This window comes from Jatropha curcas, chromosome 6 (assembly GCF_041381405.1).
Source record: "Jatropha curcas cultivar XTBG-Jc1 chromosome 6, XTBG_Jcur_1.0, whole genome shotgun sequence".
NCBI lineage: Eukaryota > Viridiplantae > Streptophyta > Magnoliopsida > Malpighiales > Euphorbiaceae > Jatropha > Jatropha curcas.
Window position 1 is genome coordinate 4722874 of NC_143156.1, and position 67142 is coordinate 4790015.

The following is a 67142-nucleotide window of genomic DNA, read 5'->3' on the forward strand; positions in this document are numbered from 1 at the left end:
AATAAGTAGGCTTGAGTTTCATTCGTTAAACTTATCGAATAAGCTTGAACGATCTTTTTCCTAGCCAAGCCAAGCCTTAAGCAGCCCAAGAGCGGCTTGGCTCATTTATAACCTTAATTTTCACTACTCTTAAACTCCCTTCCAATGACCAACTTAATTTTGCAATTAGGCTGGCCATATAATAGGTTAATGTGCAAAAAATTACGTTCCAAAGATAAAGATGCTAACATAGAGGTACGAAAACGCAAGGAAAGACCGGACATGAAATCAATGTACTTGTAGAAAGAGAGAAGTTATGAGGTTCAACCAAGATGGTTTGGATATATTGATCAGCACAAACTCAAAAGTTAAGCTTATTACAGGTCAAGAAGGCCTCAAGATTAAATAGGGTGAAGCAATTAAGAAAGTATTCAGCAACTCTTAAACCACCCTATAAAGATACCCCTAAACAAATTAAAATGGAGAAAAAGAATCCATATAACCTACCCTAACTAGATTAACCAAGATGAGTTATTCACTCAAGCAACAACTATTGGCAAAATCATCCCTCCTAAAAATTGTCATTCATCACAATGCTTTTCTAAAAGCCTCCCAAGCAACAAAAACATGTCAATGTCACCTCCAAAGTTCTTATTGAACTTTATGCATTGGGTTGAGGTAAATATTCCATAATGAGTTCATATATTAAAACACTCCTTGAGATGAGTTGGATGCACCTTTTTGCGAGGAATGATATTCTTAAGAATTAGGAATCATTTCCAAACCTTTTGGGAGCTCGTAAAAGTTACATAAATAGTGACTATGGAGGAAGCAAAAAAAAATTCCGTCGAAATGCAATTTGGAAAAGATGCGCCTCTTTAAGCCAATCTCACTCGACCTGCCTATACTGATGTCCATGTATCACAACATTGTAAGGAATTGCTTAGCTAGAAATACTATTTTTGATTCATTACATATAATCACATTATCATCAATTACCACCTATTTCACACATGCTAACACAATGACCCGACAATAATATCGAGATAACCATCAAAATAGATTTATTATATATAAAGTGTAGCCTTAAAGATAAAGATGACCCCATGCCTATGAGTAGAATTTAAATAATATCAAAGATTAAAAAGGCTCAAGTGAACCAAGCAAGACAACATTGGCCTCCTTAATGGTCCTAAGTTTAGCACTAAACTTCGTTGTCTTTACGGCATTGACCCTGCCAACTTAAAGACTTGAATGATTTGCCTAAGAACAAGAAATAACATGTGAGGAGCACCATACCTACACTGAGGCATCTTCTACCTATTATAGCTTAGCTAGGATCTATAATAGCATTTTGCTTTTCCATCCTTGTTCGTTAACCAAGGAAACCTTTTTCCATATAGCTAAATTATCTACACTGATATCATTGAAAATCATATCCTTTGACTTCTTATTCTAGCCTAACATTCAAATATCTCCGTTTAAAACGACCTTCAAAATTCCACCATGACTAGCATCACCTCATCCACTTGTTCTAAACTTATGTTATCTTTACCATGCAAAAAATTCAAAATATCATAAGAATCAAAAAGTAAAAGGTAAAAGGAACCTATCCTCTTCATTAGTGTTAATATTAACTTACACAATCAATTAGAACTTTGCTCATCATGTAGCATATTTGTATACAATTAAATTAGCAACTTCCAACTTCAAACAAATCTAATTACCACTTTAGACGTAGCATGGATTCATTCAACTTCACTTGCATTGCCATATGGATTTTTTTTTCCAAATCTCCACAAACATTGGTGTTAAAATCTCATTTATATTGTATGTTGATGATGAATCAACAATAGTCAAAATCGTACACCTACCTTAATTCTAGCTCCTCAACAACTTAGCTTGTCTTTAACAACTTACAAACCTTGTTGCAATAGTATGTTATTACTCTTCCTTACCATATAATGAAATCTAAATAAAATCGCTACAAAGTCAAATAAACCTCCAACAGTATCTAAAACGCCAACTTAGACTTCTAGTTCGGCATAGATAAAAATACAAATATTAATAACACTGCTTAAGGCAAAAAGAAACAATGAGGCTAGATAGTTAGCAAGGATTAAAACAAATTACATAAAGACAAGGAAATAACAAGAATCCTGCAAATTAGCTTGAAGCACAATAGATAAAACAAAGCACAAAGAATTATGTACATAACTAATATACCTCCCATCCACTACCATAAATATTTTTAGTTTAAGGGTAGAGAAAATGAGTGAAATAGTTTTCTGAGTCCCATCAATTAGAAAAAATGATCTCGAATTCTTATATCTACACTCAGATACATTAATTGGTAGAATTAATGTCATTAGACCTAATTAGAACAAAATTTTACATTAAATAATTGTGAAAACTAAATCATTTTTACTAGAATAGAATAAAGCGCATAATTCAATTTCCAGTGATGCAATTTACCTAACAAATTAATCCATGGAACTAGCAAGTGGACCAATGTAGAGCATCCTTCTAATGCGTCATTTGGTTAACCAATTTCCTAGTAGAACTTCCTAGGAAGTACAATACCAAGAAAGTTACTTCCTAGGAAGTATAGTTTGATTACATTTGGTTGATATGTTGAACTCTTGAGAAGTAAAATTGTGAATAAAAAGTGACATTAGAAATGACATAAATACCATTACTATGTACATGAGTATAATAATTGAAATATTTCACTAATGAAAGTCTGATAATTTGTAATCAATTCAATGAGGCACATTTTATACAATGCACAATGCTAAACTCACATAATAATCAACAATATATCATCATAATTTTAGGTCATATGCTTATGAAGCCAATGAAAATAAGTGTTAGGTAACTAATTTAGGACAAATAAATTTGAGAACATCACTAAAAAGCCAATTAGCTTTATCTATAGTGAGATTAGTGGTGTGTATGTTAAATGAGGATATCCAAAATAAAATGCAGCACCATATACAAATAGCCATAGAAAATGCTCATTTTTTAGGTAAGACGATAGAATGACAAATGCTTTAAAGTCAACGAACGCAAATGCTTATGCAAATTCAAGTTTGTTTTCACAAGTAGGATAAGATGAGAATGCCATCAATATCTTTAAGATTCCGAGTCAATTATATGAAAGCAACCCAAATGCAAATGCAAATTATACAATTGATATCCATTAGGTCATTATTTTAGAAGAGAATAAGAAATCTGTATCATAAAGCTACAACCATGTTCCATTATCATCTTCTTTCCATTCAGTTTGCCAACAACCAAATCAAATAATAAGAAAGTTTTGTTCTTGGATATACAAAAAAACAAAAAAGAACCAAAAATTAGAAAGAATATCTGTACTCAATTCTTGAATCAAAATTTCATCAGGCATCAAATGACTTATTTCATCTTATAACCCATGGATTTTTTTAATTTGTTGGCACAAAGAAGGGATAAAATCAAGAATCAATGATCAATAAAGAAATTGAAGCAATCATGAATGAGAGAGAAGCTCACTTGAAGTTTGCTAAGGAAATAAATTGTCGAAATTCCTATAATTTGCTTTTTAAAGAGAGGCTTTGGAGAGGAACAAACAGATTAAGTACTGGTAGCACAAAAAAGCATCGCCAAAATAGAGAATGACAAACTTCTTGAGCTCAGGAAGTGCACCTAATTGAGGTGAGGGGAGGAATTAACTTCCTATATGGTCAAGGAAGTTAGATTCTCAAACTTCCTAAGATTTCTCCTCTTTTGGGAACCAAACAAGCAGTGAATTCTTGCTTCCTATGAACTTCTAGTTCCCTACTTTACTTACCCCCAAACAAACGTGTGACCTTAAGTCTATTCTGTGATGAGAAGAAAAGTGGATTAGGATAAGGCACCTCCAAACTTGTACGAGGAAAACAAAAATTATGAAGCATAAGCGTCTTATCTTTTTTATCTTCCGATCTTGCTAGCTTTTATCCAAGACATTAAATTGTTATATAATTTAAGTCACAATGAATGCTAGCCACAAATGTTAAACACGATGCAATGCCATTTCACTGTGAATTTCAATTCTTGATCAATGGAACACATACTTAACACTCAATATTTTAAACTCTTAACGTATTCATCCAATGATGAGGGTAGAAATATATACAAAAATGCAGTCAAACACAAACTTATCTTATGATCATTCCAAGTATTGACTTGTTGTTGCATCAATGCCCAAATTTTATGGCAATCGTATTGTTTTCAATTTCTTTAATCAGCTTTAGAGATATAATTGTTATTTTTATGTAATATCTTCCGCTTTGTTCTTGCTAGTTTTGGCAAAGGGAGGCTGCAAGCTTGAGGAAGGAATTGCAATATTTACAAGAATCTCATAGGTAGAGTCAATCACTCAATTATAAATCCTATATGTAATCTATGGATTCTTACACTTCATTCCTGAATAAAAATAATGGTGCAAGACTTCATAAATTAAAAGCTAATCATTATCATGTCCATTACTTGGGGATTTAGCATGTCGATGTAAGATCATTAAAATTTGTACTTTAACCAACCCTATAAAGTTTTATCCTAAACATGAAAAATCCAAGAATCCCCTTTATTGGCTTTTCCTCACCAAGAATATATTCTTAAACTAAAGCACATCATCATATATAACAAAAATTCAAAAATCCCCTTATCTATATGATTAACTTTAGTGCCTATTAGTATTATTGTAGTTGAACAAATATCATGTTGAAAATGTTCATTAGACGTCATTAAGTTTGTTTTCTAGGAGAATTCCGCATGTTTTGTCATAGAAGCTCGGAAATAGATAAACAACACCCTTAAATTGCTCTTTTCAACAACATCAAAATAGTGTTTTTATAGAAAATTCCCTTATGAGTAAAACCTCCTTTACCATACTCAAGATTGACTATTAGTCAATCAACACATAATAAGATTGTTTAAAATTCAAACTAACTAATATTAAAAGTTTAGACTCCCCAGAAAGCAAGTCTAATGCCTTTGTTTGTTTTTACAACTACAAACATTTTAAAGGAAAGTTATGATTCCCTGTAACCACTTAACCTAATTAATTGTCAAGTAGAACCTGTTGAAAGAGATAATAAAATAAACTTCCTTCAGCTAGTGCAAGTTAGTGACCAAACATGACCAATTAAGGAATTGACATGCTTAGATTATGCAAACCATATGCTAAAAATGCAACTTGCAAATGAATAATTTTCCAAGAGGAACGACTTTTAGATAGTAACTTCTAAATAAACAAATTATTTGATCAATTAAGACCTAAAGATATATTTACATAAGAGCTTAATTGTTGTTAATCATATTTTAGCTTTTGTGTAAAAAAAATGCCCTTAAGTTGGATGTTAGAACATGACCTGAACAGATTTTTTTTCTTTTTCTTTTTTTGAGAAAGATCTGAAAGAAATTTGTTAATTGTGAGTTTTATTCTTACGCATATGGAGATCAATAGTAAATTATAATAAAATTGTCCAAAAGCTACATAAAGTAAACAAAGTAATAAGTAATAAAACCATTCAACATAGTTTAACCTAGATTACATTGTGATAATACCAAAAGGAATAAAACTTTTGTTCTCAATATTTTTTTAAATATTCCATAAAATTTTTTTTGCCATTTATGATGATATTTTATCTTTGACTTCATGAATATTGATAACTATATTTTTTTTAAGCTTTTTTGTTCTTATTATTTTTCATATAACTCTACAAAAGTGGCATTTATTATTGCACTAAAAATTTCATAATTTTCTGATAATTTAAGTAAAGAATATAAATAAATTACCATCAAATGACTAAAAACTCAATCCTTTAGTTATAATATTTTCATCAATATACATTTAAGTCATTCATTAATATGATTAAATTAACAAACTAAAGTTAACTAAATTAAAATGATTTGAATTACAAAGATCAAAAGCAAATTCAATTATTGTACAATGCAATTCAATAACTAGTAGGTTTCTTGCATGTGCATTCCTCAACTAGTATCACAGCCAAAGTTCCAAAGAAATAAAATAGAAAAGGGCATTCAAGTACAACCAGCAACATTGATAAAACTTAAACAGTAACTAAAGTAAATTGAAACTTCAATTACATGTATCTAGTTAAGAGTAAATTGTATGAAATATGCATATTTAGTTGGAATTCTCTACAAGTAACTGCTAAAAGTTTGAAACACCAAACTATTGAATGCGTCCATTAGTTAAAGCAGCAAATAAAAAGCCTTGCAACAAAAACCAAAATTTCCTTAAGCTTGGAATGCTAGATTTCTTCAATAAACATCACAGGTACATGTTTCCCAAGTTTCCTTATGTACAGGTACACTAAAAGTTAACAAGTGTGAATGTGCATTAATTGTTGTATTGAAGAGAATTTAATCCTTTCTCACTCCAAAACAAGTTGCAATCTGTTCACTGCAATTTGAGGAAACCTTTCAAGTTTCCTAATCTAGATGGTTGCTGGAGGAACAAGGCCATGTTGACATTATATTTGTGCTCACTTAACAAGCATTACTTGGTCACAATTATCGACAGCTACTTTCACTTGAACCATATAAATTTGTGTAAACCAATCCATTTCATGCCTAAATTTCTAAATTATGAAAATAAAGCAAATTGTATGCCAACTAATAGCTTATGTGTCACACATCATGCAGCCTTCAAAGGTTTCCTAGTGGACATAATGTGGTAAACACACTCCATATGTACCTAGAACACTACACTCTCAACTAAAAACCTCACCCAAAACTATAATATAGGATACTTTACATGGCTTACATAAGCTTTTTAAAAATCATATGCATCTCAATAATCATAATCCATTTTGCCTCCAAGGCCTTGGCAGTTAATATCTATAATACTACCAGGACACTAGCCTTATAAAGCACTTAACATGATAACAAAAGGCTCAATAAAGCTAAAACTAGCTTTCTAAATGGATTTTGCAAAAAATCAACTATAACCTGGGCCATATTCTAAACATACCTGTGCCAAGTATTCAAGATTATATCAAAACACCCTCAACAAAACAAGATTAGACATAATGAAAATAATAGCATAAACTTTACCAGAAAATATGATCTTTTCGATAAAATATTTACGGAAATAAAAATTGTGGTAGACAAATGACTCATGCATTAATGACATATACAGGCAATTGATGGGGGAGGAACTTTCTGGCCTAAATGTTAAAGATCTACAAAATTTAGAAAACCAATTGGAGATGAGTCTTAAAGGAATTCGGATGAAAAAGGTATGGAAGCCTGATAAAGACTTTTTATACTTATCCAATTATCCTATTACATTCAACGTATGTCCTTCATGTGCAAGTATATCAAATGCATATTTGCTAATGAAGCTGTTTTTCCTTCTGCAGGACCAAATTTTAACTGATGAAATCAAGGAACTCAACCAAAAGGTTTTTCTAAGATAATGACTTCAACTTTTTTTCTAGTTTCTTGCCATCAAATTTAAAATTTTGACATTCTTTCACCAACTTCATCACAGGGAAATCTCACTTATCAAGAAAACCTGAAACTGCATAAGAAACTAGAGCTCATCTGTCAAGAAAATGCAGAATTACGTAAAAAGGTATTTATATAGGTAGCAAATGCTTTAACAAAAATCTTATTCATCTACTGTTCAACTCTGAACTCAATGTTTTGAACATTTGATAACCTAATTACACCTATCTATAAACAATGCCGACCTAGTGAATTCACCACCCAGCCTTAAACCTAAGGCCTACTGAAACCCCATAGCTATTTGTGATATTTGATAAAGTGAATGCTTGCTGTCTGCTAGTGGCTGAAACAGAAGTTTTCAATCCCAGTTTTGTGCAGAAAGGGATGCAAGAGAAGCGAACAAAAGTTCCCACCCACCATACACTATAAGCAATGGATATGACTTACACGCCCCAATCCATCTCCAGCTGAGCCAGCCACAGCCTCAAACCAATAAGGCATCACCAAAACAAATGAAATTTGGGTAAGTTCTCTTTATACTGTTAGTAAACTATATATTCCAGCAACTGAGTACATTCCATCCAAAATTTCAACAGATTACAATTGCAATAGCAAAGCAGTTGACAAATGAACAGATACTGATCATCATCTGAGTGAATTGCTCGATTGTTGACAAAACACCTCTCTACACTATGAGATCTCGTACATCAGCAATTAGAAGTATCTTCCAGCAGCAGGATAACCAGATTCAGTATGATACATTCTGTAAAGTATACTTTAGAAATTGTTGGCTAGAACTCCTATGAACCAAAATTATGCAATAATGGGAAAGCTTGGTATGAGCCAGGTGTTACTCTAGATGACGCAAAAATTTGTTGCGCTCAATGGAATTAAGAAATGTAACTGCTTGTTTGAATTGTGCTACTTCTAACGTACCTATCAGCATTTTAAATTTCTGCTCAATTTATTTATCAGTATCGTTTTAGTAGCATAAATAGTTTCATTTAACGAATGAAAAGTTCATAAAAGGATAAAGAGAAAAAACAAGTAGAACATATATAAGTAACAAAAACGCATAAGTACTGCAGAACCAAAATAAATACCTGCTTTTCCCGTTTATCCCATTCAACCAGTAGAAAGTTTTAGTTACTGAAGCGGGCATGCTTGATTATGATGCCGTAAACATAAAACATAATTTGTCAACACGGTAGAACACAACAAAGCCCAGCACATTTGTCATCTGGACAAAGTAATACCTAGTGCAATAGAGAGCATACATAATAGAATCTCTTGGCTTTTCTGCAAAACAAACAAACAAAAGCATTCAATATAGTTATGAATTTCCATTGTCTATGCACTCCATCAAAACCAAACTAAAGAAATTAGTTTAGATATTACAAGGATGATCCATTTTTGACATAGAGTCGACTACAAAAAACTGAAAGCACAGCGAGGAAACAGCAAATATTTGTCATAGCTCATGCAGTAGTGCTGCAGCATGGTAAAAATGAGCGACTAAACAATAGAAAATCAAGAAGGTGAAAGAAGACTGTGATAAACCACAATTGCAGAGTATTTCTCTCACTGTCATGCCTAATTTTCTATAGCCAGGTCTAGTGATGAATGCAACTTGTGTATTTTATGCAGACATGAATCGGCAGTTGCTGTGCAGTGTGGATGAAGCTTTGGCACACCCCAAAGCATTCAGATTGTGCTGTTAGGAAGTCCATATGAACAGCAAGCAAAAGACATCATATCAAAACTAGTTGAATGTTTAGCTATTGCGCAAGCAAGAACTGTTGGTTAAACTTAATTTACCCTATAATATGATTCTGAGACAGGAAACAAACAAATAACTTTCATGTATTCCTCAGCTTATAATAGTATCCTTGATCATTTGAAGGCAGAGCAAATTAGGAAGTTATGCCCAAAAGAAGATAGTCATCCAAGTCTCAACCAATGCTTTTAATCTACTTCTGGAAATGTTTATCGATATAGTTATATTCAACAAATAACAAATTCTCCAGATTGCAATTGAAATTCCAAATTATTGCACATATTACCACAACTGACAAAGTGAGAAATGGGCAAATTAATACTGTTTCCAAGGCAGCAAGAAAAATTAGAAATAATTGCAAGACAATCATTAGTGTCATTCAGATTCAAGAACAAAGATAAATCAAACTACACGTTGAACCTATTAAAATGCAACAAACATGAAATCTGATTCGCTTTACTTAAAAAACCAAATATTAATTTCAATAAAAAGAGAGACAGTTGCTTTAAACAATTTGGACTTTCAACAGTATAATTAGCTGTTATGGTAAACCGCATGATTCTGACTTTAGAAAATGTAAAGCCATTACAAATATTTTTTTTTTTTTTTACAGGATAATAAATTTTTTTTTTTTTTTGTCAATTTAAGTGAAAATAAATAAAATCATTATAAATAATAAAATAATTGAAATAATTGAAAATATTGGTTTGAATTAAAAGAGTAAAAATGCGTGCAAAATTTCACGAATTTTATCAACAAACTTTCTTAAGATTAACGTTAAAGTATACTTTGTTATTATAAACAAATAAACCATTTCAAATCATTACTTGCAACCAGTATTGACATCTGCCTAGAAACTAATGATCCAAATATTAAATACACAAGTATTTGTCATATTATCAATTATTCAAACTATAAATTTCATTATTAATAGTGCATTCATTTTCCAATCTGCCATAGCCAATATTTCAGCCACTGTTTACAATTGAAAATAAATACCTTCAGAAAACATTGGAAACTAGTAATGGTAGGTGTGCAAAATTAGTGCAAAATAACTCAGAAGACAAAAAAGTTAATGTTTCTATCGGAAAATCATTATATAATTGCTGGATTATGTGCTATTTGACTTGCATTGTTATAATTGACCTGTATGCTTCTTGAGTATCGAAGCATTTAAATTAGGTAGATAGAAATAGATATAGATATGTGTATAAGAAAGAAAATAAAATCTTATATCTTTGTTCACAACATGGTATCAAAGACTTGGAATTTTAGAGATTATCAAGAAGAATTGTTTCTCTATTTCTATATATTCAATGACATCAATACACCCTATTTATATACAAGTATACAATTCTAAATAGGAAAACAAATCTAATTCTAAATAGGAAAAGTGAATAAGGCAAGAATAAGTTCTCCTAATTAGTCTATACACAAGTCAACACAAAGCAACGTTGGATATTGCATAGCAGACCAATTAACTAGAGGTCATGGAGGTAAAAGGACGAATTTAGCAAGACCTCTTGCGCATCAAGTGGAATTAGTAGAAGTCCCTAAAGCACCAACTACTAGGAGTCTATCTAATGAAGTACAAACCTTAGATGTCTTCCGTCAGAGCTTGATTCTCCATCCACCATAGGTGCTTCCTCTAATTTGGTGCACTCATGTATGACTTGTCTTGCAAATTTTGTTTCTCATCATAATTCATGGCTATAGATTCAAGAGCAAACAGACATATGATGGGCTCTCCCAAATAAATTTTTAACTTTATTTACCCCGTTATGGCAATGATACAATCCGTATAACCGATGGCTCTTTAGCTCTTATTTCCGACACAGATTCTATTAAGTGCATATCCACTATTAATTTGTCATATGCTCTTCATATTCCCAGTTTTCTTGTCAATCCTTTTATTTGTTAGAACTATTACAAAAGCCCTTAATTATAAAGTTGAGTTTTTCCTACTCATTGTGTTTTGAAGGAATTGAAAATAGGGAAATTGATTGACTTTGGTAGATTCGACCATGTCTTATATCTTCTTGAAAAAGGTTCTCTAGCCCCTATTATAATCGAGATCTGTTAGGAGAATATAGTCATATTCACCAAGAAATAATTCAGTGTCATAGGAGATTAGGAAATTCACCCCTTTTTGTTTTTAGGAAATTATATCCTCGTCTATATTATCAATGCAAGTAAGATTCTTTATTTTGTGATGCTTGTGAATTTGTCAAAAACACTAAACATTCTTACACTTCTAATAATAATGAGAGTTATAAAATTTGATGCTAAAGTTACGACCTTGCATCAAATTACCCCGTTATGGCAATGATACAATCCGTATAACCAATGGCTCTTTAGCTCTTATTTCCGACACAGATTCTATTAAGTGCATATCCACTATTAATTTGCATATGTTCTTCATATTCCCAGTTTTCTTGTCAATCCTTTTATTTGTTAGAACTATTACAAAAGCCCTTAATTATAAAGTTGAGTTTTTTCCTACTCATTGTGTTTTGAAGGAATTGAAAATAGGGAAATTGATTGACTTTGGTAGATTCGACCATGTCTTATATCTTCTTGAAAAAGGTTCTCTAGCCCCTATTATAATCGAGATCTGTTAGGAGAATATAGTCATATTCACCAAGAAATAATTCAGTGTCATAGGAGATTAGGAAATTCACCCCTTTTTGTTTTTAGGAAATTCTATCCTAGCATATATTCAATACAAGTAAGATTCTTTATTTTGTGATGCTTGTGAATTTGTCAAAAACACTAAACATTCTTATACTTCTAATAATAATAAGAGTTATAAAATTTGATGCTAAAGTTACGACCTTGCGAACTGGCAATGGAGCAAAGTACATGGATAGAGTATTTTAAGCATATTTAGATTCAAATGGAATAATACATCAACTAACTGTGTTAATACTAGTGCTCAAAACGGAAAATCCAAAAGAAGAAAAACAAAGGTATTTACTAAAGGTTGCAGATCTCTTTTGTTTGCCATGAACACCGCCAAGACTTATTGGGGAGCTATTTTGCTTTTCGCAACATATCTCATTAATAGAATGCCCTTTTCAGACTCTTAACTTTAGAAGTCCTTTAGAAGTGCTACATGGTAAAAATTCGTATACTATTTAAAAATTCGCATACTATTTCTCTAAAAATATTTGGTTGAGCGTGTTTTCTCCATCACAAGCATGGAGGAAAATTAGACTCAAGAGCTTAAATGTGTGTTTGTTGGTTAATCAACCCCCCTTCCCCAAAATACTTTAAGAACATGGATGTGACTTCTAGAGAATCTAAGCCTTAATTCCGCTCTTCTCAAGCCCCTGTTCAAAGAGAATAGAATGGAATAGCTAGCTCCTATATCAGTACCTGTTCCTAGACATTTTTTAAATCTTAATACTAGTAATGAACAGGAAACTTATGAACAAGGACTTAAGACAAGTAGATTGGACAGGCCATATTTAAAAAGGTACAATTGAAGGGAGAAGATTGATAATGCCAAAGCACGACATACCAGGTCAAACATCATCTATGCAATCAATTCTTGAAAATTCATTCAGTAAGCTTTTGGTAACTCCTACTAATTCTAATTACGATTCCAGTTTTAGTTTTGATCTAATAGTTGATAATGTCAATATTCCCACTGCTCTCCAAATTAAAACTTGTACCAGCATCTTTAGATATTCTCAAAGTAATGTTGATCATATCTCGTTTGTTACATTTTATAGTGGTAAGATCATATTACTAATTGTCTATGTTGATGATATGGTTGTATTAAAAATGATGAAGAGGAAATTGCTCTCTTTAAAGAAACAATTGTCTTGGAGTTTGGGATTAGGATTTAAGGGGTTTGAGATACTTTTTCAACATAGAAGTTGCTGGATTTGATACAGGGATCTTCATCTCTCAATGAAAGTGTGCCCTTGATCTCTTAGAAGAGACTGCTATATTGGACTGTAAACCAGCAAATTCTCCTATTGAGGCTAACCACAAATTGCAAGCAGAGGTGGGAAGATTGATTTCTCTCTCATACAATAGACCAGATATAGCCTATATTGCCATCTAGTTAGGAAATATATACATGATCCTCATTGTTCTCATCTAGAAGTTGTTCACATCTTAAAATATCTAAAGCTTGCACCTAACAAACAATTACTTTTCTCTAAGCATGGCCACCTCAAGAGAAGTCATTACATATGATGATTGGGTTGGATCTCCCAACAATAGGAAGTCAAATTTGGTTATTGCACTTCGTTGGTGGATACTAGTTACTTGGAGAAGTAAAAAACACAATATGGTAGCCTGTACAAGAGTGGAAGCTAAATACTCAAGGTGTTTGCAATTATTGTGGATAAGGAAGGTAATGGACAAGTTGCAAGTGTCAAGAACGAAAGACTTATCCTTGTTTTTGTGACAAGGCAACTATTATTATTGCTTAAAATCCAACTCAACATGATTGGACAAAGCATATAAAGATTGGTTGACATTTCATAAGGAGAAAGTTATTCAGGGCGTTTTAAAACTCTCATGTGAATGAGGGTAATCAAATTACTAATGCATTTACAAAGGGCTCAATAGCAAACACTTTCATAACTTGAAAGTCGGGCATGTGTAACATCTATGCACCAACTTTAGGGGAAGTGTTGAGTTGTATGCTAAGAGAGTAGAAATCTAGGTCAAGTTAAGAGCATTAAAGATGATTCTTAACAAGTATTAACAGGAGATAAGGATATCAAAGATAGATGGAGATGTTATTTTTATCAATTGTTTAACAAAAACCATAAGGACGATTCAGTGGACCTTCGATGGATAGACACCTGAGCTACACTCGCAGAATTAGGACAAATGAAGTCAAGGAAGCCTTAAAACATATGGAGGAAAGAAAAGCATGTGACCCATATGGTATCTCTATAGAGGTTTGGAAAAGTCTTGATGAAGTGAGAGTTACTTAGTTAACCAAGTTATTTAATGTTATCCTATGTAATATACAGATGCCAAATGAATGGAGAAAGAGCAAACTGATAACAATAATTAAGAACAATAAAATATCTAAAAGTTGTACAAAATACCGAGGTATTAAACTTGCAAGTCACAAAATGAAGCTTTCTGAACGAATAAAAGAACATAGATTCAAAGATTTTACAAAGGTGTCAAAGAACCAGTTACGCCAAGGAGATTCACAATGAAGGCTATATTCCTACTCAAAACATTAATGAAAATTTATAGGGAAAAGATGAAGGATCTACAAATGGTGTTCATTGACTTGGAAAAGACCTATGGCAGAGTGTCAAGAAAAGTACTTTGGTGGATTTGGAGGAAAAAAGGGGGTTCATGTCAATTATTTTGATGTCATCTAGGATATGTATAAAGACACAGCGAAAAGTGTGAGAAAAGTTGAAGGGGATACAAGATGACGAGTTAACCAGGACCATACAAGATGATGTTCATTGGTGCATGTTATTTGCAAATAGTATTGTCCTAATTGATGAAACAAGTGAAGGATTAAACAAAAAGTTGGAATTATGGAGAAGTACTATCGAGAGTAAGAGTTTTGGGCTAAGCAGGAGTAAAATGGAGTACATGCCCTATCAGTCTGAAATAACAAAGAAACAAGGACAAGGGATTTCATTGAACGATAAAGTAATATCCAGGTGCAATCAATTCAGGTATCTAGGCTCCGTTCTCTAGAAAGAGGGTTTGATTGATGATGTAACCCATAGAATTCAAGCAAGATGGATAAAATAGAGGAGTGCCATGTATGTGCTATATGATAGGAAGATACCAAAAAAGGTGAAAGCTAATTTCTGAAGGACAACAATCAGGCCTGCAATGTTACATAGGAGTGAATGTTGGGCACCGATTACGCAACATGTCCATAAAATGATTGCAGCAAAGATACAGATGTTAAAATAGATGTGTGATCATACAAGGTTGGACAAATTAAGATTGGCCACATCCCATAAAAGGTACAAGTAGCAGAGTTGGAGAAGAAATGAGGAAAGGGCGTCTATGATAGTTTGGCCATGTGATTCATAGAACCCCATGTGTCCCAGTGCATAAGTATGATACTTTGGTGGTAGAGGATGCTAAATGAGAAAAAAAAAATAAAAAAGATAGATCTAAAACCACATCGAGCTAGGGTTGAAAACGAGTCAAAGTTGAGTCAACTCTAGTGAGCTCGAGCTCAGCTCGTTTAAAATAGTTAAGCTTGAGCCTATCTCGGGCTCTGCTCGATAACCATAAACCAACTAAGCTCAAACTCAGGCTCGAAAGCTATCAAATCAAAATGACATTTAAAAGTAGGCTCAGTTGCTTTTGGCTTATTGAGCTAGCTCGTGAACTCAACTCGACTCGATAAAGCTAGCTCAGGAGCTCAGCTTGATAAAGCTGGCTCGCGAGCCAACTCGAAAGCTTTCGAGCTCGGCTAATTTATTAAATAAGCTCAATAGCTCGGCTCGAGCGATCTTTTACCAAGTCGAGCCTCAAGTAGTTCACAAGCGGCTTGTCTCGTTTACAGCCCCACCTGGAACGCATTGATAGTTAAAGAGATACGGTACCCTAGGACTAATGAATACCTAGCTATGAAAAGAACAAACTAGAGACAAAAGATCCATAAAGTAAATAACAATTAATCTAGGAATAAGGCTCTTTTGCTACCGTCTGCCGATGCTTATTTATTTATTTTCTATTGTGTGTATAGATATAATGCCTTAGTGTTGGTATTATGGACTCAAGTGGTTAAAGGATTCATATAACGGATCTCAATTATTTGGGATTAAGGCTTAGTTGTTGCTTTTGAAGGAATAGAGATTTATAAAAAGGCATGCATGCTTGACACAACTTCCGCCGTTAAACTACTCTATATTGATAAATCTTCATAAAAAATAGAAAAATAAAGGCATGCAGTCATACAATTTGAAAATCTCCAAGTTTATAAATCATGTTGCTATTACTTTCAAAGGACAGGTTACCACTGAGTAGGATACATGATGAGGTGTTTATTACCTATTTATTATGGTATTATACAAGAAATTATGACTTGTATATGAAGGACCTAGATGTAGATGGGTATAAACAAAAAATTCAAAATGATAATCAAACCATTTATTCAAGCAACTAAACCTGATTGCATAAGTTCCAATTCTAAACCAATCAACTAGATGATTCAAAATCTGAATACTCCTAGGATTCTTACCTCTCTAACATTGCCCAACAAAAAAATAAAAAATAAAAAATAAAAAACACCAACATGTGCATAATAATATTACTAATCGCGTTTATTATTCCTATCAATGATGTGAATTTTTAGCACCATTAAGGCATAACAAAGGAAAACAAATATAATATAACGAGAAAAGCATCAAACCTCACAAAAATCAAATGGCAATCAAAATTTTCCATCACCATCATTCTTTAACATCTATGGACTTGCTACCAAAAGCTTTCTTCCTCCCAACCCCATTCCTTGTATATCAACATATGTAATTGATACTTCATCCATGCATAGTTTGGTAAAGAACTGTGATGATTCTAAAACAAATTTTCATCATAATAATTATGAAATGAGAAAACTAATCAGCAATTTTTGAATTCTATCTCACAGCTTGCCAAAAAAAAAAAATCTTGAATGTAGTATTGTGAGCGCACACAAATTATGAAAACATTAATGGGGACGAATGACTTACAGCATTTACATAATCAGTGTTACATGGTTTTTTCTCTTCTTCCCAACCCCAACCCCAGCCCCAGCCCCCTTCTTTTACCCCACTGAAACAGGAACCCTTTCTTTTAAGGGAAAGGGCTTATGAAACTCTTACCACACCTACAACCTAACCATAAAGCAATATCCAAAAATATCATGTACTTCACAGTGTATTGTGATCCACAAATATGATATGGACCAACCAAAGAAGGATAATTACAGGGAATTAGCTAGAAAGTAAATCAAACTAGAGGCTTATTCGCCAATATGCTTAATTTTGGTAACCCAGCAGTACAAACATAAACAATTTTTACAGAAACGCTTAAGTTCATTTGCTCCACAGTTCAGTTAAAACTGCAGGTATATGTAGAAATCGTGTACCGTCCCAAAACAAGACATCCAAAATATAAATTCGAAAAAACAACATACAGTCATCAAAACCAAAATCCTAACAATCCAGAATAACGAGGATATGTAAACATACATATTCTTTTCCGTTATCTTTACCTGAAGGTGCAAACAAATCTTCGTTGCTTATTAATTCTTCTTGACATCAACCAAGCAAACCTGCAAATGCACTAAAGAAAGAGAGCCGAAATGAATAAGATGCAAGTACAGTACAAAAAGATATATGTATATACATCAGCAGCTATAAAAGCCATGGAAGTTTAAATAAAAAAGTTAAAAGAAGCAACAGAACTTACAGTGATCAATCGAGGAAGAAGGTGAAAAAGATGAGGAGAAGAAGGTGATCATTGGAGAGAGAGATCTGATTCTCCTCATAACTAACAAAAGGAAAGGAGAGGAAGTGCAAAAGAACGAAAGAACGCCTTGTTGCCTTATAAAAATGATGCTCGTGTTTTGTAGAGAGAGAAGAAAATATCTCAAGCAACTATCACGTTTGTCGACGTTTAAATAGGAAACGATTGGGATTCAGTGCGGGTGGACTTTGAAGTTGTTAGTGCAGCTTCACAGGCGTCCAACAACGGATCAAGTTACAATAATCCAAGTTAACAGATTTATCTGGTGCAAATTAGAGTGGATTTTTTGTTTTTTTTTTTTTTTTTTGAAAGGCATATTAGAGTGGAGTTCAATAACGGATCAAGTTAAAAAAATAATAATTATTATTCTTATTCTTTAGGCTCCGTATCTATACAATAACTTAGCTTTAGAAAACATAACTTACAATTTTCCAATAAATAACTATTTTTTATTGTTTTGATTGCAAATATTGAAAGTTAGCTAAAAATATTAAAATTTTAATTTCAAACAATTGAAAGTTAAAATTATAGAAAATTTCATATTTTAAAATTTATTAATAAATATGAGGAAACTTATAAAATAAATATTATATGGTGGCTAACAGTTGATGGTGGTGGGTGGTAGTTGGCAATGGGCGGTTTTTAACGTGATCGATGGTGATTGTCAATAATAACTAATAACTACATAACGATTAATAAATTAATATAACCTTATAAATAAATTCATCAATATTTACAAAATGTTTTTCTTTTTTAGAAGGAAAAATAACTTTTCTTTAAAGTAATTTAGATTTTTCCTTTGATCAAAATTTTTTGTTTCACTACTAATTTAATAGGCACCCAAACATCAGAAAATCTGAAAATTTCAAGTTATTTTTCAATAACAGGAGGAGCCTAATATAATCTTTCTTTTTCTGAATGTTAATATAATGTTTTTTTTTTTTTTTACTACATTATCATTTGATTGTATTCTTAATATTGACAAAGTAATAAGCTTTTTTTTTATATATATATAAGCACGAGGTTTAATCCTCTCGAACCATAGAGCGCTAAGTAAAGTGCAGTTTTTAAGAAGGGAAATTGCCTTCTCCTTTATGGGGATCGAAATTGCTTACCACCTCACCTCAATTAACTTGTGTTCTTACTTTTATGAGAGTTAAAATCTCTTACCATCCCAATAAATACCTTGTTGATAAAGCAATAATCTTTATATGTAGTAATAAAATCATTAAATTGCTATAGTTTTGATAACAATGTGTAATATCTTTATTTCTTTTGTGTTTTCTTAAAAAAAAAAAAAAAGTATTAGATCTTATAAATCCTTATAGTCTATTCCTTTTAAGAATTTTTATCTAAAAATGTTTAAAGTTTATCCCCTTTTTTTTTATAATTTCAAAAAATTACCTTTTAAAAATAAAATTTACTTAACTTGATAATTATTTATGCAATATTGACTATTTTTCGGTATGCAGAAAATGATATTTTGTGATTTTAACTCTTTAAGTACATTTTCTCTTTATTTTTAACTTATGCGAAAATTAACTAAAATATCTCTCTTCTTTTTTTTCCTATGTATTCATATTTCAGTGCTTGCATATTTTTCATATAACTTGCAATTATTTTAATACAAAGTTTTGAGTAATTAAAGTAGTTCTAATTATATCATCCAATATTAAAATTAAAATATTCAGTAATTTTTTATTTTTAAATTATATGAAACCATCAATTAAATCAAAATCAAGCAAACTTTGTGTTAAAAAACAATGGGACAATTATCATTTTATTTTTATATTTTATCATAACTAACTATTTCATTCTTATTTCTTTTTTTAAAAACAATATATGATTTTATTTTTAATGTTTAACTCCATCAAACTATTTTACCATTTCATTTATTTCTATACTTTTCCGTTAAAAATTTTACAAATAATTATTATTTTATCTTTATATTTTATTAATATTAGCTATTTTCTCATTCTCATTTTAAAAATAGAACATATTGTCCCTAAAAAATTACAAAAATAAAATAGTTAATTTTAACAAAATATAAAGACAAAATAGTAATTATATCTAAACTTTTTTTTTAATTCATTAAAGGCTTTAAGAGCGAAAATAGCACTGTCGGCTACACAATAGAGGATAACCCTCCCTTTAGCTCAATAAATTGATGAAAACAACTGATGGTCAAAATAACTCGAACTCAATATTTCGCACTCCTTACACAAGTGAGAAGACCAATATATCTAAATTGTTTAATTGATAGTAAAAAAAATGATGGAATAATAACATAATCGAATGCAATTGGATACTCTGGATAAAATCTTTTTTTTTTTTAAAGAGATTAAATAAAGTAATTAATTATTACAAAATATAAGGATAAAATAGTAACTATGGATAGCAAGAGACACATAGTAAAAGTCCAGGGACAGGTGCAGAAGTTTAGAATAGCTTTGACCGCAGGAAAGTGAAGCTTAAAAATAAACACATGATGTATATTGGGCCTTGCCAAATGCAATGAACTTTACAAATAACATGACACCTGTTTTCTAAAAAAAATAATTTAATGGAATAATTACGACCTGGTAATGTCCGCCCAAGCTAGTACAGTGGCAAATGTGCGGCTGGAAGGAAACAGGGTGGCTCCGGCTGCAATGGGGACGCGAAACAAGGTCAGGTAAGGTTCTTTCCAATTCGCGCGGACCCCGACCGAGCACCCTGCTTTTGTACCAATTACAAATACTCCACTTTTACTGTGTACAAAGTTGGGTTTCAACTTGGCTAGTTGGCTTATAAAAATATAAATAAATTTATAATTTAATTCAATATGTAATTATCTAAATGTCTTTGTAAAGAAAAATAGAGAAATAAGGAAAAGTAAAAAGAATAGAAGAACGGATGAGAAAATAAAGAAGAAGATGAAGGGAATGGCTTTTTTTTTTTTTTTTTTTTTTTTGAGAAATGAGTGGCTTAAAGTTTTAATTGAATAAAATTTGGGAAATTTATTTAAAATTTCACCTATTTTAATGGAAATTAATAGTGATATTTAAATCCATGAAGTTAAATTAATAGTGATTTGTAATTTTATTTCAGAATTGTTGATTATTACCTGAATTAACATCCATTTTAGGAAAAAAAAAACATACAGTAATAATAACATCATCGAACAGATGGCTTGATCTTGTTACACTTATAAAATCTCCATTTCTTCTGGAATAAAAAAATATTGTTTATATATTAATTAAAAATTATTTAAAAAAAACTATAATCTATTTTAATTATAAAGTGTCGCATTTTATATTGTTTTTTTCCCTAACAACTTTAAAGTAATTAGCTCGGCCTCCAATCTTTTGTTCAGAACTCTTCATTGGGCTTCGATTCAGCCCATTTCAACCAAATGCAAGTCTCACTCACAAACCCACTCCAATTCCAATCTCCCATAATAAAAAGTGATTTTGTTTTGGGATTTCTTCGATGGCTTTATCGCTCAAATTACGGTTAGCTGCTGCTACTTCTCTTGAAGCAATTTTAAGAACAAGTAAATGTTAAGAAAAGCCAAGTTTTACACTGTAGAGAAAAGCTATTCTTCAGTTTCAGGAGCTTTCTTTGATTCATTTGCTTCCATTTTCCATTCTTCCATTGAACTCCTCAGGTTCCAACAAGACATCTTCTCTTCTTGATTTAATTATGTTCCATTCGGTAGAGTTTTTCTTTTTCTTTTTCCTGGTATTCGTATTTTTTACTGTGAAAATAGCATAATGCATCCTACCAGGAAATTACTTGTTTATGTTTGGTAAATCTGATAATTGGATTTTTTTTTTTTTTCTGAATTATATATGTATTTGAGTATTATGGCTAATACAGAAACAGCAGGGACACATTAGTTGGCTCTCTTGGTTTGGAACTTCGGATTATTATTATTTTTATATACACTTATTGATGTATTATTATAATGTTTGATAATTGTTAAATTTATTAAAATGCTATTAGTGTTTCTAACAAATTTTTGTTTAAAAAAGAAACAAAAATTTGATTTTTTTTTTTTCTTTTCTGTTGTTATATTGCTCTATCTTTTTAGTTTATAAGCATTTGAGGTGTGTTCGCACATATCTTATGGGCTGACCTGACCATAATTCATTGAGTGCTAAAAGTAGGAGTCAATATTGATTCAAGAAAGAAAAATATATGGTAGTTGATAGGTCAAAAATTTGGAATTTTTAGTCATTACACATTACCCATTTGCCCAAACATCAAATAAGGTATTTTATATATTTGAAATTCTTGTATTCACCGGAATAAGAATTTCTCATCATGCATATATGGTTGGAATTTTTATTTAGCTAGCTGATAAAGAATGAGGAATTGAAAAGGAAGACACATTCATAGGTAGACTATTTACTTAATATCTGTATCATACATAAGTGATGTTTAGCTCAATGGACTGGGCATCGCAGTTGACAATGAGTCTCTCCTCAACGTCCCATGGGAACCATGATCTCAGAAAACTCCACCCCTGGAGTTTTATCTGAATTATAAAAGTGAATGCATTGTTCGTTATTAATACTTATTGTAACTTCACCATTCATCCTCCCATTGGCCACCTTTTGAGCCATGTCCTCTAGTAAATCAGCAGCATCCTGCTGATGCATTGCAAGCTCCAAATTGCAAAGCACATCTCCCATGGACGGTCTTTCACTTCCTTTATCTGCTAAACACTTCCTAGCTATACTGGTAAAAGTCTTGAAGCATTCTGGGGCAATCTTTCCCTTCAAATATGGATCAATTATTTGATCAAGAGTCCCCATTTGGTAGCAATTTGATGCCCATTCTGCCAAATTTACTTTCTCATATTCCTCCTCTTCAATTTCTCCCATTGGCATCACAGCAGGCCTAGCACATAAAATCTCAAAAAGTACCACTCCAAATGAGTAAACATCAGACTTTTCTGTCAGTTTTTGGCGTCGATAATATTCAGGATCTAAGTAACCAAAGGTGCCCTTTACTATGGTTGAAATGTGTGTCTGAGACAGCACCAATGTACTTGGACCTACTTTTGCTAACCCAAAATCTGAAACCTTTGCTACCCATTTGTCATCTAACAGTATGTTGGTACTCTTTATATCGCGGTGGATGATTGTGTTGTTTGCGCCAGTATGCAGGTAGTGCAGTCCTCGTGCTGCTCCAATACAAATCTTAAGCCTCTGCTTCCATGGGAGTGGAGGTTTCTGAGTCTTGTAGAGGTGATCACGCAGTGTACCTTGAGCCATATAATCATAAACAAGTATCATTTCATTTTTCTCTGTGGAATATCCAATCAAAGATACTAAGTGGCAGTGTCTGAGCTTTGAAAGCATAGAAATTTCAGTTTGGAACTCTTTTAAACCTTGGTGTGAACTTGGATTGGCACGCTTTATGGCAACAATAATGTTGCCATCATCAATTGGCCCCTTGTAAACTCTTCCGAATCCACCAGTGCCAATGATTAGACTCTCTGAAAAATTGTTTGTTGCCAGCTTTATATCACCAATTGAGAAGACACGGCAATGGTCAGGTGGTTGCCCTTGCTTAGAAGTTTTTAAACGTTGACTAAAACAGGTTGAAATTGTTAGAAAAATGTAGCCAAGAAACGTTATTACTAGGATGCTTCCCAGTAGAACATGAGCAAATATCACTAGACGATGAACTTTAATATCACTTGAAAGCTTTGAAAAACTTAGATGCGGTGGAGTTCCAACTCCAAATCCAAATGGATGGGGTCCTGCAAGATTGTTTGAAAGGTCAGACAACTTGAAAATTTCCAAACCGTTTAAAATTGGACCTGCCAATGAGCCATTGTTAGGGCTCATTGAAATTGATATATACTTTGTGTCTTCACCATGTTTAGAAAAATCAATAATGTAGTCTTTGTAAATGGGAATTCTTGCTCCAAGGCTCCATTCGAAAATATCAGCATGATTTTCAGCACTTTGATTATTGATATAAATATTGAAAACTCTTTGACTTCTTTGCTGAATTACACTTGAAATCTCACAGAAATGGAGTCTAACAAGGTAATAGAAGCCAGAATCGACAGGAAACGACCATCTTGCACTATAGTTACTTGTAGAAGTATCTAAAATTGACCTAGCAGAGGTGTAAACTTGCAGTGGAGCTGCATATACTGGTGCCAATGAGCTTGCCTCAATTTCAACGTTTGATTCAATTCTACTTGTCTCACCTTCTCCACTCATCACATAATCAGTGTCCTCAGTCCAGACACGAAACATGCCGCTATCTTCTGGTTGAGGGATCAAATCCCCTCCTATGTTTAGCCTGTACATTGTCTCAAGGGCTGTATAGTCCTCTAGAGAAAAATGAGAAGGATGTCCTAGCAGGGGAAGTGGAACATGATCTTGAATATAAAGCTTTGAAGGCATGGAGACAATTTCAATCTTGTTTATGAAAGCATAAGAACTTGAAATCTTTGAGGATGGGTTGAAAGTCACATTTAATATTGGGCCATCTATGTCGATACAAAATTCTCTCACAACATAATCAGCACCTGAGTTGAGTTTGGAATAAGAGGATTCAGAAGTGCTTAGAAGTGTATATCGACCAATGTTGACAGAAAACACTGCATTTGATATGTCTAAACCTGTATATGTGATTGGTTTGAAGTAAAGGCGAACGAACTTGGGGCCAGTAGAAACAGAAAATGGGTAAGTGAACTGTTTTGTAAAGATGCAAGCAGAAATTTTTGGTTTCTCATGGCTGGAAGGATCTAAGGCATATACTCTGGACACAGTTGAAAAATTAAGATTTCGTTCATTGGCAGCGATTGATCCGAAATAAGATAATGGATCTAATGGGGAGCAATTCATTTCAATGTTATCCGAAGGCACATAATAAGGTAGCTCATCGGCGGAGAATGGGGTTATGCAATAGTTAAAGAACAAGAAACTAAGAGACATAATTGTAGCAAACAATGAATTTCTATTTGTGTGTTTGCTCTTCTTGGATAAAACAGCAGGTTTTGGATGGTGGACACTAATTATTGGTTTGCAGCAAGGGATGTGATTAGAAAGTAGTTTCGAACTTCTGTGATAAGCCATTAATTCAGCTCGTTAAAATCATCCACAAGTTTACCCTCCCTTCCCACAAAGAAGAGAAAGAAAAGAGGGGAAAATTATGTACCTTTTGGGTGTTGCTTTAAAAGACAAACTTTGACTTTATAAGCCAGACCATGTGAGATGGTTAATTATGGTTACCGGAATTCATATCTTATACTGCGAAGCAGTGTCAGCACTTCAAGATCTTGCAATGTAAGTTCTCTAAATTTCACTATCTAATATGTTATCGTTTCATGGGTAAAGACAAAAGTCAATGTCGTTTGAGAGACTGAAACAAGATGGAAAAAGCATAGATGTTTCTGCTTATTATCACTATTTTTGTCCAATCTTTTAGCTTTTGAACTTTGTTATGTAGAATAAAACGAGGCTAATATTTTGCAGACTTTAAGTCAATGAATGAAGGAATCTGGTTCTGATCCCATCTAAGAATCCTGCATGACTCTTACTGGTCTAAGCGAATGCGTACGTGTTGGAGTATGATGTTTCTGATACTTCCCATGTGTAAGGCTTTGTTTGGTAAACATGCGGACATTAAACTTTACCCTTTTCCTAGTGCATTCTATACTAGCTATGAAGCTAAGTTTTCTATTATTTTCTCCATAAAGGAAAACAGTTTTTTCAGGTTTACCAAATGAAACATTGGTGAGTAAACGTTTGGCGTGTAAATGACTCCACTTCTCTTTTGGTTTAGAACAAATTTCTAAAGACAGAACAGAGGACTTGAAAAGTCTGGCTTCGAGCAGTCTTCATCAGGAAGTGACTGTCGATAAAATTAGTGGTGGTATGCAAAGAGCAAAGATAAGGTGAGAAATTTTAGAACCACTTCTTCCACATATTGAGGCTTGATAGATGACTTGGACAATTTATTATCATTTGGAAAAAAATGTAGTTTCTTAGAAACGTTGCGAATATACAAGTCCTGAAGTGACATGAGAAGAGAATAAAAAAACCAGATAATGAAATATATATTTAGTCCTGAAGTTCATCGTCCCATAATTAATTATGTGTGACAGTTGATTATATTTAGTTATATTTGACCAAACTACTACATAGTGGATATCAAGTATTGTTAGCTGTATTTGCTTTCTGGCAAAATACTTACTGACTCATTATATATTAAATCAATCAAAACATGCTTTTTAGTTTAAATGAGTGTATTTTCTGATATTCACTATAAAAAAAAGGATACAATAGTAATTATATTTTAAAAAACTTTTTATGGACAAACTTGGTATATGGTTGGGCTCATATATTAGGTGCAGCAAGTCTTATTCATGCTTTTTAGTCAGAAGAATTGCAAGGACCTCAACATTTGAAGACGAGTATGTCCTGCATTATGATTTTATAGAACGTAACGCCATGAATGTCAAGGAAGAGATATATAATAAGAAAGGTGAACTAACTGCTTAGATCATTTTATTTTAAAAGTATACCTTATTTATTACAAAGTCTAATTATTTAATAAATTCTTTATGAATTTACTAGAAGGAATCGCATAGTTTATGATTGTCACATACCCACCTCAAATTTTAAGACGTTAAAAAATAAAAATAACTGAAATTTATCGAAAGCAAGTTGCATAAAATATTTGAAAATTTACATTCCATTATGGAACATCACTATATCGTACATATAATCTACACATTTATCTCAATCCCACAAATTTGGAGACAGTTTTACTAACATTGAGACTTTAAGAAGAATTTTGATGTAGCAAAAGAAAGGAAATTACTTGCTCCATAACAGCTTATTTCTTCTTAGCCAAATTGTTTGCCAGTTTAGTTCCACAATGCTATCAGGCAAAACACCTTGAATTTCCCACCAATTAATCACTCACATCCATACCTCTCTAACTATACTGATATTGCTGATGAGCTTAAATTAGCTGCTACTTCAAATAGGAAGCTTAAGGAGCAGGGAAAAGATCAAGAAAGTGGGTGGCCGGAGTGGTTGTAGGCAGGAGATAAAATGGACTTTGGAGTGTCTTAATTAACCGATAAAGAAAATAAAAGGGAAAAGAAATAAAGAGTGAAATTGGGCTGGATCCAGCCCTATAAGTACTAATTAATCTTGGTGTGGGCCTTACTGGTCGGCCCATGTTAATATCTCTAGTAAAGTTCACCAATTCCCCTCCGTGTCGTATGCACCAGCAGCAAGAATACCGGCTTGAGCACCAGTTATTGGACAGTTTTTCGATAGCTCTCTCCACGCTCTAAGTTATTCACTGCCATCAAAGCATGGTGTAATGGGTTTGGATGTCGGTTGATGAGTCAAGAAACTCAATCTGAATTAAGACCTTTCTATCCTTAGGAGTTCAAACTTGAATCATGTTCCCTGGATTACAATCTATTTTGTAATAGACTTGTGCTTTATATAGGAAGCTAAATTTTTACAGTAGAAATTATAATTCATATAAAGCCTTGAGTTATCACAATTGCTCCATTCCTGTAGTTTGATATTTGATTATACTTTTTTCTCATATTCTAATTCTATACTATGCAACACTTTAACTTCAAACAGAAACGCGCAATAGAAGAAGAATACAATTAGTTCACTGGACAACCATCAACCACTATTCCCTTGGCTGTTCGACAGGTTGCTAAATCACAGTGTTCGCCTTCTGTGCCCCACCAATTTAAACTTCTATTTTCCATACCCACTGAAAAGTATAATAAAACTGCCATGATGGCCACCCCTGCATCCAGTGCTGCTGAAAGAATGTAATTATACCTCTGCCACCAATGCTTCCGGTAGCGGAAGACGAAGAAATTGAAAATTGTTCCTACTATGATCCAGGAATTGTAGTTTACTGCTGTTGCTGGAGGCATATTTCCAGTTGATCCAAGAAGAACTGGAAGGTTAATCAGGGGAATCCAAGATTGCTTGGGGAATGATTTGTGCAACACCCAAACTATAAATGGTCCCACTGCACCTCCAAGGAAGAACCAATTCATGGCTTGATAGTTTCCAAGACTTCCAAAGATCCGTTTAGGTCCCACCAAACCCCATATGACAGATGCATCAAAGAAGACTCGATCACCTGGACATGTCCAAGGACTGTTGGGCGGAAGCAGATCATCCTGACATATGTTATGAATGGAGTTCAGCAGCCACCATGCCACTGCAAGATTGATTGTTCCAGCGAGTATTGTTCCAATGAACTAGACATTTCCATGGGAAAAGAAACATAGAAATAGAATGTTAGTGATTGTAACTCGAAGCGGTAGATTCAGTGTAAAACCAAACAATAAAAAGTATTTGCTGCTGTTGATTGTTTGCGTTGTAAGTTTAGAAGTCTCGTCACCAAATGATTCAGGATGCCCAAAAACCATGATTAGACGATTTCCTTGCAAAATATTTTGGTGAAACTCATTCTGAGACGTGGGATGCTCTGGCTATATATGAATTTTCACATAATCTTGTTATAAAATGCAGCATTTTACATTCTACTGTAAGATTTGAATTTCCATCATCAGCATGGGAGGAAAATTATGGATATCAATTGCAGGGTTTAAAATGTGGAAGAAAGCATGACATTTGTACAGTGAATATTGTTAGAGATGATTCGGATTGACATAGGAAGAGTTACCCTATCTGCTATTCTCCTGAAGAAGAAGCAGAAGAAGTAGATAAAATCAAGGGTTTGTCTTTTCAATACTGTAAATATCACACTTTAAATTGTTCAAGGTCATTCGGGTAGAATAGTTTCTAACAAATGTTTAATCAATTACAACATTGAACTGGATTCCACAGATTTTGCCCTTTTATTTTTTGCGTGCTTTTGATACAAGATTGGCAAGAGGAAAAATGTACCTGAACCAAGAACATTGATCTTGGAGGGATCTTCATGTAGTGTCCTAGCTTGAAATCGTTGAGGAAGGAGACAGCCTGCGCCATGCTCATATAACCATAGGTTTTGAAGCATACATTGGCTATTGGTCTTCCTGGATATATGATACCCATAACATACTCCGTGATTATGTTTAACCCTGGTGTCTATACATGAATTATCAGATTGTTAGTGATGAAACAAAAGTTTGAGTAGAGAATGAAATTGGGAAGAGAATGGCCACTATATGCATTGAACTGAGGCCAAAGTTCTCAAACAAGAGGTTCTTCACTGCTGGTACCAACATTGCATGCCAAAACCCATTACATAGCAGCACCTTATCCTTCGGTAGAATGCATGAGAACTTCTGAGAGACCGTGCAGTATAGGAATTTTTTTTTTTAATCTTTTAACTTTTTTCAGATTTAGATTTCCAAATTAGGGTAAAAGTTCAATAAATTACCTGGTTTGTTGTTGCAGTTATAATGCTGATTGGGAGTGTGAAGAAGAAAGCCATAGCACTGGCAAAGACGAGTCCCCACCATGGCATTTGAACCTGATCATTCAAGACTAAGCAGAGAACAAGAGCAACTGCGAGTGTCACAGCCAATAACAAGTGAAACCACCAGGAAGGAATGTCCTTGTATCTTTTCATCAATCTGGTGTGGATATCCTCCTTTTCTTTGTAAGAAGCACGATATGTTGCATAGATCTCCCTGTGGATACATCAGAACATGATACTATGCAGATACAAATTTCCAGTTGATAACATATCAATGAAAAACATATTGAAGAAAGCTGAAAAAGCTTATAAGAGCTCTCTTGTGGGGAAATTGAAATGAAGAAACTCAACTAATGATTTTATGAGTAAAAGATTACCTTCCGTAGAAGAAAGCCACATGGGTAAGAGTCGATGCAATGGTCGCAAAACCAAAGCCATAAGTCAGAGCAAAAAACATGCTTAAATGAATTTTTCCTTGCTCCTCATACTTCGGTAGGTCTAGCTCGAATTTGTCATTAACTATAGCTGGTATATCATACTTGTTTCCTTGAGCTGTAAACAAATGTGAAGAGAATATTGGAAATCTGTGTGCATTGTACAAGTCTAGGCCCCAGTAAGCAATGGGAATGGCAATGTACATTATCAACACATATCCCACAAAAACGTTGACAATGGCAAAGAAAGGGCTAATGAGGGGGCTGAACAAGAAGGAAGCGACTGCACTCCAGTCAAGCGTCACTGCTCCAAGTCCAAGGCCTCTCATGCCTGAGCCTAGTTGCTGTGCTGTTACCGACTTTGAAAACACCCAGCAGAGCCAAGAAATGCTTGTAAGTGTTGTGAATAGGTACCCTGGAACTAAATACCAGGAAAAGCTGCATATAAGTGCAATTAGGAAGAACTTGGCTCGTGTCATGCGTTGATCCCTATCGTCTTTCTCATGTAAAGCCCTGCAAAATTATACCAGACTTTATGTAAAACATTGGCTCATGTGCATTGTCTAATTACATTATCTGTTATAGGTGCTAGCCAAGTGCTGGAAACATACCTGCAAATTGAACATATCAAAGTAAATTCAGTTTTGTTAAGTTTGAATAGAAATAGCAGCAAGAAAGGTACACAGAAGTAAATGATTAGGTAGTTTGAAACATCCCTCTGTTTGTCCAAGGTGAGTGATGGTTGTCATTTTTATAATATATGGAATGCACTAGCCTGATTACATTGAGAGGGGAAAAAAGAAAAGAAAAGAAAAGCTTTCTTTTTGGTAAATCCATAACTGTTGAAGGGGAAGGCTAGGTTGAAACTAGACTTAGAAAAAATGGGAGGCCAAGAATAAGGACAAAAAAGTAGAACTAAAAAAAGAGGGGGAAATATGAACAAATTTCCAAAATTGGTGTATTATAATTATAATTTTAAAAATATACATGAAATATATGAATAACAAATAAAATTCTAGAGAATTTAGTGGTCAAACTTATATTTCCTTTAAGAGAATTTATAAAATATATGTGAGAAAACAAAATTTTGCATTTTTTTTTTTTTGTTGGGGCGGGGAGATAATATTTTAAAAAAAATATACAAAAATTATGGTGATAATCATATTTTTCATATTTTGAGGGCTTTATTAAATCAGGATTATCTCAAATCTAAAATTAATTAATTAATAAATAAGGTACTCATTTTATGCAATCTTGTGGGATGAGGCTTATCACAATCAACTGGGTCCCACTCCCACACGATGGAAATTTTATGTCCCACCCACTTTGTTTTTACTTGTTTATTTATTTATTTATTTTTATAACAGGTAGCTTAAGCAACTCAATTATATTGACAAGCGGGCCCCCACCAAATTTGATCTTCCTTTCACCATCAAACCTAATACCCAGCTAAAGACAATTTTACCCATCAAGAAAAAATCTGATTTAACTTTGAAAAGTTCCTGATGCAATCATTCACATGATATGAGCCTCGACTTTTATTGCTGGTTTCGGTGCTTCAGTTCATAGACTGTGACTTGTCTCAATTCTACCCCTCTCTTTTATTTATTTTTAATTAAACAATTGGAAAATAAAAAAACAATTCTTAATTAGAAAAGTATTTCTCAATCTGCCACTATAGGCTTTTATTGCATCTGGTTTCAATTTACAGTTATTTTTAAACTGAACCGAACCGAATTGTTGATACATACAACCCTAATTTTTATTTTTATTTATTTTTTACAAATTTTAGTGAGGGAGAATGCATTTATCATCCTTTTATTTTTGTTCTTCAGTAAGTGCCAAACGAGACTGTGAGTAATTTTGGAATGACTTGTTTGTTCTTATTTCTAGAATCGCGCTTCAATGAACAGATAATCAGCTATTGCTGACCACTGGCCTGTCGGAAGATTCTAGCTGACTGACTTTATCCAAATGCCTTCAAAGATAAATAAGCAAAACAAAATTGACAACTCTTTTGTCTCTAGCCACTAGTTTATGGTCACACAATGATTCTCTCTGTCATTTTCTAAAATTGATCTTTTATTATTATTTTTTTTATTACATCATCATGACATTGTCCCCTACACCACAAAAAAAATTTTAATTTACTCTACAAAAAATTTATGATTTGTCCCTTTTAATTTGGAATATTGAATCTTGGTTCCGTAGGGTAGGGATGCAGGCTGTGCCGCTATTTAGGGTATCCGGCTTCAATCCATTTATAAAGAATTTGGATAGTTATATGTAAATTTAGTATGGATTGATAGTAAAATTGCTATCAGTAATTAATATGGGTATATATTTTTGGCTAACCATCACCCGATACCCGCTAATGGGTATTTATGAATATTTTATTTATTATTAATAAAAATTATATTTTAAATAAATTTAGATTTAAATAGTTAAAATTTACGGATACTCTATTCATATAATAATACTTTAAATGAGTTTTAGGCGAATATAAATAGTAAAAATTCTAATCAATTTAAATATAGATATTTAAATGAATATTTAAACAAATAAAAATAGTAAATTTTAAATAAATATGGATATAAATAGATAATAAGCGTCATTTTTTCTTTTTAATAATGTTATCAAATTATTTTCCATTACTTTTAAATGATTTTATTTTCACATTTTAGATTTGAATTATGTTGTTAGGATTAATTTTGGATTTTAAAAGAGTCATATCTTGGTCTTTAAAAATTGTTTTAATTTATTTTATCTTTTAAAAATAATTTTTTTGAAGGAAAAAAATACTAAAAAATTATTTTAAATTTATTGTGGTCTTGAATAATCTTAATTATATTCCAAAATCAATTAAAAATATATATATTTTTTTATTGTTCAATGTCATGTTAGTGCAAGTCAATGGCAAGATGCCAAAGTTAGAAAATTTCTTTTATCAGCAAAATAGTTAAATCAATAAAAACTTCAGCAATCCACAAAGTTAGAAATTGATACTAAATAATCATTAACAGAAGATTTCATTATGAAAAAAGCATGAAATTAATTTAATTTTCAAATTTTATATATAAATTCATAATTCAATTGGTAAATAAATTTATTGTTGGTTTTAGTATTGATGCGTAAGAAAAAAAAATATCTTTTTTTTAACTTTAGTTAACTTTATAAGTAATTAAATGGTAATAGAACCTTAAACATGATTTTTTTTGTTCAATGATCAAATTACTAAACTTGAGCGAAATTAAAATCAAACCAGCAAGCTTTCCTAATACATCAAAAGAAACCTACACATGATTACATCCGGTAACTTTGAAAAAGAAGCGTTTGATTGATTTCTTTTAAAGGGAAGGGAAATAGTGTTTTGCGTCATTATAAGAGAAAAGTGAGCACGTGATACACCCAAATATTAAATGTTATCTTCACATTCTATTCCTCAATAAATAAAAAAAAAAAATTTAACTTTCCTCCCTATAAAGGTAGTTAGAATATATTCCTAGTGCACCTCATAAATTCAAATATTGAATTATATATAAATCTTAAGGTATGGTCAACATTGCACCGTATCTCTAGATTTAACGTGTTTTTTTAAGTGTTGAAAGGGAATTCGAACTTGAATATATGTCAGACCGTATATGTATTTACCATTAGACTATGTCTTGGTGTGTATCATAGATTGAACATTTTATAATTATATGTGTATGTCTAATCTCCTCCGTATGCATATTAATTGAGAGTTGCCCAAATACCAAAAAAGCAAGAGTTCAAATTCTACTATAGCCCTTATAATTATTTCAATAGCATAAAGTCTATTTATAGCCCCTAAAGATTTACCCTTAATCATGGAAGTCGATCATTTATATATATTTTTCCCTCCTTAATTATTGTCTTGGATATACACCATAGGAATTTCTCTATTGTTTGAAAATAATAGTTTGTATCTTTTTTAATATATTTAATATAATAAGTATTTTTCGGTGAAGTGGTTCACATCATAAGATATATATATATTTGAGTTCGAAAATAAGTTGCTAATTGTGACTTTTTTTTTCAACTTATCAAATGGAAATCGATTGTTTACCAATTATTTAAATCCAAACTTAGTCAATTCTCAAGGCTTGTTTACGTATGTATTTCATAATTTTGTGTAGATTTCCTAAAAACATATGGGCAAAAATATACGACTTCAAAAATCAAAGAAGCAAGTTGTCTGACTTCATTGATCATCTTACTAATTATTTTAGTACATAAGGTTTTTCTATGTTTGACTGGTTTTCGAAACTCAATGGAACGGAAATAGAATTCATAATTGGAATCATATTTCAATTTTATTTTTTCTAAATAATTAAGGTCTATTCATTAAATTTAGCTGTTTGGATAGCTGTTAATTTTTAATAAAGAAAGTTATCATAAACTCTAAAAGCTAGTTCAAAATCTAATTTTTTAACTAGCTTTTAGCATTTTGACTAAAACCCATTTAAAAAGCTATTACCGAACCTAATTTAACCGATCTTAAAGATATAATTAAAAGCAAATATTATCTTCACTTAATTATTAGATTCAAGTTGTTTGTTTTCGTAAAATTTTGAAATTTTCTTTATATATATATATATTACACTTTATGTCCATTATTTGAGCAAATCTAACATTGTATGTTAATACAAATACATATTTGAAAACAAATCTTATAAAGCATATAGAATGATAACGTTGGCAATGGAAAAAGGTCCGGCAGACTTATAGAAATCAAGCCTAATGTTTTTGACTCGGAAAGTCAAGACCCACATTACCGCTTTAGACTTTAGAGTTGCAAAATGTACAGTTTTTTATACATATACCTATATATGAATCTGGAATGAAATTAATTTCATATTCAAAACGTTATGAAAGTAATCGCAGAAAAATTAATTAATTTTTTAATATTTTTTCTCGACTACAATTATCACGTCGGACTAAATAATAAAAGTTATATGAATCATTTATTTTCGTTACCAATAAAGATAATACATGCCGGGTGGTGAAATATCATTATTAAAAAAAGTTGTTAGATGAGTAAGTCCATTGATAGACAGATACAAAGTTTAAAGAGAAAAGAAAATAATACGAAAATGTTTAGAGATTCTTTATTGGTTTGAGGAAGTATGAGACCAAGAAATGAAGAAGATTCATGGATTCTTGGAGATGCAGAATCTTTTATAGATTCCTTTATAACAGTCATCATCATCATCACATGATTGTCCAGCTGTTTCTCTTTAATTGACTTATCTTGCCATCTTTTTACGCAATTAATAAACTAATAAATCTGAACCAGAAAAACAATATATATATATATATATATATAATATTACATTGGCAAATAAAATTAAATTTTATACCTATAATTCAAAATAATAGAATTTAGCAATATTATAGAACGGAGAGTAGGTATATACATTATTCTGGGCAATATTCCAATTATGATATAATTATTTGTATTAAATTAAAACATGGGTTAGCTAAAAAGTTTTAAACATAAAATAAATAAATAACGTTTTTCTTTTACAACCACAAATTAATAAATATTTTTCCTTTAGAAATAATATAAGATAATTAAATACTGTTTGATGATGAAATGATAAGACTTACGAAATCAATAGTGGTGCTCAGACTTAATTATGTTCACACATTGAGGATAAACGCACCACTTTGAGGACTCTGTTTTCTCCATTTTGCACTTACTAAGGTCACATCATACACACCTTATTATAACAGTTATTTGATTTATTATCCAAAATATTATATACTGTATAATAAGAAAATATGTAATACTTCTTTTAACTCGCGAAATTAATTTTTTAACCGAAAGAATTCGAATTCAAGATTTCTCATTTTTCACAATAGTAAAAAAACTAACTAAACCACACCTGATTGACACGCCTGATTATGATAATCCCATTTTAATTTCGTCACGCTATTGATATAACGAAACCATGATTCCATGTAGAATGACAAATCAATAGTATATAAACAAAGGTGTGCTTTGAATTTAAAGCTATATATTGCCAAGTCGAATATGCATTTATACCATTAATTATTATTGACGGTGATTTTTCGCAAGCGTACGAAATCATAACAAGTAATACAGAATGAGTACAGTATCGTTCTCACAAGGATTGTATACCAAGTACTAAAATTATGTTAACCTACTATTATTTAAATGGCAATAAGGAGAATTATTTTAAGAAATTAAAATCAACAAATAAAAGAGAATGAAAAGAAATAAAACAAGGCAATTTTTGATAAAAAGAAATCAATGATTAAAATCTACTAGGGATTTTGACTTCACTTAATTCTATCCAATTTATTCTACTAGTTGATAATCAATTTTAATTGTTCAAATAGGGGAAACAACCATAAAATCACTAACAAGCTCTTATGATGTATTGTTAGCTATTTTAACCCGGTCTAATTACTTATCTTCCAATAGCGCAATTAAACATTAATTAAATCATTAAGTTTTATGATTTGTTTTGTGAATTCATAACCTAAGATCATTAACTTATGAAAACCTCCCATGAGTCAAACCATATAGCTTCCGCATCAAGTTATTATTTTCATGTAATTTATTACATTTTTCATATCAAAAACCTTTCTCCCGATAGTGATTAAGGAAATAAATCAATTCAGGGGAGAAATTCTGCCCGGAAGCATTAAATTCAATAATAAATTATACTTTTAGCAAAGAAAAGTAAATCTAATATTATAAATTTGAAAAAAAAAATTAAGCTACATCAAATCCCTAGTATGAGAATTTAGTTCGACATAGTAATTAAATACAACTCAATTAAACTTGAAAATAATTCTATAATCAATGTGAATGATGAAAAGTAAAAACAAAATTAAGAATTTAGAGATAAAAACTAGTCAACAAAAAATTCTGGGCGGCTTCCTTGAATCTTGACACAAATCTTGATCAATTGAAGTCTTAGAGAGAGACAAAACAATAAAACAAAAGATGGTATATACAATGAATGGCTCCCCTTCAAATGGATAATCTCTTTCTTTATATAGAATTTCTAGAATATTTTCGTGTTCGTTTAGGAAAATGAATCTTTATTGAGTAAGAAATCTTTTGAAAATAGAAAACTGTATAGGCTTTGTATTTCTTCACAATTAGGACTCTCACAGCGTCTAGATAAAAAATAAACTGGTTTCCTATAAAAATCCTGCAAAATTCTTAAATCAAGTGAAATATGATTTAAGGAAACTTTAAAAAAAAAAAATAAAACTAAATAAAAACTAATTAAAGTAATTAAAAAATACTAAAAATCTTAATAAAAATTATATTAAAAATACTATAAAAATAACACCTATCAATTATTATTATTGTTATTATTATTAGTTGCTAAATCAACTCAACACAATTACAAAAGAGAAGTAAAACACATTCAATCAAAATCTTATTAGGAAATGAAAAGAGAAACCAAATACAATGTTATTAACTACGCATGGCCTTGATCAGAATTTTGGGAGAAACAAAACTTGGAACAAAAGTGACAATCCGATATGTATCTTCACAAATCCACAATTCCTTATTTTTTGTAGCAACCAATGGATTTGGAATAGATAATCCATCTCTTATCTGCAATGGAATGCTCCCAACTTTACACCAAGTTTGCTCAAACTTGTAATTCTTCATTACCCATATCTCACAGGAACCATCTGGTACCTCATGAAGTACTGCTAACCAATTATCCAATACCCTCAAGCATAAGCTCTGCTGCTTCTGCTCTATCCATCGGCATTGCTCATTTATTGTTGAGGGTAGCTCTATCAATTGAAGTTGCTCACTGCTTATATTAAAAGCAATAATGCATATTTTCTTCTCTCCATAATAAGAAGTGCTCTTGGCAAAACAATGAAGGTAACCTTCAAAAGGGATCATCATGTCTTGTTCCATCAATTCCATCATAACATGATAAAAAAGAGGAATATATTTTATGTTTCTCCATTCTTCATCACATCCTAAGCTGTAAATCTCAAACTTCCACGTTACGAGCGGGTCATCTGATGTACTAATACCTTGTGTAACTTGTATTACCTTGTACTGATTAGTTTCTGGACAAAATCCAAATCCGTAAATCTTTTTTTCCCCCATTGTTGTGGACTTCGGAAGAACAACACTTTCTTTTATAATCGGATTCCATATGTATATATAATTGCAATTTTCATGCGAGAAACACACCAACCCATTGCACGAACCTGCAAAATATAATTGATAAATATCAAAGGGTTCCCCCATGTTAAGCATGAGAGATTGACCATTTATACCAGTGTCATCAAGCCATTCAAGCAAGTAGAAATCCCCATGATCATAATTAGTAAAAGGATCATAACCATAATTGTTTTTGCTGCGATTGATAATAAAAAGCATAGGGTTGTCAGAGAACCTTGAAAGAAGCCTATCAGAGAAATTAGGTTGGCCAAGTATTTGATTGCGCCAATTTCTGCAAACCCATATGCAATCCATGATGGCGTCGATGGGTAGCTTTAAAAGTATTAAGTGCACTATCTCCAATGGCAAATCTAACAAATCTCTATTCTCTTGAATTGCTTTCTGTTTCTTGCTGCTTGTAGAGGTTGCCATGCCTGTGACAGTCTGGTGCGCAGAGAGAGATACGTAGATTGCAAATTTGCAATGTGAAAGGGAAAAGCGGGGTTTCTACTGTATATATATATGTTTCTTGCTTCTTAAGGTATAGTTATTCTCCTTATGCGACTGGGAGATTTAAATTAATTTACTAAATTAAAAGGAAATTTTATGTAGTTTTTTTATGTGTAAAGTAAACAGATTAAGTTGTATATTTTTCTAAGGTTTAAATATAGATGCATAATTAAGATTTTTAAGTGAATTATAAAGAATTAATTATTTTCAATTAGTTAGTGGTCTGGTTTGGTGAGCCAATGGGAAGGCTACTCCTGTTGTGTAGCCCGCAGTGTTATAATTCGGCTATAAAAGTCTCTAGTGAATTAAAAAAAAGAATTAATTAGTAAATAAAGTAGTAATAAATTGAAATTTAATGGAGAGATATATTCATTAATTAGTAATTAATTATCTTCTCTAGCCCACTTCAGCTTTACTCACATTAACGGATTCAAAAACTCATTTGCAGATTGTTTGACTAAGAAAAGCGTTGATGAGGAAAATATTTTTTTAGCTTGACTTTAACTCTGTAATAGCTTGGATTGTTCTTGTTTCTGCGCATTTTGTCAATCTCTTTTCATTTATCATGAAAAGGTAGATTGAGGTTGAATCTTTAATCTTAGGCCACATGCTTTTGGCTTTTTACTTTCTGTTCTGTTTTTGTATAGTTCTTGTAAGGTGTAGGTTTTTTTTCTCTGCACTCCAAGTTTAGGTTCAATGGGTGCAAGGAGGAAACCTGATGGCTTGGGTTGTAACTCTTGGTGTTTTGATTGAACTCGCGTTACCACCCTAATAAATAGCCTGTTGATAAAGCAATAATCTTTTTATATAATAATAAAATTATTAAATTGCTATAGTTTTGATAACAAAGTGTAATATCCTTATTTCGTGTGTTTTCTTTTAAAAAAAAGTATTAGATCTTATAAATCTAATCCTTTTAAGAATTTTTATCTAAGAATGTTTAAAGTTTAGGCTTTTTTTTTTTATAATTTAAAAAATTTACCTTTTAAAAATAAGATTTACTTAACTTGTTAATTATTTATGCAATATTGACTATTTTTCCGTATGCAGAAAATGATATTTTGTGATTTTAACTCTTTAAGTACATTTTCTCTTTATTTTTAACCTATGCGAAAATTAACTATATTATCTCTCTTCTTTTTTCCTATGTATTCATATTTCAGTGCTTGCATATTTTTCATATAACTTGCAATTATTTTAATACAGAGTTTTAAGTAATTAAAGTAGTTCTAATTATATCATCCAATATTAAAATTAAAATATTCAGTAATTTTTTATTTTTAAATTATATGATACCATCAATTAAATCAAAATCAATCAAACTTTGCATTAAAACAATGGGATAATTATCATCTTATTTTTATATTTTATCATAATTGACTATTTTATTCTTATTTCTTTTTTTAAAAAAATATATGATTTTATTTTTAATGTTTAATTCCATCAAACTATTTTACCATTTCATTTATTTCTATACTTTTCCGTTATAAATTTTAGAAATAATTATTATTTTATCTTTATATGTTATTGATATTAGCTATTTTCTCATTCTCATTTTAAAAATAGAACGTATTGACCCTAAAAAAATACAAGAATAAAATAGTTAATTTTAACAAAATATAAAAATAAAATAGTAATTATATCTATTTTTTTTTTAATTCATTGGAGGTTTTAAGGGCCAAAATAATACTGCGGGCTACACAATAGGGGGTAGCCTTCTCCTTGGCTCATTAAATTGGTGAAAACAACTGATGGTCGAAAAGACTCGAACTCGAGACTGCTCACTCCTCACATAAATGAGAAGACCAATATATCTAAATTGTTTAACTCATAGTAAAAAAAATGGATGGAATGATAATATAATCGGATGCAATTGGATACTATGGATAAAATCATTTGAATAAATATTTTTTAACACACTATATATATATATTTTGAATACTGGGGATGAGATTCGAATCGAGATCTATTATCAGATTGTACATGCACTTAGTATTAGAAACATACTAAATATTGAAATTGAGGATTTAATTAAATTTGATTTTGCATAGTTTTAATTGGAAGGTGATAGTTAATACTTAATAGATTTTCCTTTTACACTTATAAAATCTCCATTTTTTCTGGAATAAAAAATATTGTTTATATATTAATTAAAAATTATTTTCAAAAAAAAAAAAAACTATAATCTATTTTAATTATAAAGTGTCGCATTTTATATTGTTTTTTTCCCTAACAACTTTAAAGTAATTAGCTCGGCCTCCAATCTTTTGTTCAGAACTCTTAATTGGGCTTGGATTCAGCCCATTTCAACCAAATGCAAGTCTCACTCACAAACCCACTCCAATTCCAATCTCCCATAATAAAAAATGATTTTGTTTTGGGATTTCTTCGATGGCTTTATCGCTCAAATTACGGTTAGCTGCTGCTACTTCTCTTGAAGCAATTTTAAGAACAACTAAATATAAAGAAAAGCCAAGTTTTACACTGTAGAGAAAAGCAATTCTTCAATTTCAGGATCTTTCTTTGATTCATTTGCTTCCATTTTCCATTCTTCCATTGAACTCCTCAGGTTCCAACAAGACATCTTCTCTTCTTGATTTAATTATGTTCCATTTGGTAGAGTTTTTCTTTTTCTTTTTCCCGGTATTTGTATTTTTTACTGTGAAAATAGCATAATGCATCCTACCAGGAAATTACTTGTTTATGTTTAGTAACTCTGATAATTGGATTTTTTTTTTCCTGAATTATATATATTTTGAGTATTATGGCTACTACAGAAACAGCATGGACACATTAGTTGGCTCTCTTGGTTTGGAACTTCGGATTATTATTATTTATATATACACTTATTGATGTATTATTATAATGTTTGATAATTGTTAAATTTATTAAAATGCTATTAGTGTTTCTAACAAATTTTTGTTTAAAAAAGAAACAAAATTTTTTGTTTTTTTTTGTTTTTTCTGTTGTTATATTGCTCTATCTTTTTAGTTTATAAGCATTTGAGGTGTTTTGGCACATATCTTATGGGCTGACCTGACCATAATTCATTGAGTGTTAAAAGTAGGAGTCAATATTGATTCAAGAAAGAAAAATATATGGTCGTTGATAGGTCAAAAATTTGGAATTTTTAGTCATTACACATTACCCATTTGCCCAAACATCAAATAAGGTATTTTATATATTTGAAATTCTTGTATTCACCGGAATAAGAATTTCTCATCATGCATATATGGTTGGAATTTTTATTTAGCTAGCTGATAAAGAATGAGGAATTGAAAAGGAAGACACATTCATAGGTAGACTATTTACTTAAAATCTGTATCATACATAAGTGATGTTTAGCTCAATGGACAGGGCATCGCAGTTGACAATGAGTCTCTCCTCAACGTCCCATGGGAACCATGATCTCAGAAAACTCCACCCCTGGAGTTTTATCTGAATTATAAAAGTGAATGCATTGTTCGTTATTAATACTTATTGTAACGTCACCATTCATCCTCCCATTGGCCACCTTTTGAGCCATGTCCTCTAGTAAATCAGCAGCATCCTGCTGCTGCATTGCAAGCTCCAAATTGCAAAGCACATCTCCCATGGATGGTCTTTCACTTCCTCTATCTGCTAAACACTTCCTAGCTATACTGGTAAAAGTCTTGAAGCATTCTGGGGCAATCTTTCCCTTCAAATATGGATCAATTATTTGATCAAGAGTCCCCATTTGGTAGCAATTTGATGCCCATTCTGCCAAATTTACTTTCTCATATTCTTCCTCTTCAATTTCTCCCATTGGCATCACAGCAGGCCTAGCACATAAAGTCTCAAAAAGTACCACTCCAAATGAGTAAACATCAGACTTTTCTGTAAGTTTTTTGCGTCGATAATATTCAGGATCTAAGTAACCAAAGGTGCCCTTTACTATGGTTGAAATGTGTGTCTGAGACAGCATCATTGTACTTGGACCTACTTTTGCTAACCCAAAATCTGAAACCTTTGCTACCCATTTGTCATCTAACAGTATGTTGGTACTCTTTATATCGCGGTGGATGATTGTGTTGTTTGCACCCGTGTGCAGGTAGTGCAGTCCTCGTGCTGCTCCAATACAAATCTTAAGCCTCTGCTTCCATGGGAGTGGAGGTTTGTGAGTATTGTAGAGGTGATCACGCAGTGTACCTTGAGCCATATAATCATAAACAAGTATCATTTCATTTTTCTCTGTGGAATATCCAATCAAAGATACTAAGTGGCAGTGTCTGAGCTTTGAAAGCATAGAAATTTCAGTTTGGAACTCTTTTAAACCTTGGTGTGAACTTGGATTGGCACGCTTTATAGCAACAATAATGTTGCCATCATCAATTGGCCCCTTGTAAACTCTTCCGAATCCACCAGTGCCAATGATTAGACTATCTGAAAAATTGTTTGTTGCCAGCTTTATTTCACCAATTGAGAAGACACGGCAATGGTCAGGTGGTTGCCATTGCTTAGAAGTTTTTAAACGTTGACTAAAACAGGTTAAAATTGTTAGAAAAATTTCGCAAAGTAAAATTATTACTTGGCTGCTTCCCGTTAGAACATGAATCAATATCTCTACACGATCACTTGAAAGCTTTGAAAAACTTAGATACGGTGGAGTTCTGACCCCAAATCCAAATGGATGGTGTCCTGCAAGATTGTTTGAAAGGTCAGACAACTTGAAAATTTCCAAACCGTTTAAAATTGGACCTGCCGATGAGCCATTGTTAGGTCTCACGGAAATTGATATAGTCTTTATGCCTTCACCATGTTTAGAAAAATCAACAATGTAGTCTTTGTAAATGGGAATTCTTGCCCCAAGGCTCCATTTGAAAATATCAGCATGATCTTCAGCACTTTGATTATTGATATAAATATTGAAAACTCTTTGACTTCTTTGCTGAATTACATTTGAAATCTCACAGAAATGGAGTCTAACAAGGTAATAGAAGCCAGAATCGACAGGAAACGACCATCTTGCACTATAGTTACATGTATAAGTATCTCTGATTGACCTAGCAGAGGTGTAAACTTGGAGTGGAGCTGCATATGCTGGTGCCAATGAGCTTGCCTCAATTTCAACGTTTGATTCAATTCTACTTGTCTCACCTTCTCTACTCATCATATAATCAGTGTCCTCAGTCCAGACACGAAGCATGCCGCTATCTTCTGTTGGAGGGATCAAATCCCCTCCTATGTTTAGCCTGTACATTGTCTCAAGGGCTGTATAGTCCTCTAGAGAAAAATGAGAAGGATGTCCTAGCAGGGGAAGTGGAACATCATCTTGAATATAAAGCTTTGAAGGCATGGAGACAATTTCAATCTTATTTATGAAAGCATAAGAACTTGAAATCTTTGAGGATGGGTTGAAAGTCACATTTAATATTGGGCCATCTATGTTGATACAAAATTCTCTCACAACATAATCAGCACCTGAGTTGAGTTTGGAATAGGAGGATTCAGAAGTGCTTAGAAGTGTATATCGGCCAATGTTGACAGAAAACAATGCGTTTGATATGTTTAGACCTGCATATGTGATTGGTTTGAAGTAAAGGCGAACGAACTTGGGGCCAGTAGAAACATAAAATGTGTAAGTGAACTGTTTTGTAAAGATGCAAGCAGAAATTTTTGGTTTCTCATGGCTGGAAGGATCTAAGGCATATACTCTGGACACAGTTGAAAAATTAAGATTTCGTTCATTGGCAGCGATTGATCCGAAATTAGATAATGGATCTAATGGGGGACAATTCTTTTCAATGTAATCCGGAGGCACATAATAAGGTAGCTCATCGGCAGAGAATGGGGTTATGCAATAGTTAAAGAACAAGAAACCAAGAGACATAATTGTAGCAAACAATGAATTTCTATTTGTGTGATTGCTCTTCTTGGATAAAATAGCAGGTTTTGGATGGTGGACACTAATTATTCGTCTGCAGCAAGGGATGTGATTAGAAAGTAGTTTCGAACTTCTGTGATAAGCCATTAATTCAGCTCGTTAAAATCATCCACAAGTTTACCCTCCCTTCCCACAAAGAAGAGAAAGAAAAGAGAGAAAGAAAAGAGGGGAAAATTATGTACCTTTTGGGTGTTGCTTTAAAAGACAAAGTTTGACTTAACAAGCCAGACCATGTGAGATGGTTAATTATGGTTTCCGGAATTCATATCTTATACTGCGAAGCAGTGTCAGCACTTGAAGATCTTGCAATGTAAGTTCTCTAAATTTCACTATCTAATATGTTATGGTTTCATGGGTAAAGACAAATGTCAATGTCGTTTGAGAGACTGAAACAAGATGGAAAAAGCATAGATGTTTCTGCTTATTATCAGTATTTTTGTCCAATCTTTTAGCTTTTGAACTTTGTTATGTAGAATAAAACGAGGCTAATATTTTGCAGACTTTAAGTCAATGAATGAAGGAATCTGGTTCTGATCCCATCAAAGAATCCTGCATGACTCTTACTGGTCTAAGCGAATGCGTACGTGTTGGAGTATGATTTTTACATTGTTTCTGATTCTTCCCATATGTAAGGCTTTGTTTGGTAAACATGCTGACATAAACTTTACCCTTTTCCTAGTGCCTTCTACACTAGCTATGAAGCTAAGTTTTCTATTATTTTCTCCATAAAAGAAACAGTTTTTTCAGGTTTACCAAATGAAATATTGGTGTGTAAATGTTTGGCGTGTAAATGACTCCACTTCTCTTTTCGTTTAGACCAAATTTCTAAAGACAGAACAGAGGACTTGAAAAGTCTGGCTTCGAGCAGTCTTCATCAGGAAGTGACTGTCGATAAAATTAGTGGTGGGATGCAGAGAGTAAAGATAAGGTGAGAAATTTTAGAACCACTACTTCCACATATTGAGGCTTGATAGATGACTTGGACAATTTATTATCATTTGGAAAAAAAATGTAGTTTCTTAGAAACTTTGCAAATATACAAGTCCTGAAGTGACTTGAGAAGAGAAATTAGTGGTGGGATGCAGAGAGTAAAGATAAGGTGAGAAATTTTAGAACCACTTCTTCCACATATTGAGGCTTGATGGATGACTTGGACAATTTATTATCATTTGGAAAAAAAATGTAGTTTCTTAGAAACTTTGCAAATATAGAAGTCCTGAAGTTACATCAGAAGAGAATAAAAACCAGATAATGAAATATAATATTGAGTTCATTGTCCCATAATTAATTATGTGTGACAGTTGATTACATTTAGTTATATTTGACCAAACTACTACATAGTGGATATCAAGTATTGTTAGCTATATATGCGTTCTGGGAAATACTTACTGACTCATTATATATGTACTCATTCATATATTAAATCAATCAAGACATGCTTTTTAGTTTAAATGAGTGTATTTTCTGATATTCAAAAAAAAAGGATAAAATAGTAATAATATTTTAAAAAACTTTTTATGGACAAACTTGGTATATGGATGGGCTCATATATTAAGTGCAGCAAGTCTTATTCATGCTTTTTAGTCAGAAGAATTGCAAGGACCTCAAAATTTGAAGACCAATATGTCCTGCATTATGATTTTATAGAACATAAAGCCATGAATATCAAGGAAGAGGTATATAATAAGAAAGGTGAACTAACTGCTTAGATCATTTTATTTTAAAAGTATACCTTATTTATTACAAAGTCTAATTATTTAATAAATTCTTTATGAATTTACTAGAAGGAATCGCATAGTTTATGATTGTCACATACCAACCTCAATTTACACCAATGTCTTTACATTTAATGTTATGCTATGGAAGTTATGCCAACCTCAATTTATACCATCCTCAACCTCAATGTTTTGTGAATGTTATGCTATGGAAGTTAAATTTAATGGGTTTTTAATTTATAGGGTAATAGGTTTCGATCACCGAAAATCAGTACTTTCAAATATTCCATCTAGCGAAGACTGTGAACAGAAAATTGCATTTTATGTTGATATTGAGAAGAGTAGTTCTACAGCTGTATATGAATATTTTTCTAACAAACTTGTGGATATGAAATCTTCACATGTAAGTTGCAGAGAGACTATTTCTTTTGTGCTTTAGTTTTTTGGCATTTTATGTGGGGAAAATACGTGTGTATATTAAAGTGAGAGTTCATTTCTCTTGATCAATACAAGGGGGAAGTTGCCAGATTATTAAACCCAGAAGAACAAGTGCAGATTGAAGATGTTCTTGAGCACATTGAAGATGTAGATCTTCGGCGATGGAGTCCGCCAGACATTGGAGCATTTAATATGGGACTAAGTGAATGGCACTCAAAGATAAATTGTGTTACTAACCCACATATGTTTGAAAAGGTTTGAAATATCCCCTACATTTCCTTTCTAATTTTTGTGTGTGTGGTTATATATTTAAATGGGAACCTTAAATGTTTGTATAAGTGTGCTTGTATGATACTGCAATCCTTTGTTGCATGGTTAGGTTAAAGTTTTTGTTGGCTTGGCTAATGGAAAGTAGAGGTAATAAAGAAAATAAAATTTGGAGATAATCAGCACGCAAGTCATCAGCTGTTAATGAAGTTAGATTTTTGAATCTAGAACTTAGCATTGAGGCTCAGTAACACTGAGTGATTATAAAATCAAAGGTAGGAAGTGATTGACTGAATGCATTAGTTTTCGGGAAATTTTCTGTGGGAAATTAGTTGTTGCTTGATTCATGAAGGTATGTTCTATAATTTGTTCCTAGGGTATCTAGTTATTGGCGAGGGTAGACTGTTGTACTATCTATAATACTGCCCAATGAATGTCATAAAGAGAATTCGATGTGGAGTATAGTTTATAAGGAATTGCATCATTGGATAACTAGTTGGATAACTTTTATTTGTGAGATCTATTTCTTGATCAAATTTTATTCACAATCTTTTAGGAGGTTCCTTTAACATTTTTCTTTAAGCTGGATGAATCAGAAGCCCTAAAGTGAACAACAGTTAGTTTAGTCATTTAATTCTGACTGAGCAGAAGAATGGAAGTATGCTTTAAATTAGACATGGCCATATTACGGTTCCGGGAACCGGAACCGTCGGTTCGAACCGGTTCCAAATTTTCTGGAATTGAATTCCGGTTCGGTTCCGGTTCCAAATTTTCTGGAACCGGAATCGGCGGTTCCAGAGAACCGGTCGGAACTGGACTGGAATCGTCGGTTCCCCGGCCGGTTAGAACTGGCGGTTCTAGCCGTTGTAAACTGTCAGACCTGTTTTTTTTTTTTTTTTTTTTTTTTTTTTTTTTTTGTGAAATCTCTTAATTACCCCTCCCAACAGCCATAAACGGCTAGTTTCAAGAGTATTTTTGGAAAAATGAATTTTTGGATTTATTATAAATAGCTCATTTTATTTACAAATTCATTACAAAAAAATCTCAACTCTCTCTACTTACTCTCTCTACAATATACTACACTCTCTACTTACTCTCTCTACAAAAAAATCTCAAGCCTTTTTTTTTTTTAAAAATTATGTTCAAACTTTTTTAAACAAAAAATAAATTCAATTGAAATTTTTAAAAAAAAAAATAATTATGTTCAAGTCTTTAAAAAATAAATTTAATTGAAGTATTTTTTAATTTTTTAGGTGTATTTTTTAATTTTTTATGTTCAAATATATATATATTTTTTAAACCGGTCTTCAAAATTTAAAATTTAAAATTATGCGATTCGCCGGAAAACCGATCGGAACCGTCGGTTTTGTCACCGGACCGGAACTGGAACCGGAACCGGACCTTTTCGGTTCGGTTCCGGTTCCAGAAAATCTGGAACCGGAACCCATGGCTACTTTAAATGTTAAAATTTGAGTTACAAACAGTGTATTATTTACTGCAATTGCTTGAAAGCTTGAATATTTCTAGAAGATGTTTAAAATATATATATATATATATATATATATATATATATAAAAACTGAAACATCCTCTCTTCATATTTCTTCATCATTTCGAATATATTTATCATAACTGAAGTTTCTTTAAATTTCCATTTAGTAGTTACTGGAGATAAGTTCCACCGATTTAATCGCCAAGGGAAATTCTTATTTTTCCTCTCGTCAGAGTACTGCAAGCAAGTTGCTGGATAAAGCTTTTAAAGTTCGACTGGGTAGAGGATTTTATGGGGAGTGCCTGGTATTATAGATCTCTATTCTCAAATCATCTTTTGCAGTAATCTTTCCTGATTATCATTGAACCATGCTCCAACATTTCTTCTTCTTCTTATTCTCTTTTTAACCTAACATTTCATGTATTCCATCACTTTTCTCTCTTTCTGTCCTCGAGTTTCTAAACCTGACCTACAGTTTCTTCCTGGTGTTAACTTCTATGTGATCTTATTAGTCCTGTTCCTTGATTACAGGGAGTTAGAGCAGATGGCTATTCCAACTTAGCTGATGAAATTGGCAGGCAGCTTAGCGTAAAAAGTGCTGCAGCTGGTCTAAGGTAATGTGTTTTTGTTATCTAGACCAAAATTCTCTCTTAGTTGTCAGTCATAGTATTGTTTCGAAATTCCCATTGATTGTAGTTGTAGGGATATTGGGGCAGTTTTTCATTTAACATAGAGCTGACTTAAATTCTAATATGTTATTGGTCGACAGACTTGATTTTGTATGTGTGAATTTTTCATGTTTAAATTCTCATAATCTTGCTGCTTTATCACACAGTGTCTCGCTAACTGTTGCATTACGTATGCTATCAAAGTCTATCATTTTCCCATTATAATTTTCATTATAGTATATTGAGCTTATTGCTAACTTAGTTACAACTGCCCAACACTATAAGTGTATACGTCAATTTTATCAGGCCCATAGGAGCTGTTATCTACATGCAACGAAATAATCTTAAAATGTGCTTGAGGAGTGCAGATACTGCTACTGATACCTCAGAAATTGCAAAGGTATGCACCTTGAAAAACGATGAAATTTTAACTGCTTATTCTGATTATTTGGCTGAATCCTCAAGTGAATTCCATTTAACTTTGTGAACGTGAAGGCATATGGTGGAGGTGGCTCACTGAGTTCCAGCTCCTTCATCATACGGATGGATGAGTACAATCAGTGGCTCTCAAATAAACTATCATGATTAGATCAAGGTATGAAGCATTATTGTTAAAATGCTCTAATCATTATGTCAGTGGATTCTTGTGCGAGCAAGTTATTCACTGCATCAAAGCATGGTGTAATGGGTTTGCATGTCGGTTGATGAGTCAAGAAACTCAATCTGAATTAAGACCTTTCTATCCTTAGGAGTTCAAACTTGAATCATGTTCCCTGGATTACAATCTATTTTGTAATAGACTTGTGCTTTATATAGGAAGCTAAATTTTTACAGTAGAAATTATAATTCATATAAAGCCTTGAGTTGTCACAATTGCTCCATTCCTGTAGTTTGATATTTGATTATACTTTTTTCTCATATTCTAATTCTATACTATGCAACACTTTAACTTTAAACAGAAACGTGCAATAGAAGAAGAATACAATTAGTTCACTGGACAACCATCAACCACTATTCCCTTGGCTGTTGGACAGGTTGCTAAATCACAGTGTTCGCCTTCTGTGCCCCACCAATTTAAACTTCTATTTTCCATACCCACTGAAAAGTATAATAAAACTGCCATGAAGGCCACCCCTGCATCCAGTGCTGCTGAAAGAATGTAATTATACCTCTGCCACCAATGCTTCCGGTAGCGGAAGACGAAGAAATTGAAAATTGTTCCTACTATGATCCAGGAATTGTAGTTTACTGCTGTTGCTGGAGGCATATTTCCAGTTGATCCAAGAAGAACTGGAAGGTTAATCAGGGGAATCCAAGATTGCTTGGGGAATGATTTGTGCAACACCCAAACTATAAATGGTCCCACTGCACCTCCAAGGAAGAACCAATTCATGGCTTGATAGTTTCCAAGACTTCCAAAGATCCGTTTAGGTCCCACCAAACCCCATATGACAGATGCATCAAAGAAGACTCGATCACCTGGACATGTCCAAGGACTGTTGGGCGGAAGCAGATCATCCTGACATATGTTATGAATGGAGTTCAGCAGCCACCATGCCACTGCAAGATTGATTGTTCCAGCGAGTATTGTTCCAATGAACTACACATTTCCATGGGAAAGAAACATAGAAATAGAATGTTAGTGATTGTAACTCGAAGCGGTAGATTCAGTGTAAAACCAAACAATAAAAAGTATTTGCTGCTGTTGATTGTTTGCGTTGTAAGTTAGAAGTCTCATCACCAAATGATTCAGGATGCCCAAAAACCATGATTAGACGATTTCCTTGCAAAATATTTTGGTGAAACTCATTCTGAGACGTGGGATGCTCTGGCTATATATGAATTTTAACATAATCTTGTTATAAAATGCAGCATTTTACATTCTACTGTAAGATTTGAATTTCCATCATCAGCATGGGGGGAAAATTATGGATATCAAGTGCAGGGTTTAAAATGTGGAAGAAAGCATGACATTTGTACAGTCAAAATTGTTAGAGATGATTCCGATTGACGTAGGAAGAGTTACCATATCTGCTATTCTCCTGAAGAAGAAGCAGAAGAAGTAGATGAGATCAAGGGTTTGTCTTTTCAATACTGTAAATATCACACTTTAAATTGTGCAAGGTCATTCGGGTAGAAGAGTTTCTAACAAATGTTTATTCAATTATAACATTTGAACTGGATTCCACAGATTTTGCCCTTTTATTTTTTGCGTGCTTTTGATACAAGATTGGCAAGAAGAAAAATGTACCTGAACCAAGAACATTGATCTTGGAGGGATCTTCATGTAGTGTCCTAGCTTGAAATCGTTGAGGAAGGAGACAGCCTGCGCCATGCTCATATAACCATAGGTTTTGAAGCATACATTGGCTATTGGTCTTCCTGGATATATGATACCCATAACATACTCCGTGATTATGTTTAACCCTGGTGTCTATACATGAATTATCAGATTGTTAGTGATGAAACAAAAGTTTGTGTAGAGAATGAAATTGGGAAAAGAATGGCCACTATATCCATTGAACTGAGGCCAAAGTTCTCAAACAAGAGGTTCTTCACTGCTGGTACCAACATTGCATGCCAAAACCCATTACATAGCAGCACCTTATCCTTTGGGAGAATGCATGAGAACTTCTGGGAGACCGTGCAGTATAGGAATTTTTTTTTTTTAATCTTTTAACTTTTTTCAGATTTAGATTTCCAAGTTAGGGTAAAAGTTCAATAAATTACCTGGTTTGTTGTTGCAGTTATAATGCTGATTGGGAGTGTGAAGAAGAAAGCCATAGCACTGGCAAAGACGAGTCCCCACCATGGCATTTGAACCTGATCATTCAAGACTAAGCAGAGAACAAGAGCAACTGCGAGTGTCACAGCCAATAACAAGTGAAACCACCAGGAAGGAATGTCCTTGTATCTTTTCATCAATCTGGTGTGGATATCCTCCTTTTCTTTGTAAGAAGCACGATATGTTGCATAGATCTCCCTGTGGATACATCAGAACATGATACTATGTAGATACAAATTCCCAGTTGATAACATATCAATGAAAAACATATTGAAGAAAGCTGAAAAGGCTTCTAAGAGCTCTCTTGTGGGGAAATTGAAATGAAGAAAATCAACTAATGATTTAATGAGTAAAAGATTACCTTCCATTGAAGAAAGCCACATGGGTGAGAGTCGATGCAATGGTCGCAAAACCAAAGCCATAAGTCAGAGCAAAAAACATGCTTAAATGAATTTTTCCTTGCTCCTCATACTTTGGTAGGTCTAGCTCGAATTTGTCATTAACTATAGCTGGTATATCATACTTATTTCCTTGAGCTGTAAACAAATCTGAAGAGAATATTGGAAATCTGTGTGCATTGTACAAGTCTAGGCCCCAGTAAGCAATGGGAATGGCAATGTACATTATCAACACATATCCCACAAAAACATTGACAATGGCAAAGAAAGGGCTAATGAGGGGGCTGAACAAGAAGGAAGCGACTGCAGTCCAGTCAAGCGTCACTGCTCCAAGTCCAAGACCTCTCATGCCTGAGCCTAGTTGCTGTGCTGTTACTGACTTTGAAAACACCCAGCAGAGCCACGAAATGCTTGTAAGTGTTGTGAATAGGTACCCAGGAACTAAATACCAGGAAAAGCTGCATACAAGTGCAATTAGGAAGAACTTGGCTCGTGTCATGCGTTGATCTCTATCATCTTTCTCATGTAAAGCCCTGCAAAATTATACCAGACTTTATGTAAAACATTGGCTCATGTGCATTGTCTAATTACATTATCTGTTATAGGTGCTAGCCAAGTGCTGGAAACATACCTGCAAATTGAATATATCAAAGTGAATTCAGTTTTGTTAAGTTTGAATAGAAATAGCAGCAAGAAAGGTACACAGAAGTAAATGATTAGGTAGTTTGAAACATCCCTCTGTTTGTCCAAGGTGAGTGATGGTTGTCATTTTTATAATATATGGAATGCACTAGCCTGATTACATTGAGAGGGGAAAAAAGAAAAGAAAAGAAAAGCTTTCTTTTTGGTAAATCCATAACTGTTGAAGGGGAAGGCTAGGTTGAAACTAGACTTAGAAAAAATGGGAGGCCAAGAATAAGGACAAAAAAGTAGAACTAAAAAAGAGGGGGAAATATGAACAAATTTCCAAAATTGGTGTATTATAATTATAATTTTAAAAATATACATGAAATATATGAATAACAAATAAAATTCTAGAGAATTTAGTGGTCAAACTTATATTTCCTTTAAGAGAATTTATAAAATATATGTGAGAAAACAAAATTTTGCATTTTTTTTTTTTTTGTTGGGGCGGGGAGATAATATTTTAAAAAAAATATACAAAAATTATGGTGATAATCATATTTTTCATATTTTGAGGGCTTTATTAAATCAGGATTATCTCAAATCTAAAATTAATTAATTAATAAATAAGGTACTCATTTTATGCAATCTTGTGGGATGAGGCTTATCACAATCAACTGGGTCCCACTCCCACACGATGGAAATTTTATGTCCCACCCACTTTGTTTTTACTTGTTTATTTATTTATTTATTTTTATAACAGGTAGCTTAAGCAACTCAATTATATTGACAAGCGGGCCCCCACCAAATTTGATCTTCCTTTCACCATCAAACCTAATACCCAGCTAAAGACAATTTTACCCATCAAGAAAAAATCTGATTTAACTTTGAAAAGTTCCTGATGCAATCATTCACATGATATGAGCCTCGACTTTTATTGCTGGTTTCGGTGCTTCAGTTCATAGACTGTGACTTGTCTCAATTCTACCCCTCTCTTTTATTTATTTTTAATTAAACAATTGGAAAATAAAAAAACAATTCTTAATTAGAAAAGTATTTCTCAATCTGCCACTATAGGCTTTTATTGCATCTGGTTTCAATTTACAGTTATTTTTAAACTGAACCGAACCGAATTGTTGATACATACAACCCTAATTTTTATTTTTATTTATTTTTTACAAATTTTAGTGAGGGAGAATGCATTTATCATCCTTTTATTTTTGTTCTTCAGTAAGTGCCAAACGAGACTGTGAGTAATTTTGGAATGACTTGTTTGTTCTTATTTCTAGAATCGCGCTTCAATGAACAGATAATCAGCTATTGCTGACCACTGGCCTGTCGGAAGATTCTAGCTGACTGACTTTATCCAAATGCCTTCAAAGATAAATAAGCAAAACAAAATTGACAACTCTTTTGTCTCTAGCCACTAGTTTATGGTCACACAATGATTCTCTCTGTCATTTTCTAAAATTGATCTTTTATTATTATTTTTTTTATTACATCATCATGACATTGTCCCCTACACCACAAAAAAAATTTTAATTTACTCTACAAAAAATTTATGATTTGTCCCTTTTAATTTGGAATATTGAATCTTGGTTCCGTAGGGTAGGGATGCAGGCTGTGCCGCTATTTAGGGTATCCGGCTTCAATCCATTTATAAAGAATTTGGATAGTTATATGTAAATTTAGTATGGATTGATAGTAAAATTGCTATCAGTAATTAATATGGGTATATATTTTTGGCTAACCATCACCCGATACCCGCTAATGGGTATTTATGAATATTTTATTTATTATTAATAAAAATTATATTTTAAATAAATTTAGATTTAAATAGTTAAAATTTACGGATACTCTATTCATATAATAATACTTTAAATGAGTTTTAGGCGAATATAAATAGTAAAAATTCTAATCAATTTAAATATAGATATTTAAATGAATATTTAAACAAATAAAAATAGTAAATTTTAAATAAATATGGATATAAATAGATAATAAGCGTCATTTTTTCTTTTTAATAATGTTATCAAATTATTTTCCATTACTTTTAAATGATTTTATTTTCACATTTTAGATTTGAATTATGTTGTTAGGATTAATTTTGGATTTTAAAAGAGTCATATCTTGGTCTTTAAAAATTGTTTTAATTTATTTTATCTTTTAAAAATAATTTTTTTGAAGGAAAAAAATACTAAAAAATTATTTTAAATTTATTGTGGTCTTGAATAATCTTAATTATATTCCAAAATCAATTAAAAATATATATATTTTTTTATTGTTCAATGTCATGTTAGTGCAAGTCAATGGCAAGATGCCAAAGTTAGAAAATTTCTTTTATCAGCAAAATAGTTAAATCAATAAAAACTTCAGCAATCCACAAAGTTAGAAATTGATACTAAATAATCATTAACAGAAGATTTCATTATGAAAAAAGCATGAAATTAATTTAATTTTCAAATTTTATATATAAATTCATAATTCAATTGGTAAATAAATTTATTGTTGGTTTTAGTATTGATGCGTAAGAAAAAAAAATATCTTTTTTTTAACTTTAGTTAACTTTATAAGTAATTAAATGGTAATAGAACCTTAAACATGATTTTTTTTGTTCAATGATCAAATTACTAAACTTGAGCGAAATTAAAATCAAACCAGCAAGCTTTCCTAATACATCAAAAGAAACCTACACATGATTACATCCGGTAACTTTGAAAAAGAAGCGTTTGATTGATTTCTTTTAAAGGGAAGGGAAATAGTGTTTTGCGTCATTATAAGAGAAAAGTGAGCACGTGATACACCCAAATATTAAATGTTATCTTCACATTCTATTCCTCAATAAATAAAAAAAAAAAATTTAACTTTCCTCCCTATAAAGGTAGTTAGAATATATTCCTAGTGCACCTCATAAATTCAAATATTGAATTATATATAAATCTTAAGGTATGGTCAACATTGCACCGTATCTCTAGATTTAACGTGTTTTTTTAAGTGTTGAAAGGGAATTCGAACTTGAATATATGTCAGACCGTATATGTATTTACCATTAGACTATGTCTTGGTGTGTATCATAGATTGAACATTTTATAATTATATGTGTATGTCTAATCTCCTCCGTATGCATATTAATTGAGAGTTGCCCAAATACCAAAAAAGCAAGAGTTCAAATTCTACTATAGCCCTTATAATTATTTCAATAGCATAAAGTCTATTTATAGCCCCTAAAGATTTACCCTTAATCATGGAAGTCGATCATTTATATATATTTTTCCCTCCTTAATTATTGTCTTGGATATACACCATAGGAATTTCTCTATTGTTTGAAAATAATAGTTTGTATCTTTTTTAATATATTTAATATAATAAGTATTTTTCGGTGAAGTGGTTCACATCATAAGATATATATATATTTGAGTTCGAAAATAAGTTGCTAATTGTGACTTTTTTTTTCAACTTATCAAATGGAAATCGATTGTTTACCAATTATTTAAATCCAAACTTAGTCAATTCTCAAGGCTTGTTTACGTATGTATTTCATAATTTTGTGTAGATTTCCTAAAAACATATGGGCAAAAATATACGACTTCAAAAATCAAAGAAGCAAGTTGTCTGACTTCATTGATCATCTTACTAATTATTTTAGTACATAAGGTTTTTCTATGTTTGACTGGTTTTCGAAACTCAATGGAACGGAAATAGAATTCATAATTGGAATCATATTTCAATTTTATTTTTTCTAAATAATTAAGGTCTATTCATTAAATTTAGCTGTTTGGATAGCTGTTAATTTTTAATAAAGAAAGTTATCATAAACTCTAAAAGCTAGTTCAAAATCTAATTTTTTAACTAGCTTTTAGCATTTTGACTAAAACCCATTTAAAAAGCTATTACCGAACCTAATTTAACCGATCTTAAAGATATAATTAAAAGCAAATATTATCTTCACTTAATTATTAGATTCAAGTTGTTTGTTTTCGTAAAATTTTGAAATTTTCTTTATATATATATATTACACTTTATGTCCATTATTTGAGCAAATCTAACATTGTATGTTAATACAAATACATATTTGAAAACAAATCTTATAAAGCATATAGAATGATAACGTTGGCAATGGAAAAAGGTCCGGCAGACTTATAGAAATCAAGCCTAATGTTTTTGACTCGGAAAGTCAAGACCCACATTACCGCTTTAGACTTTAGAGTTGCAAAATGTACAGTTTTTTATACATATACCTATATATGAATCTGGAATGAAATTAATTTCATATTCAAAACGTTATGAAAGTAATCGCAGAAAAATTAATTAATTTTTTAATATTTTTTCTCGACTACAATTATCACGTCGGACTAAATAATAAAAGTTATATGAATCATTTATTTTCGTTACCAATAAAGATAATACATGCCGGGTGGTGAAATATCATTATTAAAAAAAGTTGTTAGATGAGTAAGTCCATTGATAGACAGATACAAAGTTTAAAGAGAAAAGAAAATAATACGAAAATGTTTAGAGATTCTTTATTGGTTTGAGGAAGTATGAGACCAAGAAATGAAGAAGATTCATGGATTCTTGGAGATGCAGAATCTTTTATAGATTCCTTTATAACAGTCATCATCATCATCACATGATTGTCCAGCTGTTTCTCTTTAATTGACTTATCTTGCCATCTTTTTACGCAATTAATAAACTAATAAATCTGAACCAGAAAAACAATATATATATATATATATATATAATATTACATTGGCAAATAAAATTAAATTTTATACCTATAATTCAAAATAATAGAATTTAGCAATATTATAGAACGGAGAGTAGGTATATACATTATTCTGGGCAATATTCCAATTATGATATAATTATTTGTATTAAATTAAAACATGGGTTAGCTAAAAAGTTTTAAACATAAAATAAATAAATAACGTTTTTCTTTTACAACCACAAATTAATAAATATTTTTCCTTTAGAAATAATATAAGATAATTAAATACTGTTTGATGATGAAATGATAAGACTTACGAAATCAATAGTGGTGCTCAGACTTAATTATGTTCACACATTGAGGATAAACGCACCACTTTGAGGACTCTGTTTTCTCCATTTTGCACTTACTAAGGTCACATCATACACACCTTATTATAACAGTTATTTGATTTATTATCCAAAATATTATATACTGTATAATAAGAAAATATGTAATACTTCTTTTAACTCGCGAAATTAATTTTTTAACCGAAAGAATTCGAATTCAAGATTTCTCATTTTTCACAATAGTAAAAAAACTAACTAAACCACACCTGATTGACACGCCTGATTATGATAATCCCATTTTAATTTCGTCACGCTATTGATATAACGAAACCATGATTCCATGTAGAATGACAAATCAATAGTATATAAACAAAGGTGTGCTTTGAATTTAAAGCTATATATTGCCAAGTCGAATATGCATTTATACCATTAATTATTATTGACGGTGATTTTTCGCAAGCGTACGAAATCATAACAAGTAATACAGAATGAGTACAGTATCGTTCTCACAAGGATTGTATACCAAGTACTAAAATTATGTTAACCTACTATTATTTAAATGGCAATAAGGAGAATTATTTTAAGAAATTAAAATCAACAAATAAAAGAGAATGAAAAGAAATAAAACAAGGCAATTTTTGATAAAAAGAAATCAATGATTAAAATCTACTAGGGATTTTGACTTCACTTAATTCTATCCAATTTATTCTACTAGTTGATAATCAATTTTAATTGTTCAAATAGGGGAAACAACCATAAAATCACTAACAAGCTCTTATGATGTATTGTTAGCTATTTTAACCCGGTCTAATTACTTATCTTCCAATAGCGCAATTAAACATTAATTAAATCATTAAGTTTTATGATTTGTTTTGTGAATTCATAACCTAAGATCATTAACTTATGAAAACCTCCCATGAGTCAAACCATATAGCTTCCGCATCAAGTTATTATTTTCATGTAATTTATTACATTTTTCATATCAAAAACCTTTCTCCCGATAGTGATTAAGGAAATAAATCAATTCAGGGGAGAAATTCTGCCCGGAAGCATTAAATTCAATAATAAATTATACTTTTAGCAAAGAAAAGTAAATCTAATATTATAAATTTGAAAAAAAAAATTAAGCTACATCAAATCCCTAGTATGAGAATTTAGTTCGACATAGTAATTAAATACAACTCAATTAAACTTGAAAATAATTCTATAATCAATGTGAATGATGAAAAGTAAAAACAAAATTAAGAATTTAGAGATAAAAACTAGTCAACAAAAAATTCTGGGCGGCTTCCTTGAATCTTGACACAAATCTTGATCAATTGAAGTCTTAGAGAGAGACAAAACAATAAAACAAAAGATGGTATATACAATGAATGGCTCCCCTTCAAATGGATAATCTCTTTCTTTATATAGAATTTCTAGAATATTTTCGTGTTCGTTTAGGAAAATGAATCTTTATTGAGTAAGAAATCTTTTGAAAATAGAAAACTGTATAGGCTTTGTATTTCTTCACAATTAGGACTCTCACAGCGTCTAGATAAAAAATAAACTGGTTTCCTATAAAAATCCTGCAAAATTCTTAAATCAAGTGAAATATGATTTAAGGAAACTTTAAAAAAAAAAATAAAACTAAATAAAAACTAATTAAAGTAATTAAAAATACTAAAAATCTTAATAAAAATTATATTAAAAATACTATAAAAATAACACCTATCAATTATTATTATTGTTATTATTATTAGTTGCTAAATCAACTCAACACAATTACAAAAGAGAAGTAAAACACATTCAATCAAAATCTTATTAGGAAATGAAAAGAGAAACCAAATACAATGTTATTAACTACGCATGGCCTTGATCAGAATTTTGGGAGAAACAAAACTTGGAACAAAAGTGACAATCCGATATGTATCTTCACAAATCCACAATTCCTTATTTTTTGTAGCAACCAATGGATTTGGAATAGATAATCCATCTCTTATCTGCAATGGAATGCTCCCAACTTTACACCAAGTTTGCTCAAACTTGTAATTCTTCATTACCCATATCTCACAGGAACCATCTGGTACCTCATGAAGTACTGCTAACCAATTATCCAATACCCTCAAGCATAAGCTCTGCTGCTTCTGCTCTATCCATCGGCATTGCTCATTTATTGTTGAGGGTAGCTCTATCAATTGAAGTTGCTCACTGCTTATATTAAAAGCAATAATGCATATTTTCTTCTCTCCATAATAAGAAGTGCTCTTGGCAAAACAATGAAGGTAACCTTCAAAAGGGATCATCATGTCTTGTTCCATCAATTCCATCATAACATGATAAAAAAGAGGAATATATTTTATGTTTCTCCATTCTTCATCACATCCTAAGCTGTAAATCTCAAACTTCCACGTTACGAGCGGGTCATCTGATGTACTAATACCTTGTGTAACTTGTATTACCTTGTACTGATTAGTTTCTGGACAAAATCCAAATCCGTAAATCTTTTTTTCCCCCATTGTTGTGGACTTCGGAAGAACAACACTTTCTTTTATAATCGGATTCCATATGTATATATAATTGCAATTTTCATGCGAGAAACACACCAACCCATTGCACGAACCTGCAAAATATAATTGATAAATATCAAAGGGTTCCCCCATGTTAAGCATGAGAGATTGACCATTTATACCAGTGTCATCAAGCCATTCAAGCAAGTAGAAATCCCCATGATCATAATTAGTAAAAGGATCATAACCATAATTGTTTTTGCTGCGATTGATAATAAAAAGCATAGGGTTGTCAGAGAACCTTGAAAGAAGCCTATCAGAGAAATTAGGTTGGCCAAGTATTTGATTGCGCCAATTTCTGCAAACCCATATGCAATCCATGATGGCGTCGATGGGTAGCTTTAAAAGTATTAAGTGCACTATCTCCAATGGCAAATCTAACAAATCTCTATTCTCTTGAATTGCTTTCTGTTTCTTGCTGCTTGTAGAGGTTGCCATGCCTGTGACAGTCTGGTGCGCAGAGAGAGATACGTAGATTGCAAATTTGCAATGTGAAAGGGAAAAGCGGGGTTTCTACTGTATATATATATGTTTCTTGCTTCTTAAGGTATAGTTATTCTCCTTATGCGACTGGGAGATTTAAATTAATTTACTAAATTAAAAGGAAATTTTATGTAGTTTTTTTATGTGTAAAGTAAACAGATTAAGTTGTATATTTTTCTAAGGTTTAAATATAGATGCATAATTAAGATTTTTAAGTGAATTATAAAGAATTAATTATTTTCAATTAGTTAGTGGTCTGGTTTGGTGAGCCAATGGGAAGGCTACTCCTGTTGTGTAGCCCGCAGTGTTATAATTCGGCTATAAAAGTCTCTAGTGAATTAAAAAAAAGAATTAATTAGTAAATAAAGTAGTAATAAATTGAAATTTAATGGAGAGATATATTCATTAATTAGTAATTAATTATCTTCTCTAGCCCACTTCAGCTTTACTCACATTAACGGATTCAAAAACTCATTTGCAGATTGTTTGACTAAGAAAAGCGTTGATGAGGAAAATATTTTTTTAGCTTGACTTTAACTCTGTAATAGCTTGGATTGTTCTTGTTTCTGCGCATTTTGTCAATCTCTTTTCATTTATCATGAAAAGGTAGATTGAGGTTGAATCTTTAATCTTAGGCCACATGCTTTTGGCTTTTTACTTTCTGTTCTGTTTTTGTATAGTTCTTGTAAGGTGTAGGTTTTTTTTCTCTGCACTCCAAGTTTAGGTTCAATGGGTGCAAGGAGGAAACCTGATGGCTTGGGTTGTAACTCTTGGTGTTTTGATTGAACTCGCGTTACCACCCTAATAAATAGCCTGTTGATAAAGCAATAATCTTTTTATATAATAATAAAATTATTAAATTGCTATAGTTTTGATAACAAAGTGTAATATCCTTATTTCGTGTGTTTTCTTTTAAAAAAAAGTATTAGATCTTATAAATCTAATCCTTTTAAGAATTTTTATCTAAGAATGTTTAAAGTTTAGGCTTTTTTTTTTTTATAATTTAAAAATTTACCTTTTAAAAATAAGATTTACTTAACTTGTTAATTATTTATGCAATATTGACTATTTTTCCGTATGCAGAAAATGATATTTTGTGATTTAACTCTTTAAGTACATTTTCTCTTTATTTTTAACCTATGCGAAAATTAACTATATTATCTCTCTTCTTTTTTCCTATGTATTCATATTTCAGTGCTTGCATATTTTTCATATAACTTGCAATTATTTTAATACAGAGTTTTAAGTAATTAAAGTAGTTCTAATTATATCATCCAATATTAAAATTAAAATATTCAGTAATTTTTTATTTTTAAATTATATGATACCATCAATTAAATCAAAATCAATCAAACTTTGCATTAAAACAATGGGATAATTATCATCTTATTTTTATATTTTATCATAATTGACTATTTTATTCTTATTTCTTTTTTTAAAAAAATATATGATTTTATTTTTAATGTTTAATTCCATCAAACTATTTTACCATTTCATTTATTTCTATACTTTTCCGTTATAAATTTTAGAAATAATTATTATTTTATCTTTATATGTTATTGATATTAGCTATTTTCTCATTCTCATTTTAAAAATAGAACGTATTGACCCTAAAAAAATACAAGAATAAAATAGTTAATTTTAACAAAATATAAAAATAAAATAGTAATTATATCTATTTTTTTTTTAATTCATTGGAGGTTTTAAGGGCCAAAATAATACTGCGGGCTACACAATAGGGGGTAGCCTTCTCCTTGGCTCATTAAATTGGTGAAAACAACTGATGGTCGAAAAGACTCGAACTCGAGACTGCTCACTCCTCACATAAATGAGAAGACCAATATATCTAAATTGTTTAACTCATAGTAAAAAAAATGGATGGAATGATAATATAATCGGATGCAATTGGATACTATGGATAAAATCATTTGAATAAATATTTTTTAACACACTATATATATATATTTTGAATACTGGGGATGAGATTCGAATCGAGATCTATTATCAGATTGTACATGCACTTAGTATTAGAAACATACTAAATATTGAAATTGAGGATTTAATTAAATTTGATTTTGCATAGTTTTAATTGGAAGGTGATAGTTAATACTTAATAGATTTTCCTTTTACACTTATAAAATCTCCATTTTTTCTGGAATAAAAAATATTGTTTATATATTAATTAAAAATTATTTTCAAAAAAAAAAAAAAACTATAATCTATTTTAATTATAAAGTGTCGCATTTTATATTGTTTTTTTCCCTAACAACTTTAAAGTAATTAGCTCGGCCTCCAATCTTTTGTTCAGAACTCTTAATTGGGCTTGGATTCAGCCCATTTCAACCAAATGCAAGTCTCACTCACAAACCCACTCCAATTCCAATCTCCCATAATAAAAAATGATTTTGTTTTGGGATTTCTTCGATGGCTTTATCGCTCAAATTACGGTTAGCTGCTGCTACTTCTCTTGAAGCAATTTTAAGAACAACTAAATATAAAGAAAAGCCAAGTTTTACACTGTAGAGAAAAGCAATTCTTCAATTTCAGGATCTTTCTTTGATTCATTTGCTTCCATTTTCCATTCTTCCATTGAACTCCTCAGGTTCCAACAAGACATCTTCTCTTCTTGATTTAATTATGTTCCATTTGGTAGAGTTTTTCTTTTTCTTTTTCCCGGTATTTGTATTTTTTACTGTGAAAATAGCATAATGCATCCTACCAGGAAATTACTTGTTTATGTTTAGTAACTCTGATAATTGGATTTTTTTTTTCCTGAATTATATATATTTTGAGTATTATGGCTACTACAGAAACAGCATGGACACATTAGTTGGCTCTCTTGGTTTGGAACTTCGGATTATTATTATTTATATATACACTTATTGATGTATTATTATAATGTTTGATAATTGTTAAATTTATTAAAATGCTATTAGTGTTTCTAACAAATTTTTGTTTAAAAAAGAAACAAAATTTTTTGTTTTTTTTGTTTTTTCTGTTGTTATATTGCTCTATCTTTTTAGTTTATAAGCATTTGAGGTGTTTTGGCACATATCTTATGGGCTGACCTGACCATAATTCATTGAGTGTTAAAAGTAGGAGTCAATATTGATTCAAGAAAGAAAAATATATGGTCGTTGATAGGTCAAAAATTTGGAATTTTTAGTCATTACACATTACCCATTTGCCCAAACATCAAATAAGGTATTTTATATATTTGAAATTCTTGTATTCACCGGAATAAGAATTTCTCATCATGCATATATGGTTGGAATTTTTATTTAGCTAGCTGATAAAGAATGAGGAATTGAAAAGGAAGACACATTCATAGGTAGACTATTTACTTAAAATCTGTATCATACATAAGTGATGTTTAGCTCAATGGACAGGGCATCGCAGTTGACAATGAGTCTCTCCTCAACGTCCCATGGGAACCATGATCTCAGAAAACTCCACCCCTGGAGTTTTATCTGAATTATAAAAGTGAATGCATTGTTCGTTATTAATACTTATTGTAACGTCACCATTCATCCTCCCATTGGCCACCTTTTGAGCCATGTCCTCTAGTAAATCAGCAGCATCCTGCTGCTGCATTGCAAGCTCCAAATTGCAAAGCACATCTCCCATGGATGGTCTTTCACTTCCTCTATCTGCTAAACACTTCCTAGCTATACTGGTAAAAGTCTTGAAGCATTCTGGGGCAATCTTTCCCTTCAAATATGGATCAATTATTTGATCAAGAGTCCCCATTTGGTAGCAATTTGATGCCCATTCTGCCAAATTTACTTTCTCATATTCTTCCTCTTCAATTTCTCCCATTGGCATCACAGCAGGCCTAGCACATAAAGTCTCAAAAAGTACCACTCCAAATGAGTAAACATCAGACTTTTCTGTAAGTTTTTTGCGTCGATAATATTCAGGATCTAAGTAACCAAAGGTGCCCTTTACTATGGTTGAAATGTGTGTCTGAGACAGCATCATTGTACTTGGACCTACTTTTGCTAACCCAAAATCTGAAACCTTTGCTACCCATTTGTCATCTAACAGTATGTTGGTACTCTTTATATCGCGGTGGATGATTGTGTTGTTTGCACCCGTGTGCAGGTAGTGCAGTCCTCGTGCTGCTCCAATACAAATCTTAAGCCTCTGCTTCCATGGGAGTGGAGGTTTGTGAGTATTGTAGAGGTGATCACGCAGTGTACCTTGAGCCATATAATCATAAACAAGTATCATTTCATTTTTCTCTGTGGAATATCCAATCAAAGATACTAAGTGGCAGTGTCTGAGCTTTGAAAGCATAGAAATTTCAGTTTGGAACTCTTTTAAACCTTGGTGTGAACTTGGATTGGCACGCTTTATAGCAACAATAATGTTGCCATCATCAATTGGCCCCTTGTAAACTCTTCCGAATCCACCAGTGCCAATGATTAGACTATCTGAAAAATTGTTTGTTGCCAGCTTTATTTCACCAATTGAGAAGACACGGCAATGGTCAGGTGGTTGCCATTGCTTAGAAGTTTTTAAACGTTGACTAAAACAGGTTAAAATTGTTAGAAAAATTTCGCAAAGTAAAATTATTACTTGGCTGCTTCCCGTTAGAACATGAATCAATATCTCTACACGATCACTTGAAAGCTTTGAAAAACTTAGATACGGTGGAGTTCTGACCCCAAATCCAAATGGATGGTGTCCTGCAAGATTGTTTGAAAGGTCAGACAACTTGAAAATTTCCAAACCGTTTAAAATTGGACCTGCCGATGAGCCATTGTTAGGTCTCACGGAAATTGATATAGTCTTTATGCCTTCACCATGTTTAGAAAAATCAACAATGTAGTCTTTGTAAATGGGAATTCTTGCCCCAAGGCTCCATTTGAAAATATCAGCATGATCTTCAGCACTTTGATTATTGATATAAATATTGAAAACTCTTTGACTTCTTTGCTGAATTACATTTGAAATCTCACAGAAATGGAGTCTAACAAGGTAATAGAAGCCAGAATCGACAGGAAACGACCATCTTGCACTATAGTTACATGTATAAGTATCTCTGATTGACCTAGCAGAGGTGTAAACTTGGAGTGGAGCTGCATATGCTGGTGCCAATGAGCTTGCCTCAATTTCAACGTTTGATTCAATTCTACTTGTCTCACCTTCTCTACTCATCATATAATCAGTGTCCTCAGTCCAGACACGAAGCATGCCGCTATCTTCTGTTGGAGGGATCAAATCCCCTCCTATGTTTAGCCTGTACATTGTCTCAAGGGCTGTATAGTCCTCTAGAGAAAAATGAGAAGGATGTCCTAGCAGGGGAAGTGGAACATCATCTTGAATATAAAGCTTTGAAGGCATGGAGACAATTTCAATCTTATTTATGAAAGCATAAGAACTTGAAATCTTTGAGGATGGGTTGAAAGTCACATTTAATATTGGGCCATCTATGTTGATACAAAATTCTCTCACAACATAATCAGCACCTGAGTTGAGTTTGGAATAGGAGGATTCAGAAGTGCTTAGAAGTGTATATCGGCCAATGTTGACAGAAAACAATGCGTTTGATATGTTTAGACCTGCATATGTGATTGGTTTGAAGTAAAGGCGAACGAACTTGGGGCCAGTAGAAACATAAAATGTGTAAGTGAACTGTTTTGTAAAGATGCAAGCAGAAATTTTTGGTTTCTCATGGCTGGAAGGATCTAAGGCATATACTCTGGACACAGTTGAAAAATTAAGATTTCGTTCATTGGCAGCGATTGATCCGAAATTAGATAATGGATCTAATGGGGGACAATTCTTTTCAATGTAATCCGGAGGCACATAATAAGGTAGCTCATCGGCAGAGAATGGGGTTATGCAATAGTTAAAGAACAAGAAACCAAGAGACATAATTGTAGCAAACAATGAATTTCTATTTGTGTGATTGCTCTTCTTGGATAAAATAGCAGGTTTTGGATGGTGGACACTAATTATTCGTCTGCAGCAAGGGATGTGATTAGAAAGTAGTTTCGAACTTCTGTGATAAGCCATTAATTCAGCTCGTTAAAATCATCCACAAGTTTACCCTCCCTTCCCACAAAGAAGAGAAAGAAAAGAGAGAAAGAAAAGAGGGGAAAATTATGTACCTTTTGGGTGTTGCTTTAAAAGACAAAGTTTGACTTAACAAGCCAGACCATGTGAGATGGTTAATTATGGTTTCCGGAATTCATATCTTATACTGCGAAGCAGTGTCAGCACTTGAAGATCTTGCAATGTAAGTTCTCTAAATTTCACTATCTAATATGTTATGGTTTCATGGGTAAAGACAAATGTCAATGTCGTTTGAGAGACTGAAACAAGATGGAAAAAGCATAGATGTTTCTGCTTATTATCAGTATTTTTGTCCAATCTTTTAGCTTTTGAACTTTGTTATGTAGAATAAAACGAGGCTAATATTTTGCAGACTTTAAGTCAATGAATGAAGGAATCTGGTTCTGA

The 67142-nt window shown here is 32.0% G+C and overlaps 10 protein-coding genes and 1 pseudogene across 30 annotated transcripts in view; 3 read left to right on the plus strand and 8 right to left on the minus strand.

Moving 5' to 3' along the window:
• Window positions 1–8578, plus strand: part of LOC105636054 (MADS-box transcription factor 23) — a 23850-nt gene extending 15272 nt beyond the window's left edge. For all 3 annotated transcript variants that reach the window (XM_089722281.1, XM_089722283.1, XM_089722282.1), the window contains exons 4-9: window positions 4306–4367; window positions 7172–7271; window positions 7395–7436; window positions 7526–7609; window positions 7851–8005; window positions 8079–8578. In XM_089722281.1, the coding sequence (XP_089578407.1) occupies window positions 4306–4367; window positions 7172–7271; window positions 7395–7436; window positions 7526–7609; window positions 7851–8005; window positions 8079–8094 (459 nt within the window). In that variant the 3' untranslated portion in view covers window positions 8095–8578. The remainder of the gene's footprint in view (window positions 1–4305; window positions 4368–7171; window positions 7272–7394; window positions 7437–7525; window positions 7610–7850; window positions 8006–8078) is intronic.
• Window positions 1–17935, minus strand: part of LOC110009689 (uncharacterized) — a 24768-nt gene extending 6833 nt beyond the window's left edge. The window contains exons 1-4 of one of the 9 annotated variants that reach the window (XR_016321121.1): window positions 17675–17935; window positions 17478–17548; window positions 8586–8781; window positions 1–7965 (exon numbers count right to left, since the gene is read on the minus strand). The exon at window positions 1–7965 is cut by the window's left edge and continues 4323 nt beyond it. Coding sequence is in view for 5 of the 9 variants with exons in the window: in XM_089722286.1 (XP_089578412.1) it covers window positions 8586–8644 (59 nt within the window). In the remaining 4 variants the exon portion in view is untranslated. Of the gene's footprint in view, window positions 7966–8585; window positions 8782–10855; window positions 15619–16634; window positions 16799–17477; window positions 17549–17674 lie in introns of those variants that run through there. The other 8 variants (XR_016321120.1, XM_089722286.1, XM_089722285.1 and 5 more) reach the window with 8 other exon arrangements.
• A 3991-nt stretch (window positions 17936–21926) lies between these two features.
• Window positions 21927–25017, minus strand: LOC149495337 (receptor-like protein kinase FERONIA pseudogene; annotated as a pseudogene).
• A 2245-nt stretch (window positions 25018–27262) lies between these two features.
• Window positions 27263–30365, minus strand: LOC119371343 (oligopeptide transporter 4-like). Its single transcript, XM_089722322.1, has 5 exons — window positions 30213–30365; window positions 29545–30114; window positions 29129–29381; window positions 28651–28833; window positions 27263–27998 (listed from the first exon to the last, which is right to left on the minus strand). Exons 2-5 carry the CDS (start codon window positions 30078–30080, stop codon window positions 27384–27386), a joined length of 1587 nt encoding a protein of 528 aa, XP_089578448.1. The 5' UTR covers window positions 30081–30114; window positions 30213–30365; the 3' UTR covers window positions 27263–27383.
• A 6585-nt stretch (window positions 30366–36950) lies between these two features.
• LOC149495338 (F-box protein At3g07870-like) lies at window positions 36951–38245 on the minus strand. The gene has a single exon (XM_089722323.1). It carries the CDS (start codon window positions 38231–38233, stop codon window positions 37085–37087), a length of 1149 nt encoding a protein of 382 aa, XP_089578449.1. The 5' UTR covers window positions 38234–38245; the 3' UTR covers window positions 36951–37084.
• A 3281-nt stretch (window positions 38246–41526) lies between these two features.
• On the minus strand, window positions 41527–44303 carry LOC149495339 (receptor-like protein kinase FERONIA). 2 transcript variants are annotated; one of them, XM_089722315.1, is made up of 2 exons: window positions 42608–44303; window positions 41527–42481 (listed from the first exon to the last, which is right to left on the minus strand). In XM_089722315.1, the coding sequence occupies exons 1-2, from the start codon at window positions 44301–44303 to the stop codon at window positions 41697–41699; spliced, it is 2481 nt and encodes an 826-aa protein (XP_089578441.1). In that variant the 3' UTR covers window positions 41527–41696. The 2 variants fall into 2 exon arrangements, with proteins under 2 accessions (XP_089578441.1, XP_089578440.1); XM_089722314.1 differs by having other exon boundaries at window positions 41527–44303.
• Window positions 44304–44385: 82 nt separating this feature from the next.
• LOC149495340 (uncharacterized) lies at window positions 44386–50681 on the plus strand. 5 transcript variants are annotated; one of them, XM_089722341.1, is made up of 10 exons: window positions 44386–44526; window positions 44716–44844; window positions 45033–45144; window positions 46175–46334; window positions 46445–46624; window positions 48298–48432; window positions 48659–48741; window positions 49081–49195; window positions 49291–49390; window positions 49755–50681. In XM_089722341.1, the coding sequence occupies exons 2-9, from the start codon at window positions 44793–44795 to the stop codon at window positions 49378–49380; spliced, it is 927 nt and encodes a 308-aa protein (XP_089578467.1). In that variant the 5' UTR covers window positions 44386–44526; window positions 44716–44792; the 3' UTR covers window positions 49381–49390; window positions 49755–50681. The 5 variants fall into 5 exon arrangements, with proteins under 5 accessions (XP_089578467.1, XP_089578469.1, XP_089578470.1 ...); XM_089722343.1 differs by having other exon boundaries at window positions 49102–49195; XM_089722344.1 differs by having other exon boundaries at window positions 44716–44808.
• Window positions 49621–52766, minus strand: LOC149495341 (oligopeptide transporter 4-like). Its single transcript, XM_089722320.1, has 5 exons — window positions 52610–52766; window positions 51942–52511; window positions 51526–51778; window positions 51047–51229; window positions 49621–50395 (listed from the first exon to the last, which is right to left on the minus strand). Exons 2-5 carry the CDS (start codon window positions 52475–52477, stop codon window positions 49781–49783), a joined length of 1587 nt encoding a protein of 528 aa, XP_089578446.1. The 5' UTR covers window positions 52478–52511; window positions 52610–52766; the 3' UTR covers window positions 49621–49780.
• A 6711-nt stretch (window positions 52767–59477) lies between these two features.
• On the minus strand, window positions 59478–60626 carry LOC149495342 (F-box protein At3g07870-like). Its single transcript, XM_089723145.1, has one exon. The coding sequence runs from the start codon at window positions 60624–60626 to the stop codon at window positions 59478–59480; it is 1149 nt and encodes a 382-aa protein (XP_089579271.1).
• Window positions 60627–63978: 3352 nt separating this feature from the next.
• On the minus strand, window positions 63979–66695 carry LOC149495343 (receptor-like protein kinase FERONIA). 2 transcript variants are annotated; one of them, XM_089722317.1, is made up of 2 exons: window positions 65000–66695; window positions 63979–64873 (listed from the first exon to the last, which is right to left on the minus strand). In XM_089722317.1, exons 1-2 carry the CDS (start codon window positions 66693–66695, stop codon window positions 64089–64091), a joined length of 2481 nt encoding a protein of 826 aa, XP_089578443.1. In that variant the 3' UTR covers window positions 63979–64088. The 2 variants fall into 2 exon arrangements, with proteins under 2 accessions (XP_089578443.1, XP_089578442.1); XM_089722316.1 differs by having other exon boundaries at window positions 63979–66695.
• An 82-nt stretch (window positions 66696–66777) lies between these two features.
• Window positions 66778–67142, plus strand: part of LOC149495344 (uncharacterized) — a 6298-nt gene continuing 5933 nt past the window's right edge. For all 5 annotated transcript variants that reach the window (XM_089722353.1, XM_089722354.1, XM_089722355.1 and 2 more), the window contains exons 1-2: window positions 66778–66918; window positions 67108–67142. The exon at window positions 67108–67142 is cut by the window's right edge. The gene's annotated coding sequence lies outside the window, so the exon portion shown is untranslated. The remainder of the gene's footprint in view (window positions 66919–67107) is intronic.

Coding starts and splice junctions, on each gene's coding strand:
- LOC149495338 (XM_089722323.1), bottom strand. CDS start 38,233: ATGGCAACCTCTACAAGCAGCAAGAAACAGAAAGCAATTCAAGAGAAT.
- LOC149495340 (XM_089722341.1), top strand. CDS start 44,793: ATGCGTACGTGTTGGAGTATGATTTTTACATTGTTTCTGATTCTTCCC. Junction 45,145..46,174: donor ATGCAGAGAGTAAAGATAAG/GTGAGAAATTTT, acceptor TTTAATTTATAG/GGTAATAGGTTTCGATCACC. Junction 46,625..48,297: donor ACCCACATATGTTTGAAAAG/GTTTGAAATATC, acceptor TCCATTTAGTAG/TTACTGGAGATAAGTTCCAC.
- LOC149495342 (XM_089723145.1), bottom strand. CDS start 60,626: ATGGCAACCTCTACAAGCAGCAAGAAACAGAAAGCAATTCAAGAGAAT.
- LOC149495341 (XM_089722320.1), bottom strand. CDS start 52,477: ATGACACGAGCCAAGTTCTTCCTAATTGCACTTGTATGCAGCTTTTCC. Junction 51,779..51,941: donor GTGGCTTTCTTCAATGGAAG/GTAATCTTTTAC, acceptor ATGTATCCACAG/GGAGATCTATGCAACATATC. Junction 51,230..51,525: donor TAACTGCAACAACAAACCAG/GTAATTTATTGA, acceptor ATTCATGTATAG/ACACCAGGGTTAAACATAAT.
- LOC149495343 (XM_089722316.1), bottom strand. CDS start 66,695: ATGGCTTATCACAGAAGTTCGAAACTACTTTCTAATCACATCCCTTGC.
- LOC119371343 (XM_089722322.1), bottom strand. CDS start 30,080: ATGACACGAGCCAAGTTCTTCCTAATTGCACTTATATGCAGCTTTTCC. Junction 29,382..29,544: donor GTGGCTTTCTTCTACGGAAG/GTAATCTTTTAC, acceptor ATGTATCCACAG/GGAGATCTATGCAACATATC. Junction 27,999..28,650: donor GATCAATGTTCTTGGTTCAG/GTACATTTTTCC, acceptor GGAAATGTCTAG/TTCATTGGAACAATACTCGC.
- LOC149495339 (XM_089722314.1), bottom strand. CDS start 44,303: ATGGCTTATCACAGAAGTTCGAAACTACTTTCTAATCACATCCCTTGC.